This window comes from Helianthus annuus, chromosome 13 (assembly GCF_002127325.2).
Source record: "Helianthus annuus cultivar XRQ/B chromosome 13, HanXRQr2.0-SUNRISE, whole genome shotgun sequence".
In the NCBI taxonomy this organism is placed as follows: Eukaryota; Viridiplantae; Streptophyta; class Magnoliopsida; order Asterales; family Asteraceae; genus Helianthus; species Helianthus annuus.
In genome coordinates, this window is record NC_035445.2 from 131,213,978 (window position 1) to 131,286,066 (window position 72,089).

The 72,089-nt window shown below is 38.0% G+C and overlaps 2 protein-coding genes across 5 annotated transcripts; one reads left to right on the top strand and one right to left on the bottom strand.

The window, feature by feature from the left end:
• Positions 1-22,899: 22,899 nt before the first annotated feature.
• LOC110901321 (general transcription factor IIF subunit 1-like) lies at positions 22,900-24,356 on the bottom strand. The gene is made up of 2 exons (XM_022148155.1): positions 23,745-24,356; positions 22,900-23,568 (listed from the first exon to the last, which is right to left on the bottom strand). Exons 1-2 carry the CDS (start codon positions 24,354-24,356, stop codon positions 22,900-22,902), a joined length of 1,281 nt encoding a protein of 426 aa, XP_022003847.1.
• Positions 24,357-43,396: 19,040 nt separating this feature from the next.
• LOC110898700 lies at positions 43,397-50,722 on the top strand. Of its 4 annotated transcripts, none has more exons than XM_035982501.1 (9): positions 43,397-44,453; positions 46,334-47,251; positions 47,572-48,546; positions 48,728-48,834; positions 48,949-49,006; positions 49,467-49,661; positions 49,773-49,928; positions 50,045-50,148; positions 50,236-50,722. In XM_035982501.1, exons 1-9 carry the CDS (start codon positions 43,533-43,535, stop codon positions 50,666-50,668), a joined length of 3,867 nt encoding a protein of 1,288 aa, XP_035838394.1. In that variant the 5' UTR covers positions 43,397-43,532; the 3' UTR covers positions 50,669-50,722. The 4 variants fall into 4 exon arrangements, with proteins under 4 accessions (XP_035838394.1, XP_022001215.1, XP_035838395.1 ...); XM_022145523.2 differs by having other exon boundaries at positions 43,398-44,453; positions 48,949-49,303; XM_035982502.1 differs by having other exon boundaries at positions 43,399-44,453; positions 47,180-47,251; positions 48,949-49,303.
• Positions 50,723-72,089: the final 21,367 nt, after the last annotated feature.

Genomic DNA, 72,089 nt, shown 5'->3' on the forward strand with positions numbered 1-72,089 from the left:
TGTAGTGCAGAAAGTCAAACGTTTGGCCAACAGTTTGACTTTCGGTTTTGACCATCAATTGGTCAAGTCAAAGTTCAATTGAACTTTGACACGTGATTGTAATCACGATAGTTATAATCCTTCGCGATTATAACCGCTGATTACCACGTTATCTAGTTGTAGTGTCGAGTCAAAGTTTCGGTCAAAATGCGTTTTAGCACGCATTTTGCAACGGAACAACTTTAGGGTATCAAAACACTTTGTTTTGATACCAAATCAGTAGGTTAGACATGTTTTGACATGTTTAACTCGACACTATTAGATTAGTGCTTGTTTAGGGTCGTAAGGTAAGCGGTCTAAACAACCGCTTAGCCTTCCGAACCCGACCCATTTGGTCGATCTTTAGGATCCGACCAAGCTTAGTAAGTGATCATAGATTCATAGGGAATAACCACTGAGGTTATACCTTATGATCACATAGGATTGGTTAGTCGTATGCTAGTTAGCTTGTATGCCCATAGGAAATGACCAAAATGCCCTTTTGAAGCTAAAATCCGTATTTTGATTATGTGAACATATTTTCAACATATAATCTGAATTAGTAACATGTTTAGGGATAATTGGGCATGTAAGACTTGACATAGCACATAGTTAACCATCCGAACCTAGTTTTACGCAAACGACGCATTATAGTGGCTTATGTTACCATAATGTGTCGAAACGGGTCAAAAGCACTTAGGTAGGCCTTCCAATCAGAATGTTAGGTCTATTAAATCATGCCATATGAGTTGCAATACTCATTTGATTTATAGAACTTCATTCTATCCTATCTTCCGATTTAGGATCCGATTGTTTAACATAGTGATCCATACTAGGTGCCACTTGATTCCTTGATTTCCCGAGCTTTGTTAGGACACTTAATCAAGGATACTTGCAATCTCAAGTGAGTACATAGTCCCCTCTTTTACTGTTTTCAAATGTTTTGGGGTGAAACATATATGCTTATCTGTTATTTTCCTGATTTTAAACTACATGATTATACGTGTTTAGTACACATTCTTTTGACAAATTAAACGATTTCCTATGGTTTAAACACTGATTTTTCCAAAACTTAATAAACAAATTGTTGGATTGTACCATTTTTATACATTCACCCAGCCGATTGGTAGTATGATATAGCGCTATAGGACTAGACACCCCATTCCTGTTGTATGGAATGTCAGAACCCAAATTTAAACCAAATAGAAATTGCCTTCGTGGTATTTCTATAGTCTCCAAAGTGTAGTTTGATACACTAAGGCTTTGTTGAATACCAAATCACACTCTCTTTGTATATGTTGATATACTACAAAAGTACAGTTTGATGTGCTCTCAAATGTGATCTACCAAAGTATATTTTGATATACTATGTACAAAAATCCAACATATGTTTTAACACACCTACTTTGTTATTTTTAAACCAAAGCATAGTTTGATATGCTACTGTTTACCAAAGTATATTTTGATATACTACCAACTTTGTTATTTTAAACTAAAGTATATTTTGATATACTATCTAAAGCATAGTTGATATGCTACTTTTAACCAAAGCATAGTTGATATGCTATTTACAAACCAAAGTATAATTTGATATACTACCAATACTTTTATTCTTAAACCAAAGTATACTTGAGATATACTACCGAAACTATTATTTTAATTACTAAAGTATATTTTGATATACTATCCATTTAACTATTTCAAAACTAAAGTATACTATGATATACTATTTGTACAAACTTTTCAAAACCAAAGTATATTTTTGTCTATACTATAAACCCGTTTTCCAAAACGACACATTTTCAGAAACAAAACTTTTACATTAGATTCATGGCTATTTTGAAAAACATAAAACCTTTTCTCATATTATCTAAAGCCATGAATCTAATACACAAAATCCTATGTTACTCACAGGCATTTTTATGCTGACGTACCATATTTTCATATATGTTTCAGGTACTGCTATGTGATGATTGTTGATGCACGCTACATATAGGATGGACTTGTGCCTTAGCGACTTAAAACTGAGAAACAATTATTTGTTTTATTTTAAATTGTACCAAAATATTGAATTCAATAATTCAATAAAACAAAACTATTCAATCCATGGTTGTGAAACAATGATTCTGTTACAACACTCCCCGACGTTTCCGCCACGTTTTGTTGTTTTACGTGGTCGGGGTGTGACAGAAAAGTTGGTATCAGAGCCAATGGTTATAGGGAATTAGGTTATTAGTAATGCTTTGACCTAGACTATAACCTTCCTAAGACCCTATCACAAGTTATCTGGTGTTTAGTCTTAAAACAATACACGTCACCTATCCTTAGGTGATAACCACAACGAGAACACAATAACAAATCCGCTTCGAAATTAATCATCTATCCTTGGATGATTGATTACTAGGTTTTGAACCCCTTGTTATAAGATTTTGAACCCTTCCAGTTTGATTCATCTTTAGCTTTGTGCCTTTTGAGTTTTCAAAATCCCGTCAAAGTTTGGGTCTAAATAATGTGAACACATGCAAACTGGAAGAGTGAATGCCTGTACCCTGAGTTTTCTGTCTAAGGCTAGAGTGTTCGTACAAATCCGCAGTATCGGACCAGTCACTCTTACCTGGGAACTCTTGGGGTGAGTGTTCACTTATAGGCGAGCATGTCTTCAGTGATACATTATGTTGACCCATTTACTTTGATTTGTCACAGTGTCGTTTGTTTGTTTTAAGCAACGAACAAATGGTCACAATCCTTATGCTTTGTCGATATTCTTAACATCTAGTTTTGAATATCCAATGACATCTCACTTGTTTTTCCCTCGTGTTTCTTTGCCCTTTTAGAATATGCCTCCTCGACGTGATCAAGCTCAGGATGCCGCTTTGGCAGCCTTAATCGCTCAGCAATTCGCTGCTGTACTCCCGAACCTTATCACCCAGATAAATCAGGCAAACAATAACAATAACAATGTTCAGTGCACCTTTAAAACATTCAACTCAGCTAAGCCACTCACATTTACTGGGTCTGAAGGGGCCACAAGGCTCCTACAGTGGTTTGAGAGTCTTGAAAGCACATTTCGTCATGTACAATGCCCAAACGAGCGAAAAGTTGAGTTTGCGTCAAGTGTGTTCCAGAAAAGAGCACTCACATGGTGGAACGGCATAATGAGGGATCGAGGTGCCGATGTAGCAATAGCACAAACCTGGGAAGAGCTTCGGGCTCTAATGATGAAGGAATTCTGTCCTCGTCATAAGCTTAGGGCTTTGGAACGGGAATTTGATGATCTCAAACAAGACAGCGGTGAACATCGAGCCTACACTGATCGATACGAGGAATTGAGTCTGTTATGTCCTACCATGGTTACGCCTTTGGATAAGGCAATTGAAAGATACATCGATGGCCTTCCTGATCCAGTTCAGGATATTGTTACTGGTAGCAACCCTACTACCGTCAGACAAGCCATCGAACTATCTGCCACCCTGACTGAATCTCAAATCAGGAAGGGTAAGCTTTTCCGAAAAGGCGATCCGAGACCATCTGACAAGTCAGCACAATATAAACCAAAGGATAGATAGACCGAGTCCTCTAAGAAGTCGGAGAAGCGTAAGGCTTCACAAAACTTCGCAGTAGTCGCTCAGAATGATCAGGTTGCACCAAATCAGCCAGCACAGCCTCGTGCTAGGAAGAACTATATTGGTACTGCACCCTTGTGCAACAAATGCAACCGTCATCATGTGAATCAGACACCGTGTCAGAAGTGTACCCACTGCGGGCGATTGGGGCATTTGGTCAATACATGTCGCCATGTTATCCAAAACCAAAATGCTCCAAATCCTGCCGTTGTTCGAGCACAGTTTCCTCCTGGATCGTGCTATAACTGTGGTGACCTTACTCACTACAGGAACAATTGCCCAAGACTTGTTAATACAAATCCAGCACGTGGACGAGTATTCAACATAAACGAGGCAAATGCAAATGACAACGCAGCAGGGAACAATTAGTCTGTTGTATTTCCTTTGTTTGTTATCTTTTGACATTTGGGACAATTCAGTTATTATAAATAAAATGGTTGTTCCAATTTTATTTCCAAAACTGATCCGATTGTATGTTGGCATACCCCTACAATACCGACACCAAAGAACCATGTTCTTTCCAGAACAAATTACTCTTGTGGTTCCTTCATTCTATGATCATTTGTAATCTCCCCAAAAATCCTAAGTACTAGTTTCTTTTAAGAAACAAAGTACAGGTGCAATTCTTAATCAGATACTTGAAGTACCATTTCAAATCTTTGATTTGATAAAGGTGCTATCATAAGTCCTTAATTGGATTCTTTATATATCCTAATACGAATATTATTACACGACAGAAACAAATTCCAAATCCTTATAAGATCTTCCTATCTTCATAGTTAGATTCTTGAGGATATTTTAAAGTACTAATTGAAGTCCGTAATTGGATTTCTAGTGTACTTCAAAATACATTAATTCACAAACAAGCTAATAACTAAATTAACGAATACACAATTTGGTGTCTATGTGTAACTCCAAAGCTTGTTATCTAAGTCCTGGTGGAATCTTCCGTATTTTCATATGTTAGATTCTCAGAAGGATACTCAAAGTATTGTCTTAAATCCTTAAGGGGCTTCTATGCAAATAGTAAGAACCTTGGATTCCAAAGTGCTGATTCAAAACGATTATTTGGTTCCGAGTTATAAAGATCCCTTAAATGGTCTATTTAAAAAGATCATACGACGATCTAGATAAGGAGATCATGTGTTGATCTAGTTAAAAGGATCGTTCATTGATCTAGTTAAAAAGATCCTTTGGTGGTCTAGTCAAGTCATTTCATGGTTATTCGATTGATTTTACCCTACACATTATGAGATGAACTGTGCGGACTGTGCAAGGAATTACGTAATTATGGATGCATACGTAATTATGGAATTCAGTGCACAGAAACCACAGCAAGTTTTGTCATGTGTTAAGACCTATAGTGATAAGAATAACGAGACGGGAACAATGTAAAAAGGGCATGGTGGATACGCCGCTGGTACTTCCTATATATAAGTGTTCCTTATTACATTGCGAAAGTAGCGTTATTTAAATTACTAGAAGTCCTGGACCTTGACCAATGTCAATCTTATTTTGCATTCTCCGACTCTGATTTCGAGCACACACAAGTTTCCTATAATAGTCTTCATAGGAAACATCCTCCTATCCGTCGTTCGAAACCCCATGTGTTTGTTACTGCAACATTTTGGCAGTTAACAGATTCGCTAAGAATCCAAACGTGACCTAGAGTTCTACTTGGGAAACGAAGGATTCATTTGAAAGCGAAACGATCACAGTTGTCTTCACAAGTTTCCTCTAGAATTAAATTTCGGGACGAAATTTCCTAAAGTAGGGGAGACTGTGACACCTGTGTCACCACGAACACCAAACAAATGCCAAACCTATGAAACATTGTGTTTCATACCTGGGATTTGTATAAATATGTGTATTCTTTGCACATATCATTTCTCGTTCAATTCCGAGCTTTAAATCGCTTTCTGGAAAGTTATATGCGCACTGGTGCGTAAACGTAATCAGTTTAACGCGACAAACACTCCGGAATAGTGAAATAGGCTTAACATACCTTAAATGACCTTTACATAACTTAGAAATAAGTTTTGGAAGGTTTGGTATGGCAAAAACAAGTTTATTCGATCGCAGGGACTATTTGCGTCAAACTGCGAAACTATACCGATTCGTATGGTGTCGAACAGTCCAGAACTTGATCATAAGTTAAACATACCATATATAACCTAATCATAGCTTAGAAACAAGCTTTGAGTGGTTCGGTGTGCGAAAACATGCTTATATGATCTTTTAGGGACTAAAAGTGTCAAAAACGGCGTAAGTTTGCATTTTCGCGCATATCTTACGTTCTGGACACATCTGGACATCCAAAATTTTTGTACACACTAAAATATTTTTATTTTAGTGATCTTCATGCAAAAATTCCATTCGTCGCTTAATTTGGATCGATTTTGCGTTCGTTACGACTTCCGTCGTAATTAACCGAACAACGCGATTTTACGATCAAACGAACCGACATCCGAAATATTTTTGAGCATGTTTTGAGTCCCCTATGCTTTAACTTCATTTTAGAGCCTTGAAATGAGGTTAACGGGGTTTAAACGCATCGAAAAAGGCTTTAAACGCGTGCAGGGACCATTTCTGCCATTTTTTAAACTTTGCTGAATCAGACACGCCGTAGCGTAGCGCGAGCCCTATGGCCTATGCCGTCGCGCTACGCGAGTGCCTCATCTGGGCAGAATATGTGTTTTCAGCAACAGTTTGCAAATTCAAGGGCTGTTTGTGCAATTTCTTTGTGTGATGGGCAAGTTTGTGTGTTCACCAAGGCTCTAATCAGCTTGTAACACATGTATGGCTAGGATTAATGCTTAATGGCTAAGAAAAACAAGTGGAATGATCTTGTTAATCCACTACAACTATAAATAGCCATCAACTTCATTCATTCCATGCTCATACCTCATTCTTCTCCTCTCTAATCTGCTTTGGAGCTCTCTTCTAAGCTTTTTGGGACTTGTCTTCTTTGTAGAAAAGATAGCAAGGACTATTGTGAGCCTTCTTTCATTCTTTTATTTGCTTTTTCCTTATGTAGTGCAGAAAGTCAAACGTTTGGCCAACAGTTTGACTTTCGGTTTTGACCATCAATTGGTCAAGTCAAAGTTCAATTGAACTTTGACACGTGATTGTAATCACGATAGTTATAATCCTTCGCGATTATAACCGCTGATTACCACGTTATCTAGTTGTAGTGTCGAGTCAAAGTTTCGGTCAAAATGCGTTTTAGCACGCATTTTGCAACGGAACAACTTTAGGGTATCAAAACACTTTGTTTTGATACCAAATCAGTAGGTTAGACATGTTTTGACATGTTTAACTCGACACTATTAGATTAGTGCTTGTTTAGGGTCGTAAGGTAAGCGGTCTAAACAACCGCTTAGCCTTCCGAACCCGACCCATTTGGTCGATCTTTAGGATCCGACCAAGCTTAGTAAGTGATCATAGATTCATAGGGAATAACCACTGAGGTTATACCTTATGATCACATAGGATTGGTTATTCGTATGCTAGTTAGCTTGTATGCCCATAGGAAATGACCAAAATGCCCTTTTGAAGCTAAAATCCGTATTTTGATTATGTGAACATATTTTCAACATATAATCTGAATTAGTAACATGTTTAGGGATAATTGGGCATGTAAGACTTGACATAGCACATAGTTAACCATCCGAACCTAGTTTTACGCAAACGACGCATTATAGTGGCTTATGTTACCATAATGTGTCGAAACGGGTCAAAAGCACTTAGGTAGGCCTTCCAATCAGAATGTTAGGTCTATTAAATCATGCCATATGAGTTGCAATACTCATTTGATTTATAGAACTTCATTCTATCCTATCTTCCGATTTAGGATCCGATTGTTTAACATAGTGATCCATACTAGGTGCCACTTGATTCCTTGATTTCCCGAGCTTTGTTAGGACACTTAATCAAGGATACTTGCAATCTCAAGTGAGTACATAGTCCCCTCTTTTACTGTTTTCAAATGTTTTGGGGTGAAACATATATGCTTATCTGTTATTTTCCTGATTTTAAACTACATGATTATACGTGTTTAGTACACATTCTTTTGACAAATTAAACGATTTCCTATGGTTTAAACACTGATTTTTCCAAAACTTAATAAACAAATTGTTGGATTGTACCATTTTTATACATTCACCCAGCCGATTGGTAGTATGATATAGCGCTATAGGACTAGACACCCCATTCCTGTTGTATGGAATGTCAGAACCCAAATTTAAACCAAATAGAAATTGCCTTCGTGGTATTTCTATAGTCTCCAAAGTGTAGTTTGATACACTAAGGCTTTGTTGAATACCAAATCACACTCTCTTTGTATATGTTGATATACTACAAAAGTACAGTTTGATGTGCTCTCAAATGTGATCTACCAAAGTATATTTTGATATACTATGTACAAAAATCCAACATATGTTTTAACACACCTACTTTGTTATTTTTAAACCAAAGCATAGTTTGATATGCTACTGTTTACCAAAGTATATTTTGATATACTACCAACTTTGTTATTTTAAACTAAAGTATATTTTGATATACTATCTAAAGCATAGTTGATATGCTACTTTTAACCAAAGCATAGTTGATATGCTATTTACAAACCAAAGTATAATTTGATATACTACCAATACTTTTATTCTTAAACCAAAGTATACTTGAGATATACTACCGAAACTATTATTTTAATTACTAAAGTATATTTTGATATACTATCCATTTAACTATTTCAAAACTAAAGTATACTATGATATACTATTTGTACAAACTTTTCAAAACCAAAGTATATTTTTGTCTATACTATAAACCCGTTTTCCAAAACGACACATTTTCAGAAACAAAACTTTTACATTAGATTCATGGCTATTTTGAAAAACATAAAACCTTTTCTCATATTATCTAAAGCCATGAATCTAATACACAAAATCCTATGTTACTCACAGGCATTTTTATGCTGACGTACCATATTTTCATATATGTTTCAGGTACTGCTATGTGATGATTGTTGATGCACGCTACATATAGGATGGACTTGTGCCTTAGCGACTTAAAACTGAGAAACAATTATTTGTTTTATTTTAAATTGTACCAAAATATTGAATTCAATAATTCAATAAAACAAAACTATTCAATCCATGGTTGTGAAACAATGATTCTGTTACAACACTCCCCGACGTTTCCGCCACGTTTTGTTGTTTTACGTGGTCGGGGTGTGACAAGAATGGAAAAGAAATTACTGAAATAGCTGCGAAACAACACATTGCTTTACTTGCTTCCGTTTTAGAGGCGTATGAAGGTTTAGTGGCGGGTAGGATCGGTAATCCGGATATGACAAAAGAGGATTACGACCAGATCGACCCTGAGGAGCTTTAATTGATTGATATAAAATGGTGCATGGCAAGTTTGGTTAGAAGGGCACAACGCTTTATGGAGATCACAGGTAGAAACAGTCTCTCAGGTCCTGACCAGAAGCTAGGGTTCGACAAATCAAAAGTTACATACTTCAAGTGTAAAGAACGTGGCCATTTCAAGAGAGAATGCCTGAACCGTGAAGCGCACAACCATCAGAACCCGTTCACAAACGATTATTACAGGCAGGCGATCTATCATCGACCTAACCAACAACCTGCTTTTCAGAGGCCGTAAATCGAAAACAAACCGGAGAAGGCTCTTATCGTGAATCAAGATGATGAAAGAGTAGCTGAAGGTTTCAGCTGGGAAAATATATCCCCGGAAGCGATGGGCAGGCCATGATGGCAGAAATAGTTGAAGTACCGGAGATGGTGACTGAACCAGAAATGATTGTAGAAGATGTTCATGTTGAGAATGTGGTTGACATTGAAGAAATCGCTGCAGAAGTTTACTATTACCAGTCAGAACAGGAGGTATTGGTAAGTCCTATGAAATCAATAATGCCTCCTAAAGTGTTTGAATCTTTTGCAGGTTATTTCGAAGAACCGACGACTGGATCATGTCCAAGATACGAAGAAAAGAAAGAAGTTGTCGAGGAAATGATAGACGTGACACAAGAGATGACTGGAGAAAAGTTGAAAGATATCGCTGACAAAGCTCTCATGGGAAAGCTAAAAGAGGTAGACTCAGAACTCGAGAAGTCAGAGTCTGTCAGTACCGTGTTAGTCAAACAGGAGTCAGATTAGAAATCTGGAGTTTAGGAGGTCAAAGTGTCTGAGTCTGAGTTGAAAAATGTCGGTAAACAAGATGTGACAATTGTTTGTGATGAACAGGTTGTTGAGAAAGTAGTTTCAATCCCTGAAACACCATGCCAGAAGTGTTTACAACTGTGCATGGAGTGTCTTGAGAAAGACACTAAGTATCAGGAATTGAATCATCATGCAGATAGCTTAAATTTGACCTTGGACAAGTTAAAGAGGCTTATGATACTCTTGCCAGGTCAATTAAAATGATCCAAAAAGAGAGTGTTGAAAACGACAAAGCAACAAAAATAGTTAAAGCAACACTGTTTGATAAACAAGTTGAGGTTAATTTTCATCTTGACACGATCGCTTCACTAAAGAAAGAGCTTGAATTAGCTAAAATAAAAAATGATCGAATTGATAAAAAATTGATGAGTTATGTGGCATCATCCTATGTCCTTGAACAGATTGTCCCACAGTAGCCACATGCTGCACTAGTCTTTAACAGCGTTCTACCCCCAATGTGGAATCATTATACACAGAAATATCCAGATGGGGTGGAAGCTGCTTTGAATCTCAAGTTGAGTTTAATTGAGGATGATCTGCCTGAGAGCATTGATGTCACATTCTCTGCATCCGACACAGACAACGAATCACAGATCATCAAAACCGTTGTCGATAAGGTGTTAGATGAAGAGAGTGATAACTCTGAGAAGTCTCAATCTGAGAAATCTGTTACTGAGTCTGAAGATGAGGGTAATTTCTTGGACCGCTTCATACCGAAATCAGACAGAAGTGCGAATGATGATCCGATTATGGTGGTCTACACAATGATTGGAACTGACAAACTTTACTCTGATTTCGAGTATCCTCTTCAGAACGTGAAGATTGAGAATGTTGAAAAAGATTTCAAGTTGGTTGAAATGAACATTGATGAGGTTAACAACAAAGAATTCTTTTCAAAACCTAAAAAATCTTTTGTTACATCATGTCCTACCAGCTCGGGAAAGAAAGAATGGGAAGGTAAGGGTAATAACAAAAAGAACAACTTTAAAAACAAAGGGATCAGTTTTGAGAAGAAGACGGCTAAGCAGGTGGTTAAGCCAAAAGAGAAAATGAATGATATCTTTGTCGCTGGACCGAGTGTAGATGATGAAAAGGACTACATTTTTAGTCAAAAAGCCGTGGAAGATTTCAATGCAACGAAAAAGTTGAAAGAGGAAACATTCAAATCAACTTTTGTCAAATATGACAAAAGAGTCTGTTATCGCTGTAATGAAATTGGGCACATGGCAAAACAATGCAAGAAAGTGTTTGAAAAACCCGTTTTCGTAAAACCAGTTGTTCAAAAACCTCGACCAAAGTCACCAATTGATACAAAAGGTAAAAAACCAATGGTTTCCCTGATTCGCATCCTAAAGAGAGGAGAATCTTTGAAGCCCGAGGATAAGCCAAAATCGATCTTCGAGGTTGGCGAGTCTTCCAAGTCTCACAAGACTTCGAAAATTTATCCGAAAACAAAAATTTTTGAAAACCAATCATGGGTTGCGAAGTCGAAACCATCGATCGAGGTGAAAAAGATGGAAAATGCTTTGAAAAATGAAACAAAGGTTTTGAAAGATGGTGTTGTTGAATTTGAATTTGAACTTGACAAATTTCTTGCAGAGTTTCCCCCAATTAACACCAAAGTAAAACCAGCTGTGAAAGATGATGTTCCAAATGTCACATTTAACTTTCCTAAAATTGATGAGAAGTGTGATGTAGTTTTTGGAACTGTTTCTGAGGTTAAGAAATCATGGACGTCATTGTTTGAATAAGTTGATTTGATGTTTGCAGGGGCTGCCCAGGTCTGTTCTTTCGAAGTGGATCATGGACAGTGGTGCATCGAGACATATGACAGGGATGCTAGCCCTTCTTTACGACGTCAAATCAATAAATGGAAGTTATGTGGGCTTCGCCGGAAATCAAGGCGGCAGAATTGTTGGACAGGGAACATTGACAAATGGTGTCATCTCATTTGAGAAAGTGAACTATATCGTAGAGTTGGAAAACAATTTACTTAGTATTTCTCAAATATGTGATAAATCTTTCAGTGTACATTTCACAAAGAACGAGTGTTTGGTTTTAAAACCGGGGTTTAAAATCCCTGATGAGATGGTGTTGTTGCACGCTCCACGGGAGAACGACCTGTGTATTCTTGATATGAGCGTCGCAACACCAACAACTCATCAAAAACAATGTTTTGTGTCAAAATCGAAAGCAATGGAAAAAGAGTCTATTATGTGGCATCGTAAGATGGGCCACATTCATGTTCGTAAAATGAATTTTCTAGTACACAATGATTTGGTAGAAGGTGTAAACTTAAAGAGTTTTCATTTGTCTGATGATTGTGTAGCTTGTAAAAAAGGGAAGCAGAATCGGAAGTCACACCCCCCAAAGATACTTAATTCGATCAGGTTACCTCTTGAGAGATTACACATGGATCTCTTCGGGCCGGTCAATGTAAAGAGAATCAGTGGAGATTTGTACTGCTTGGTAGTGACTGATGTAGAATATTAATATTAAACTCGGCAGGGTAAATTTCAGAATTGACGTGAAATCTAGGCTATTGTCATTCAACCGCTACAAGATCAACAATTCCATAAGCTCAGACCTCTGTTGCTGACTTACAAGATTCCCGTGGGTCATGTGCTTGGAAGGAAAGGATCAGACTTTTGAGTCGTTGATGGTGTTGTTCAAGAAGATGGAAACAGTGTATAAGCTGCTGATCCGGAGAATTCATAGTGACAACAGAACGGAATTCAAAAACAACGAAATGTACGAGTTTTGCAATGAGAAGGGAATTCTTCATGAATTCAGTGCGCCGTACACACCACAACAAAATGGCGTTGCTGAACGAAAGAATCGGACCCTAATAGAGACAGCTCGAACAATGTTAGCCGATTCCAAACTACCGATCTTCTTCTGGAGCGAAGCAGTATCTGCAGCTTGTTACACTTTGAATCGCGTTCTCACCGTCAAGAAGTACAAAAAGACATGCTTTGAGTTGCTACATCGATACAAGCCGAATTTAGAGTTTTTGGAGCCATTTGGGTCTCCGTGTACATTTATTCATGAAAATGGAAAAATTGGTGCTAAATCAAACGATGGTTTCTTTGTAGGTTATGCAAGCCCGTTGAAGAGGGTGTTCGTACCATGCCTGGGGAAAGTGATACAAGTTCAACATGTGGATTGTCAGAAGCACACTCCATCACCACAACTTCACGGACAAAGATTCCTGTTCGATTATGACAAGCTCTGGGAGTCATTTCAACTACCAGTCCAGCCGAGTGACGAGGAACTAGCACTGCTGTACCATTATCAGCAATCTATGTCACAGGAACAAGTGCCTAGACTGCTAGTGGTTTCTCAACCCACCGAGGGTACTCACAATGATGAAGCCGGACCGAGTGGAACAGCTCACATACCACCAGAGGAACCAGCTCCGACATTTGACAATTCTGACGACCCAGAGGCAGAACCTTCTCCAATCTTTGACGAGGAACCAGATGTTACTTAGACGGAAGCTGAGGATCAAACTGTTGATCTTGATAGATCGAACTTGCAATCGGAAGTGATTGTGCCTGACACCATTATGCCTCGGACTGTGTCTTACCATCCGTCAGAACAAATAATTGGTGACCTGCAAAGTAGTGTTAAAACTAGAGACCAAATCAACCGAGCTCTTACATGTTTTTATTCTTCTGTTGCACATTTGCAGGAAGAATTCTCATTAAAGTGTTTTATTTCGCAGATCGAGCCCAGAACTTATAAAGTAGCATTAACTGAAGATAGCTGGGTGAATGCGATGCTGGAAGAGCTGCAACAATTTGAAAAGCTGGGTGTTTGGAGACTAGTTGATCTGCCACAGAATCAAAAGTTGATCAAAACAAAATGGGTATTCAAGTGCAAAAGGGATGACAGAGGAGTCGTGGTGAGAAACAAAGCACGATTAGTGGTACAAGGATTTAGTCAGCAAGAAGGCATCGACTACGATGAAGTCTACGCGCGCGTTGCTAGACTTGAGGCGATTCGGATCTTTCTGGCGTTTGCGTCATGGAAAGACTTTAAAGTGTACCAGCTGGACGTCAAATCTTCCTTCCTATACGGAAAGATTAAAGAAGAGGTGTATGTGGGACAACCACCGGGGTTCACAGATCCACAACACAAAAACAAGGTCTATCTGCTGGACAAGGCGCTCTACGGACTACACCAGGCCCCGAGAGCCCAGTACGAGACGCTTTCCCAATATATGTTGACCAACGGGTTCACAAGAGGGACGGTAGATTGCACTTTGTTCACAAAGGAAGTAGCAGGCCATCTCCTAATTGTGTAGATTTACGTTGACGATATCATTTTCGGTTCCACCAACGACGAGCTGTGTAAAGAGTTTGAGAAAGTAATGAAGAAAAAGTTTGAGATGAGTTCGATGGGGGAGATGAAGTTCTTCCTCGGGCTGCAGGTGGAGCAGATGCCCGATGGAATCTTCATTCACCAAACGAAATACGTGAAGGATGTGCTTGAAAAGTTTGATATGGCTGAATGCAGTCCTGCACCAACCCCCCTTGCACAGAATCATGGGATCTGTCCTGATGAAAGTGGAGTGAAAGTGGACGAGACACTGTATCGGTCAATCATTGGATCTTTGATGTATCTCACTGCTTCCAGACCGGACATCATGTACCCGACATGTCTCTGTGCCAGATATCAGTCGAGCCCAAAGCAGTCACACTTGACGATTGTCAAACATATCTTACGGTATTTGAAAGGCTGCCCAAGCATCGGCTTGTGGTATCCTCGCTCGGGTGACTTCTCCCTATCAGGTTTCGCTGATTTTGACTTTGGAAGCTGCAAGCAGAATGCTAAGTCCACCACTGCTGGGTGTCAGTTCTTCAGAACTCGACTCGTTACTTGGCAGTGCAAGAAACAAACCGCAGTGGCGCTTTCTACGTGTGAGGCTGAATAGCTGTTGCTCACAGATCCTATGGATCCAACAGCAAATGCGCGACTTCGGTTTGCAATTCTTGGATACACCGATATATGTGGACAACGAAGCAGCTGTAATCATCACTAAAAACCCGGTTCACCATTGTAAAACGAAACATATCGAAATCCGTCACCACTTCATCCGTGATTGTCACAAGAAGAAGTTAACCCGGATTGAGCACATACACACCGATGATCAGAAAGCTGATTTTTATACAAAACCCTTTGACAAAAAGAGATTTTATTATCTTCTAAAATTGAATGGGATGAAAAATCTGCAATCTGGGAGGGTAGTAGAATGTGAAGCCGAGGAGGGCGGCGATCAGATGTGAACCATGTCGTGTTGTCAACTTTATGTATAGTTTGTTTTCTGCTTTTCGATAAAAACAAAAACACAAAAATATGTTTTTCTTTTTAGGGGGAGAAATTTGCAGAAAATACAAAAACATGATAAAATCATAAAAATCCAAAAACAATAGAAAACCTAAAAAAGAGCTTGTGTATAATAGGGGAAATGATAGTACATCAGCTAGACAGACACAGTACGCTAAAGAAATGTAACGTTTAAAATGCTTTAAGCAGTCTCGCTAAAGATGTGCCGATAGGTTTTTACAAAATTAGTAGATCAGTTTGGGATATAAACCTAAAATTTACTTGCTTTTACGTGGGGAACACCTCCAGGATATATGGGTAACCCCCGAAATCTCGTTTGAAAGGTCACTCTTTCTGAGATACTAGCTCTTTATGCTTAGTGATATCTGGGGTATTATCCCGGGACTTCTGCTGTATGGAAATACTGACCTAGTCCCCGGATAATGCTTTACGCATATGCTTTACTTGTAAAGCCTCCCCTCAGCATAAAAAATGATTAAACATTGAAAAATGATAATCATGTGCTGTTGTAAAGAAGATCCCCAAAGGGGACCCACCAAAAGTCGAAGCCGTCATCTCTTTGCGTATACGGAAGTATCGACCTGAGCTCTCACGGCCCTCGCAATTCACCCCATTACAGATATCATCTAGGTATATTCACCTGTAAGACTGAATATTGGGATCTTGATACGGGAGTATATACTGAGGTGGGACACATGTAGAAGTTTAACTCTTAAAATATTAAATTCGTATCCTGAACAGATTGAAAGTTGTGTAAAAATTTAAGAGGATCAGTATATCGGCAATCTACGCCAATTGTTTAAGGCTTGGTATGAAATAGAAGCTTAACGGTGCTTGTGTCTTGTCAAATGCTGATATGATCCCCTAACACGCTCGCAAAAAGATTGTGTGTATATATTTCTGTTTATCTTGTTAAAAAATCCAAAAAGATTTTAGTTTTCATCTTATTTTCGACAACCGATGTTGGGGATCAGATGATCAAAGCCTTGTGCAGATCATGTCTATTTGATGAGAGTTGGGTAAGCAGGAGATGCTAAACTGTGATTGGTACATGTTCGATTAATTGAAAAAGTGTTTGAAATTTCGAAATGTTCGAAAGTTCATTAATTTGAACTGTTTTCAGATCGAAAAGTCAGCGTACTTCATAATTCGGTCAACCAAGGTCATTAATTTGGACTTGGTGAGTCAAACAGTTGATCAAGGTCATTAACTTGGACTTGGACAACTGGGTGTGTCGGTGAACAATCAAAAAAGGTTAAAATTTTAAAATTTTGAAAATGATCTTTCTGATTCCGCTCTAAAATACAAGTTTCACAACAATTGGTTAATTCCGCTCGAAGCTGCTTCAAAGCTGATTCAGCTCGTAGCTTCATTGTTGATTCCGCCCGAGAGAAACATAGATCATTTCGAGCGGAATCAGGCAACCTATAAAAAGCCACCTGATTCCGCTCCAACCTCATTTATCTGATTTCGCCACAAAGTGTTTCCTCTCCGGTGATTAAGAGCGAAACCCTGAGATCTTCGTTTTCTAAACGAATTGCTGCCCGATTTTTCATAGATTTGTTGTTATTAGTTGGTCTGCTCAACTATTAACATGGGCAAGGTTGTTTTACTGTTCGATTTGATCCTGTTTAGATCTATTTCATGTCTGTTGATGATGTTGTTGAACAAAACATAGTTTTAGGGCTTTAATGTTAATAAAACTAGACATAGATCATATGGGTGTTGTCGGTTTGTTATGAAAATCATGTGTGATTGTTTAATTGTGACATATCTAGGGTTTGATGATGTTTATCGATAAACAGGTGCTATAATCTTAGATCTAGACAGTTTCAGAGGATCATAATGAAATCAAAACATACCCTTTTGTTCGGAATTCTCAGATTAACAAACCCACATGATCAATTTAATCATCTAACAGGTTTTGTATGAATATCTGTAATTTCGCCCCAAACCGAGTGTTAGGTGATTTCGCTCCTATGTATCATTTGTGATTTCGCTTCTGAGAACATGAGTTGATTCCGCTTCAACATTAGGATTGTGATTCCGCTTCTATGTGTTTGTGCTGATTTTGCTTCTAACAGCACTTAGTTGATTTCGCTTCTAAGTGATCTTTACTGATTTCGCTTGTAGAGTTTAAGTCATTTCTTTTGATTTCGCTTGAAGTTGCTTATTGTTGAATTTTTTTCTAAGTATCGTTTCATTTTGTGGTTTAATGTTGTACAGGGTTCGAGTGTCATATTTGATCCACTTCACAACAACTGTTGTGATTTTGATGTGCAAAAGAATTCAGAGTTGGCAAAATTCAGCAGCATTCTGGAATTCATGAGTCGAGTACCTATTCAGAAAGCGTTGACCGATCAACGCCCCGTGTACAAGTCACACATTAAACGATTCTAGAAGAATGCGTCTTACGATGAAGCAAACAAAGTTATTAATTCAATTGTGAAGCATCAGAATGAGAAGAAAAAAATTGTGATTACAGAGGCGCTTGTTAGAGAAGTTTTGAACTTTTCGGATGACGAAAACTCGCCAACAAGATTTCCAGAACGAATGGTGAAAGGATGTATGCTCAGGATGGGATATGATGGTGCACTAAATGTTGGAAATTACTTGAAGTCAAAATTTCAGAAACCTTACAAGTTTATTGTTCATTGTGTTCTAATGTCACTTAGTCATTGCAAAGGAGGGTACGATACCATGCGTGATTACCAGATAAACATGGTCACTGCATTGGTGTTGAACAAGAAATACAACTTCTCGCATATTGTTTTTCACTACATGGTCGAGAATATCACAAAAAAGAGTAAGACTTGGATGTATCCAAGATTTGTGCAAATGCTGATTGATCATGCATATCCAGAGATTGAGCATGATTTGAAGAATGATTTGTTAATTCAGTCACACATGAGCAACGATTCACTAAAACAGCTTGCAAGATATCATCCAAACCATCCTGAACCGAAGAAAGTAGCAACATTCTTCGGATATATCAAAGATGTGAATTACGTTGATCCTGATCCAGTCGATCATCAAAACTCGAGAAATGAAGAAGAAATGAAGGAAGCAGCTTATGCTGATGAGCTAAAGGCTCTTGAAGAGTTCAAAACCACACGTAATGACTGGTTTGTCAAAGAACCAAGAAAAAGAGGGAAAAAGGTTACCCCTAAATCACAGGAGGGTGAGGGGTCATCATCACAGCCAAAGAAAAAGCAAAAGAAAGTGACAAAGACGTTGTTGATTGATGAGCCTGAGGTTGAGGAACCGGTTGTAAATGTGGAAGAAGATCCGTATGCTGATATTGATCAAGTGATGTTAAATGTTGATGATTTAGTGTCTGAGCAAGCAGCTAATGTAGAAGCTGAAAAAGAGAAAGTTATTGATGATGTCGAAGGTGATGATGTTGATAAAAGCACTACAAGTTCTTCGAGTTCTTCGGAAGATGAAGTAGATGAAACTGAATGTTTAAGAAGAATTAAGGAAGCGACAGAGAAAGAGAAACTGTTGAGGAAGAGAAAGAGGCAGGTAAAGGAAGTTGCTCCATATGTTCCATCACCACAACATGTTTCTGGATCTCAAATGCCTCCGTCAAGTAGTAAGAAGAAAGCAGAAGCAAGAAAGAGGATTGTATCTCCGAAAATAAAGAAAGTTACTCCGAAGATTACAAAGCCGAAGATTGTTCTAAAGAAGAAATCATCCAAAGAATCAAGCAAACCACCAACACCACCGCCTGAACCTACACCACATGAATCGCCAATACAATCACCGCCACATCAATCACCTCCAAAACAACCAACACCACCTAGACAACCTTCACCATTACATCTCTCACCACCACAACAACAAACCTTACTTACATCTCAAGAAATATTTCAAACACCACCACTCACTCAAATCCAACTAACTCCTGGTTCTTCTGGCTACAAGACGTTTCCAACTGTTCCAAAAAATCTTGAAGATATTGGAGATTTTGGTTTTGCAAATGATGAACAAGTAAAGAAGTTAGAAAAGAAGATGGATGATGTGTTGAATGAAAACAAAGTAATTGCAGCTGAAAAGGGTTGATCGTGAAAAGATACTCGAAATGCGTGTGAAGAGATTAGAGTCTGACAACAAGGAATTACTAAAAAAGATTGATACAGATCAGACTGAGATTGATTTCCTGAAAGTGCGAGTGGCTGAACAAATATTTTGAGATGAAAAACAAAGAGCTTGAAGCTGTGAAAGCATTGAAAGAACATGAGTTTTACATGTTAAACAAAGTTGTTGAAAACATGCTTGGAACGTCGATTGAGGAAAAGTTCGAAGAAATACAAGTTGAAGAACTTAGGGCTAAACGCCAAGCTGAGATTGACGAACAAATGAAAGATAAGGGAAAAGGTGCTGCAGGCAGTGTGGAAGTAGTTGAAAGATCAATCGTTCCATCTTTAATCTTTGAAAAAACCTGTTCCTATATCTGCAGTATCTGCTGTTTTTGATGAAGATGTATCTCTTGAAGTTCTGATGGGTGATGACGATGAAGAAGATGATAAGGAAGATGACGATGAAGAGGGTGATGAAGAAAATGATGATGATGATGATGAAAAAGTTTTCTCTGCTAGCAGTCATGGTTCCGATGATGACAATCAAGGTGGTATGGGAATCAAAGTGACTGAACCGTCTAGTGAAAAGACTGTGGATGATTATCTGAATGATAATGTGAATGAAGAAACAGAGGGAACTGAAGGAAAATGGGAGCATGGTGATGATCAAAATGTAGATCATGTTAAAAAAAATTTGGAGGAAGGTGAGCACAGACATACGTATACATTGGATGAGATTAAAGAAATGACTCGTATGGTGGATCCAGACTTCAAGTTTGATTTTGAAGAAGAATTGAATGCGTTTGACATCAACCATCAACCCGAGTATGAGTACAAGTATGTAGAGGATGATGATATGGATGACAGGGTTGAGGTTGAAGATTGTACTGATGACGAGAGTGTAAATGAAGATACTTCTCAGTTTCCTACACTGATGGAGTTCTTTACTGAAGAGAATCAGGATGAGTTAAGAAGGAAATTCGCTAAGGTTTTGAAAGACAAGAATTTTGATGGTACTCCTAAAGACATGCAGAAGGAAGAACGACAGAAGTGGTTTAAAGAAAGTCATGAAAGAAAATTCAAAAGGCCGTTGAAGTATTATCAGAGAGATCGAAGTATTTCACTTGGTGATATCATTAGCTGGGGTTTCCTACCTCATGTTAATGCTTATGCGATCAGAAGAGAATATGGAGTACAGTACTTTGAACGTCTGTATGATGTGATGTCTTTACCGTGGTGGGATGTCGAAGAGTTATCAAAAGTGAGAACTTTAGAATATCCTGTACGAAAGAATGATGTTCCGATGTGGGGATACATAAAGTTTGAATCCTTGAAGAGTTTCTGACACTGGAAGCCGCATTACCCAAAGAGAGTTACAAGGGTAGATCCAGTGACCGGGGTTGAAGAGACTATCCTGAATGTGAAAAAGCCAAAGACGATGAAGAATATACCAGTGCCGAAGATGGAGCAGGATTTCTACAAAGGCTTCTTGGGCTGGGTATACAGTTGCATTTCGACTGAGGCTGTTATTACTTATCGAGCTGGAAAGGAGATAAGAGAGATACATGTGCATGACCCGATGTGGTTAGTGAATTGCTCGGCTAAAGATAGAGAATGTTTATTCATAAACAAGATCCATTTCAAGTCTGAAGACCGTGAGCAAGCGATGCAGTTTCAACAAGTTGTATCCATTTGTTTTCAGAAAGGCATCAATTCTGAAAATAAATGGAATTCTAAGTGGTGGTCACTTGAAGAGAAAGAAAGAAAGAAAGCTGAAAGAAAACGCAAGAAGCTGGATGAAAACAGAGGAAAATGGATGAATATTCAGGTTGAAGAAGAAAAGAAAAGAAAGAAAGATAATGATAGGCTGAGGAACTTGCTGAGGAAAAAGCCTAAGCCAAGAGAGAAAAAGTACAGAGCGATCTAAAACCCGAAGACAAGACTAAAGACTCCGGCTGTATCCAAGGGGGAGTTTGTTGATGCACGAATGTCTAAAGCCTACGTCTTAGTCTTAGTCAAGCTTGTATAGGGTCTAGGGGTCATATATGTCAAGAATGTATAGTGTAGGGGTTGGAAATGTAATTTTATGCTTTAATGTCTTGATTCCGCTCGAAATGACATTGTGTCATTTGGAGCGAAATCACAAAGTGGTGATTCCGCTCGAAATGACACGATGTCATTTGGAGCGGAATCAACCCCCTATATATAGTTGTCTTGTTTTCTCATTTTGTAACTGAATGTCGAATGTGTAGCCGAACTGCTGCCGAAATTTTCTGAGAAGTATTAATGAGAAAACGTGTTTAAAGTGTCCTGCATTCTATTTCTACTCAAATTCTCTTTTATTCAAGCTGTTTGTGTATTTCCACTGCATAAACAATGGTGTTTAGCTCTGATTGACTCATTCGATCGTCAATAACGATCCTACAATTTCCTGTTTCAGGATTCACTCTCCTCACTTTCTTTGGATAATGAGGTTTCCAGTGTTTGAATCCTCTGAAAGCTTCAAATTCATTAATCCCCCGATGGGTACATCATGCTTTCGGACAGGATAATCCAGAGTTCTTACTTTTGATAACTCTTCAACATCCCACCAAGGAAGTGACATGATATCCTGAATATATTCAAAGTACTGCACTCCAAATTCTCTCCGAATAGCATACACATTCACTTGAGGCAGAAATCCCCAACTGATCATATCTCCCAGTGACACATCCCTGTCTCTTTTATAATACTTCAATGGCCGCTTAAACTTTCGTTCATTACTCTTTCTAAACCACTTCTTGCGTTCTTCGCGCTGTGCATCTTTAGTAGTACCATCAAAGTTCTTATCTTTCAAACACTCTGAAACTTTCCTTCTCAACTAATCTACATTCTCTTGACTAAAAAATTCAACAGTAGTTGGAAAGTTTGAAGTGTCTTCATTCACACTCTCTTCATCAGTACAATCCTCAACCTCAACCCTATCATAATTATCAGCTTCATCAACATACTTGTACTGATACTCGGGTTGTTGGTTGACATCAAATGCATTCAACTCTTCTTTAAAGTCAATCATGACGTTAGGATCATCAATACGCGTCATCTCTATGATATCATTCATAGTGTAAGTATGCTTAATTTCTCCTTCCTCAACTTCAGGTTCTAGAAGCAAAATTAACTTCTCTCTTTTATCAACGTTTTGATCACCAACGTTCTCCCCCTCACCTGTAGCATCCTCAGGCTCTTCGTTTACATCGTCATGAAGATAATCTTCAACATTCTCTTCATTAGATGCTTCAATGACTTTAACACCAGTACCACCTTGACCGTCGTCATCATCATCATCACTATGACTACTTGCAGAGAATACATCATCTACTTTTTCTTCATCATCATCCTCTTCGTCATCAACCTCATCAACATATTCATCCCCGACCTCTTCCTCATCACCAATAACATCATCAATTAATACATCTTCCTCAAAAGTACCGGAAACAGCAGATATTGGACGAGGATTCTTAATAGGTGATTCAGAAACAGAAGATGGAACAATTGATCTTTCAGAAATTTCAGTAACACCTTCAACACCCTTGCCTTTATTCTTCATCTAAGCATCAATTTCTGTTGACGTCGAGCTCTAACCTCTTCAACTTCAATCTCTTCAAATCTCTGCTCAACAGACTTTCTAAGCATGTTTTCTAACACTTTATTCATCATGTATATCTCGTGTTCTTTCATCGCTTTAGCAGCTTCCAACTCTTTGTTCTTTAACTCAAAGTACTTGTTCTGCTCATCTCTGCGTGCTTTCTCTTCTTCCAACTCTGCAACTTTGACTTTCAGAATATCAATTTCTGTCTGATCAGCTTCAACTTTCTTTAACAATGAAGAATTTTCAGCTTCCACAGACTTTACACGCTTCTCCAGTTTCTTCTCACGATCCACCAACTTTTTGTTTTCAATCAACACCTCTTCCACTTTCTTTTCTAACCTCTTCACTCGTTCATCATTAGCAAACCCGAAATCTCCAATTTCTTCGAGAGTAATACCTTCCGGAATATTTGGAAAAGTTTTGTAACCAGAAGAACCAGGTGTAGTCTGGACAGGTGGTTGTGTAGATGGTGGTGTTTGAAAGATTTGTTGCGAAGTAACAAGAGGTTGTTCTTGAATTGGTGTTTGATGTGGTGGTGATAGATGTGGTGGTGATTGGATTGGAGATGGTTGATGTGGTGGTGATTGATGAAGTGGTGAATGAATTGGTGATGGTTGATGTTTCTGGTGGAGGTGATGGTGGTTTACTTGGTTTTTAAACTGGTTTCTTCTTCAACAGAACTTTCAAACTTTTTGCTGCCCTTGGAGTAACAACTCTCTTTCTAGCAGATTGCTTCTTCCTACCACCAGATGATGGAGGTGTCTGAGACTCTATAACATGCTCAGGAGATGGATTGTACAATATCTTTATCTTCTTTCCTATTTCTCTTAAGCTGTTTCTCTTTTTCAATCTCAGCTTTAATTCTCTTTGCCCGTTCTATTTCATCAATTTCTTCATCAGACGAGCTTGATGAGCTTTTATCTACATCATCACCTTCTTCATCACCAGCTGTCTTTTCTGTTGTGAAATCTTTTGTAAGATCTTTCAATAACTTTGCAGAATCAGGAGACAAATGAACATCTCCTTGAACATTAACTTCTGCTTCAGCTTCATCTGCTTTATCAGAATCATCAACAAGCATAGTTTCAACCGTTTTCTTTTGACGCTTTCGCTTAGGTTGAGAAGATGAACCTTCCTCTACTTGAATTTTAGGTGTTGCTTTCCTGCTCCTCTTCTTTTTCTCTTCTTTCAGGAACCACTTGTTTCTAGATTCTTTGAAATCTTTAATTACTTTCAACTCATCAGCATAACTCTTTTCTTTCATTTCTTTTTCATTCCTCCAGTTCTGATGATTGATTGGATCTGGATCTTGGTAACTTTTGTCTTTGAACCCAAAGAATTCAACTTTTGATGATGGCTCTGGATGGTTTGGATGATATCTGGCCAATTGCTTCAAAGACTCATTATCCATGTGAAACTGCGTAGGATCGAAGATTGACCCGAACGAGTCGTTCAGAGGCGTTCTACTATGTTTCAGGTGCGGAATAACAAGAAACGTAGATAGAAATAGCTAGTTCTTCACTTAATCTACTGATTTTATTGACTTGACAACAATTACAGCTCAAACGTCACACCGGCAGCACCTCGGTATGGAATCCGTGATCGTTACAACTGATTTCGCTTATAGGATATATATAGGGTTCAGGTTTCGCTTCAAGTGACATGTTCACATAAGCGAAACCTTATGTGAACACATAAGCGAAACCATCTATGAGCGTTCAAGCGAAACCATCTATGAGCGTTCAAGCGAAACCTCTAGACACTGTCCTTATAAGCGAAACTAGTATTCTAAACATATACACTCGCCAATTTCTCGTAATACATGCCCTAATCTATACGATACAATGTAGGACTCGATCTAAGACGAAATCAACAGATGTAGTGCACCAACAGACTCCCCCTCAGATGTTGATGGAGTCGTTCATCACCATGCTGTGACTTCACATCTTCTGTCTTGATCAGTCTCTGGGCTTTTCTTCTTCACCAACAGACTCTTCTTTCAGCATATCTGCTTGAAAAACTTTAGACTCCCCTTCTCGATTTGCTGGCATTCCTTTGTTCTTCAGCAACATCATCAGGATCGTTGTCTGGCCTTCACAGGTTCTCAGGATCGATCAGCCTGGCTCAAACAGAGGTTTTCAGGAATCGAAACCAGGTACTCTATCTTCTGATCCAAGATCAAACCTGACTATACCTGCACATTCTTAACCCAGAAATAAAATTTCTAAACTTAACACTTTGTATGCACCAACTGTAACTCCCTCTCATGAGCATCAACAAACACTCTCTTTCAGATCATTCACTTATGATGAACCACTTGATAATTTGAAAAACATATTTTGACAATTAGACACTCTCCCCCTCACAACAATGTCATCATGTTTAGCACTTGGAACTTTGAAAATCAGCTTTCCAACATCAGTTGTCGAAAATCTTTTTGAATTTTCTGAAACTTTATGCTAAAACACACACAAAATCTTTTTGGATTTTTCTAAAGGAAAGTAACTGACACCATTTGTAAAAACATTAGAATGTAGAAATGAAATATTTACAAAACTATTTTTGTGAGTTCGTGTAAGAGGATCATATCAATTTTAAGACCTGTCACTAACACCGTTAAGCTTGATTTCATTTTCAGCTCTAAACAATTCACCTAGATTGTCAGTATATCGGTCCACTGAAATTTTCACACAAAGTTCAATTGATCCGAGATATGATATTAATGTCTTAGATACTAACTTATTCGTGTGTCCCACTACTTGAATATACTCCCGTGTCCAGATCCCAATATTCAGTCTTACAGGTGAGTATACCACAATTGATATCTGTATAGGGGTTAGATGCGAGGGCCATGAGAGCTCAGGTCGATACTTCCGTATACGCAGAGAGATGACGGCTTCGACTTTTGGTGTGTCCCCTTTAGAGGATCTTTTAGTTTCAACAGCAGCGACTATCAATTTTATTGTTTCATCAGCATGCTGAGGGCGAAGCTATGTTTCAAGCTTTTGCGGAAAGCATTATCCGGGGACTAGGTCAGTACTTCCATACAACAGAAGTCCCGAGATAATACCCCAGATATCATTGAGCATAAAGACCTAGTATCTCAGAATAAGGGACCTTTCAAACAAGATTTCAGGGGTTACCTATATATCCAAGTTTATGTTAACCCACAGAACAAGTAAATTTGAAATTTAGTTTATATCTCGTCACAGTTTACTAAATGTGTAAAAACCTACTGGCATATCCTCAGTGAGATTGTTTATCACATTTTATCTTTACATTTCTTTAGCATGTTGTGACAGCCTACTGACGTACTATCATTTCCTCTTTTCACAACGAAACTCATTTTTGATTTTATCATGTTTTTGTGTTTTTCAAATTTTCTAATGTTTTTGGATCTTCTGAAATTTCCCTACTCCCCCTAAATTCAAACACATTTCAAAGGAAATTTGAAAACTACTAGACTCTTGACTCACTTGAAAACATAAAAAAACAACACAAACTGTACAGAAACTTGATAACTGACATCGAATCACATCAAATCGCCATTCACTCGGCATAAACAATCTGAACTCCCCCTATCACAAACCATTTTCTCATTTACATCTCAAAACACTTAAGTTTGTTTTAATCGAAATGATTTTTTCTGGAAAATGAGTTTGTTTTTACCACTCGTAAGTTTATCACTTGTTAAGCATGGGGATATAGTTCATCATCTTGTTTAACAACCAAATAGATATAGTAAATCAAGTACAACTTAATGTCCCTGATTTACCATTTGCAGTTAATCACCCTTTATACCACTTGTAAAAATAACCACTTGTAGGATCACAACCAATACCACTTGTATGTATAGCAAACTAATACCACATGTAGGAATATTACGTCTACATGTATCATGTTACCAATCAAGATGCCGATTCCTGCTTCACAATTACCAACCTGGAAGCTCCGGCGTAGTCCTTTCACCTGTAAAATTCAAATACTTATTCAAAAACTTTCATACAAACTTTTCAACCACTAGAATGATGCTGATTCCTGATCCACGATATAAACTTGGGATCTCCGGCATAGTCCTAAGACTATCATGGGAAGCATACTTCCATCCAAGTCTTCTCAGACTTGATGGCTTTCAGCTCTTGCTCAGTGGGGTTGTATATTGCCTTTTTGGTAGCATAAAAATCTTTAACCCCTTTTGCTTTCCCGTTTAACATTTTTCCAAAAATCTTTTTAACACTTCCATTGAAAGTTTTCTCAACATCAAATTCATTTTTTTCAGTGTAAAACTGTTTCGAGATGTCAACTTTTCCAATTTTCTTTTTAACTTCTTCAAATTTCAGTGATGGAAATTCATCATCATTCACCGAAATTTTCTCCTCAACCTGTGGCTCTTCTGGCTTTGTGGAACCATATTCATCGACGACATTCACATCATTCCTTTTAACGACCCACACTTGGTTGTCTTTTCCTTTCTTTTCATACATATTCTTCTTTGAACATTCACCAATCTCACAGGTTGAATTTTCAAAAACTTTAAGTTTTTCAGTTAGTGGTTCAATATCAACAACTTTTTCTTTTAATTTCTGAGAAACTCCCTGTTTTGTTTTTGCATTCTTTGAACAATTCCATGCAATGTGACCAGCTTCATTGCACTTGTAACAGGTACGAGTCTCTCTTTGATACACCACTTCAGCTCCATTCTTTCTCTTCTCAGCAAGAAACTCTTGGTTTGACTGTCTCCAAAATGGTTTCTTCTGTTCCTCATCTGAGCTTCCACCTGACACAAATTCTGTTTTTGTTTTAGAATTTTTATCATTTTTATTATTTTCTGGTGGAACAAAACCTAATCCTTTCTTCTTGTAGCTACGATTTTGGTTTGATTTCTTTTGAAAACCAGAACCAGAATTGTAACTTTTTTTCTTGTTTAATCGTTGTTGAACTCTTGAAGTATATTTTTTAGATTTTTCAAAACTTTCAATTCAGGAATATTAATCTCTATTAGTTTGAAAGTTTTGTTAATCAATTCTGTTTTAATACTCATTATTGGGAACTCTTTGTTATAATATAATTTGTCAGAACCATTCAAAGTATAAACAACTTCGAATGTTTCATCATTCAAATTTGCCTTTGATAACAAAAACTCTTTACTATAAGACCGTTTAATCGACGAATTTTCACTGTTGACTGACGAATTTAACACTCCAGGCCCAGACTTTGACTCGGACTCCTCATCAGTATCCAACACCTGATCGACCACCTTTTTGATCAACTCAGACTCATGATCAGTATCGGACAAGGTAAACGTGACATCAATGTTATCTGGTAAAACGTCAGTTGTGTCGGTTTTAAGCTTTATATTGACTACTTTTTCAAGTTGCTCCTCGTTTGGTTTTCTAGGAGAGTACCCTTCCCAAATTGGAGGCGGACACTTGTTATAGCTAACAGTCGGTTTCTTACCACAATCTTTCTTTTCCCTCGGCTTCTCATCTTGAAAAGCTTCCATACCTGGAATAGTTGGGTAAATACGATCAATGAGATAATCAGAACTAGAATAGCTTTGCAGTAAACATCTAATCTTCTCATTTTCGATCTTCTCGGTCTCCAACTCTTGCTTCCACTTGGCAATCTCTTCGATGTAGAAGTTGATGGCTTTCTGCTTTGACATCATGACTGCATTCATCATCGTCAGTGCTTGTTCTCTCTCTGAGTTTGTTTTTTTGGAGGCCAGTTACTGTTTTGTTCAAGACATCATAAGATTCTTTCACATAGTTGTGGTTGAACAATAACTGCTCCTTCTTCTTCTCATACTCAGCAATTATGTCATCTTTTGCTGCACAATCCTTGCAAGCTTCCAAACACTTCTCGCAAGGCTTTACAAATTCAACAATCTTCTCAATCTCGATTGTTTTCACAACTTCAATCACCTTTTCTTCTTCTTTCACCTTCTCATCTTCACTTACTTTCTCAACTTCAGTAATCTTCTCAGCAACACTTTCAACATTTTGAACATCATCTTCAGATTTCTTTTGTTGTTCTTTAGCAGCTCTTTTCTCTTTCAGTTTCTCCAAGCGATCTGCAAAATAGAAATGAAAACTTTTAGGAGAAAGATGAGATTTAGCAATATTAATATGTTTCTCCTCCTCATCATCACTACTACTATCAACTGGAGACTGATCAAACTGTACAGATTTTTCAGAATCATCATCCGATAAACTAGAATCAGATGGTGTTTGATCAAATACAACTTCTTTTTCAGAATTAGCAACATTTTCAATACTCTCATCTGAACTCTCTGAAATTTCTTCAACATTTTCTGAAATTTCATCAACACTATCTGAATTTTCATCAGACGTAACAGACTTTTCATCCTCACTCGTCACATTCACTCCAATAGACTTCATCCTTGTAGCAAACATGTCAGGCTCTCTGACAATCTTGGCGATGAAGGCTTTGAACTCTCCCTTTTCATCAACGAACATATCCCAGTTGAAGCCTTCAGGTAGTCTCTCATCATCTTGATCAACTATACAAATTTGCTGTCAGAAGATATGTATTTGTCCCAGCTGAAGTCCACTAAACATGCTCTCTTAGAATCTTCAATCTTTCTACCATGAGCCGTCGGTGAGTCTTGAGATTGACCAACCTGCTGATAAATGGCTTTCCGGTAGTAGTCGTCTTTTCCAAACGGATTCTGAGCACCACTAGCTTCTCTACCCTTGCACTCCCGTTTGAAATGGCCTTTCTCCCTCCATCGAAAACAAGTAACTTTAGATTTATCAAAACCTAAAGTAGATACATGAGCATCAAGAAAGTCATTTCTCCCGGTGATTGTTTTGAACTTCTCAGCACGTCGAAGAACACTTGCAAGACACCATTTGATATCCATGAGTTCCATTTCTTCGGCGTCTATCTGATCGTAATCCTCTTTGGTGAGCATAGGATTTCCGATCCCACCAGCAACAAGACCCTCATAGGATAACAATACAGAACCAAGAAGTGCCATGTGGTCTTTAGCAGTATCCTCAGAAAAACTTTGTCCTTCTGGAAGATTTAGAGCTATGTTACACTGAATCACGTATCCATTTCCTGTCTTTGTACCCTGAGACTGAAAGCTTGTATTTGTCTCTTTAGGATTTACACTTGGAAATGATGAGAATCCGCTGCTGCTTTTGCTTGAACCCTGATCAGCTTTTTCCGATGAATCCCCAGCACTGAATGCAGTTTGGATTTTCGGACTTCTCTCAGATTCTGGAACTGGAATGCTACCCTTATAGTACATCTTCACATCCTGTTGACCACTCGGACTATTCATCCTTGCAATCTTTTGTTGTTCCAGATCCTGACTCTCGATCTTTTGAATGAACTGAGAAATAGTCAACCCATCATAAACACCCGTGTTCTTCAGAATCATCAAGTATGTTCCCCATTCTTTCTGTGGTAACGCATCAGCTAGCTTGTCTACCCACTCTTCATGATCTTTTTCAACACCCAACATCAACAATGATCGCACTAAGTGACAATATCTCTCAATCAGCTTCTTTGTATCCTCTCCTGGTAGCTGCTGAACAGATCAAACTCTTTCTTAAGCAGCGCCTTCTTGCTCTTTATCATGTTCTCGCTTCCCTCAAATTTAACTTTAAGAGCATCCCATATCGACTTTGCAGTTTTGTCGTGCTGTAGCAGAATGAATATATCTTCTTTGATTGCTTGCTGCAATAAACTGATCATCATCTTCTCAGCTTTGTACATCACCCTTTCCTGATCCGTGAATTCGGATAACTGTTTGATAACCTGCAATTCTGTTCGAGGCAATACATACTTCTTCAATATACACTCCCATGATCTAAGATGATTCGCCTGAACCCAGTTCTCGAATCTATCTTTCCACCCGTAATATTCTTCGATACTCATCAATTTCGGGGGCTTTTGGGTGGTTCCCGTCTCGTTCTCTAAGTTCATGGCCTGAGCAATCGCAGCTGGAGTAGACGGAGTAGCGAACGCGTTGTAAAACTCTGAATCCATGATAACTTTGCACGTTCTTCAAAAACAGTGTCAAATAAGCAAAACCAGGTGAGTGTGCACAATAAGCGAAACTACAGAAGTTTACACAAGCGGAACTAGGGTTGTCAGAATAAGCGAAACCAGGATGATCAAACAAGCGAAACCTTGATTGTCCTTTGGAGCAAAACTTCAAAATGCACTTGAAGCGAAACTAAATGGTTCACAAAAGCGGAACCTTATAAGCGAAACTTTAGATTGTCACTTAAAGCGGAACCTTGAAGCGGAACTCTTGATGACTTTAAAGCGGAACCTCACTTATGGTGACACACAAGCAGAACTAGCACGCAATTTGAAGCGGAATCTCTGAAGAATGACCGAATTAGCGGAACTATGAAGTAGTTTGAAGCGGCACTACTCAAGCAAAACTCCAAATTGTCAGTTGAAGCGGAACCTTTCAAGCGAAACAATCAAGTGTCCCTTGAAGCGAAACCTAGTCCGAAGATCATTTGGTCCATTTTTAGTTCGTATTTTGGTCCAAAACTTTCCAGGATTTGTTAATGTCCAGTAACACACAATCTGTGAAATTTTGATCCAATTCTGATCGTCACAACTTTCTGAAATGATAAAAGAAGGTGTAGAAGCAAGAAAACAAGATGAAATCCAGCTAATTTCTGTAGAAAACCTCCTCCAAACTCTGATACCACTTGTAGGATCGAAGATTGACCCGAACGAGTCGTTCAGAGGCGTTCTTCTATGTTTCAGGTGCGGAATAACAAGAAACGTAGATAGAAATAGCTAGTTCTTCACTTAATCTACTGATTTTATTGACTTGACAACAATTACAGCTCAAACGTCACACCGGCAGCACCTCGGTATGGAATCCGTGATCGTTACAACTGATTTCGCTTATAGGATATATATAGGGTTCAGGTTTCGCTTCAAGTGACATGTTCACATAAGCGAAACCTTATGTGAACACATAAGCGAAACCATCTATGACCGTTCAAGCGAAACCTCTAGACACTGTCCTTATAAGCGAAACTAGCATTCTAAACATATACACTCGCCAATTTCTCGTAATACATGCCCTAATCTATACAATACAATGTAGGACTCGATCTAAGACGAAATCAACAGATGTAGTGCACCAACAAACTGCACCAACAAATCATTCTTTTCATCTCTCTTCAAATCAGGATACGCATGGTCTAACATCATCTGCACAAATCTGGGATAAACCCAAGTCTTGCTCTTTGAAGTGATATTTTATACCATGTAATGAAATACAATCTTTGAAAAGTTATACTTCTTATTCAACACAAGAGCTGTCACCATATTCATTTGATAGTCCCTCATCACATCGTAACCTCCCTTCCTGTGACTGAGAGCATGCAGCACTGAATGGATAAGAAACTTGTAAAGCCTTGGAAAACATGCTTTCAAGTAGTTGGCTTTGTTTAGTGGACCATTGTAACCCAGCCGTAACATGCATCCTTTTACCATCCTCTCTGGGAACTTCGTAGGAGAATCCTCATCATCAGGAAAGTTTATCACCTCTCGTACAAGCTGCTCTGTGATAATTATTGGTTTATCTTGGCCGTTTAAGCTCACAATCGAATTTATTGTCTTTTTTTCCTTGTCATATGTTGTGTTCTCCCAAAAACGCTCAATATGTGATCTGAATACCAAATGTTGATTCGTCAATGCTTTCTGAATCGATAACCATCCCATGAACTATAGAATCCCAGTGAATCCAGCCATCTTTGGTATATCTTTATCGTAAACACAACAACTGTTGTGTAGTGGATCAAATAGCACATTCGATGCCTGAAAGATACAACATAAAACCAAGTTAAACACTTTGAAAATTTTTCAAACCAAAACAACATTCAAACGAAATCATCTGATACGAAATAAATAGTTCAAATGAAATAACACTTCAAACGAAATCATACTTCATGCGAAATCATACACACAAACGAAATTACATTTCATGCAGAATGACTGGTTGAAGCGAAATCACAATTTAAAACGAAATCACAGTTCAAATGGAATAACCTTTTGATGCGAAATTACTTCTTGAAACGAAATCACCAATTGAAACAAAATGCTTATTTCATACGAAATAGGTCATTGTTTCGTTTGATATCCACTTTAATTTCGTTTGAAACTGACAAGATCAACAACAATGATTTTCATGAACTGATGATCAAATTGATGATCTGGGTTTGTTATATAGTTAATTCCAAGCACAAAGACATGTTTATTGTTCAATTTTAACCACAAAATCCTCCTAGATCTAAGTCCTAACATTCAGATCTACCGACTTCATACGAAATCAGGTTATTCAAATCAAATTGATACCCTAAACAAGATCTACAACATAATCCGAGCATACAGATATGATTATCGTCCGTTTTAGTTAACAATCAAACTCTAGATCTAAGATTTTTGTCCTGTTTATCACCGACACATATATCTGGGTCAAATTAACACAGTTTCTGATCTTTCCCATGATCTAAGATGTGCAAACCAAACTTAGATCTTGAATATGAACCACAAACAGGCAAGATTTCAACAAGAAATCAACGATTTTGTGTTTTCGCTCGAAATCGCTTTGATGGGATTTTTGAAACGAAATCAGAAGACTGGCTTGTTCAAGAGAAATACCTTGACTATTTATAGACGTGGTAATTTCGTGTGAAATAAGCACTGAGCTGTTTCAAGCAAAATCACATTTGAAACGAAAACATGGTTTCAAGCGAAATTATCATCTCAAGCGAAATTACCTTTTCAAGCGGTAACACATTTCAAGCGAAATTATGATTTCAAATGGAATTACTATTTCGTGTGAAATAGTTATTTCGTTTGAAAATGATAATTTTTCAAATTTTTTCAATTTTTTTTAACTTTTTGAGATTTTACCGACACACCCAGTTAACCAAGTCCAAGTTAATGACCTTGGTCAACTGTTTAGCCTGCCAAGTCCAAGTTAATGACATTGGCTGACCAGTTTATGAAGATGTTGATTTTCTGAAACAATTTTCAGTTCAAATTAATGAACTTTTGAACTTTCAAACAATTACCAATCACTTTTTTCTCAAACTTCTGCTTACCCAACCCTCATGATCCAAACATGTTCAGCAGACAAGACTTTAATCATTAGATTCCCAACATCCGTTTTCTAAAATAAGATGAAATGCAAATCTTTTTGGTTTTTATAAAATGCTAAACAAACGGACAATCTTTTTGGGTTTTTGATAAGCAACAAACTGTAAAGACAATATTTTTGTGAGCGTGTTAGGGGATGATATCAGCTTCCGACAAGATACGAGTACCGTTAAGCTTTTATTTCATACACAACATTAAAAAATTTGCTTTGATTGTTGATATAGTGATCCTCTTAAACTTTCACACAAAGTTCAATCTGTTCAGGATACGAATTTTTAGTGTTTTAAGATCTTGACTTTTACGCGTGTACCACCTCAGAATATACTCCCGTATCCAGATCACTATATTCAGTCTTACAGGTGAGTGTACACTAATGATATCTGTAATTGGGTGAATGCGAGACCGTGAGAGCTCAGGCTAAAACTTTCGTTCGTACAGAGAGATGACGGCTCAACTTTCGGTGGGTTCCCTTTGGGAATCTTTTTTACAACAACACATGATTAGCATTATGCAATGTTTCATCATTTTTTATGCTGAGGGGAGGCTTTACGAGTAAAGCTGTGCAGAGTATTATATGAGGACTAGGCTATTGCTTCCACAAAATTAGAAGTCCTGGTATAATACCCCAGATATCATCACGTACAAAGACCTAGTATGTCAGAAATAGGATCTTTCAAACGAGATTCCAGGGGTTACCTATATATCCTGGAGATGTTCCCCACGCAAAAGCAAGTTTTTATTTTATGTTTATATCCCAAACAAATCTACTAAATGTGTAAAAACCTATCGACACATCCTTTGCAAGACTTCTTAACACATTTTAACTTTACATATCTTTAGCGTACTGCATCTGTCTAGCTGATGTACTATCATTTCCCCTTTTTACACAAACTTTTTTTTTTTTCAGTTTTTCAATGTTTTTGGATTTTTCAGATTTTCTAATGTTTTTGGATTTTAAAATTTTATCATGTTTTTGTATTTTCCAGCAAACTTTCTCCCCCAAAAAATAAAGACATATTTTTGTGTTTTTGTTTTTATCAAATGCAGAAAATAAACTGTACAAAAAACTTTGACAACATGACGCGAATCACATCAGATCGTCGTCCTCCTCGGCTTCACATTCAACAACCCTCCCCGAAAGCAAATTTTTTATCCCATTTAATTCAAAAGATAGTTAAATCTCTTTTTGTCAAACGGTTTGGTGTAAAAATCAACCCTCTGTTCATCGGTGTGTATATGTTCGATTCGAATCAATTTCTTCTCGTGAAAATCACAGATGAAATGATGTCGAATTTATATATGCTTTGTTTTAGAATGGTGAACCGGGTTTTTTTGTTATGTTTATCGCTACTTCATTGTCCACAAATATAGGCGTGTCCAAGAACTGCAAACCAAAGTCTCGCATCTGCTGTTGGATCCAAAGGATCTGAGAGCAACAACTTGAGGCCGAAACGTATTCAGCCTCGCACGTAGAGAGCGCTACTGAGGTTTGTTTCTTGCACTGCCAAGTGACTAGTCGAGTTCCGAAGAACTGACAGCCTGCAGTGGTTGACTTAGCATTTTGCTTGCAGCTACCAAAGTCCGAAAGAGCATAACCTGTGAGTGAGAAGTCACCAGACTTAGGATACAACAAGCCGGTGCTTGGGCAGCCTTTCAAATACCGTAAAATGCGTTTCATGATCGTCAGATGTGACTGTCTAGGGCTAGACTGATAACGGGCGCATAAACACATCGGATACATAATGTCTGGGCGGGAAGCAGTAAGATACATCAAGGATCCAATTATCGACCGATACAACATCTCTTCCACTTTTTCCCCACTCAAATCTGGACAGATTCCGTGATTTTGAGCTAGGGGGTTGATGTTGGAGTAGATTCAGACATGTTAAACTTCTCCAGAACATCGTCCACGTATTTGGTTTGATGAATGAAGATTCGTTCAGGCATTTGATCCAGCTGCAGCCCTAGTAAGAACTTCATCTCCACCATCGAGCTCATTTCAAACTTTCTTTTCATCACCTTCTCAAAATCCTTACACAAATCATCATTTGTCGATCCAAAGATGATATCGTCGACATAAATCTGCACGAGCAATAGATGCCCTGCAACCTCTTTCGTAAACAACGTACTATAAACTGTCCCTCTGGTGAACCCGTTGGCCAGCAGATATTAGGAAAGCGTCTCGTACCAGGCTCTTGGGGCCTGGTGCAGCCCGTAAAGCGCTTTATCCAGAAGATAGACTTTGTTTTTGTGTACTGGATCTATGAACCCTGGCGGTTGTCCAACATACACTTCTTCTTTGATTTTGCCATATAGGAATGCAGACTTGACATCTAGTTGGTATACTTTGAATCCTTTCCAAGACGCGAACGCCAGGAAGATTCTTATCGCCTCGAGTCTAGCAACCGGTGCATACACTTCCGTGAAGTCAATGCCTTCCTGCTGACTGAATCCCTGTACTACCAATCGTGCTTTATTCCTTACAATCACTCCTCTATCATCCCTTTTACATTTAAAGACCCACTTTGTCTTTATCAGCTTCTGATTTTCAGGAAGATCTACCAATCTCCATACTCCCAACTTCTCAAACTGCTGCAGCTCTTCCTGCATAGCGTTCACCCAGCTTTCTTCAATTAAAGCTTCCTTATACGTTCGAGGTTCAACCTGCGAGATGAAACACTTTAGTGAAAAATCAACTTGTAAAGGAGCAACTGATGTATTAAAACAGGTAAGAGCTCTGTTGATCTGATTTCGCGTTTTTACACTACTCTGAAGATCACCGATTATCTGCTCTGAAGGATGATAAGACAAGGTTCTTGGCATAACATTGTCAGGCACATTCACTTCCGATTCCAAGTTCGTGATGTCTTGATCACCAGTGTGATCCACAGCTTCTGTCGTTGCAACATCTGGTTCCTCGTCAAAAGTCGGACCGGGTTCTGATTCTTTTGGGTCTTCGTGTGCCGTTCCACTCGGACCGGCCTCGTGATCATTAGTACCTACGTCGGGCTGAGAAACTACCAACGGTCTTGGCACTTGATCTTGTGACATAGATTGTTGCTGTTGGTATTATAGAACGAGTTCCTCAATACTTGGCTCAGTCGGTAGTTGGAAAGACTCCCAGAGTTTGTCATAATCGAAAAGCAATCTTTGTCCGGGAAGTTGTGGTGGAGGTGTAAACCTCTGACAATCGACATGCTGAACTTGAATTACCTTCCCAAGGCACGGAACGAACACCCTCTTCAGCGGGCTCGCATAACCTACAAAGAAACCCTCATTAGATTTTGCACCAAATTTACCATCTAGATCTATAAAAGTACAAGGAGATCCAAACGGTTCTAAAAACTTCAAATTCAGCTTATAACGATGAAGAAGTTCAAAACATGTTTTCTTTTTTTCACCGTGAGGACTCGATTCAGTGTATAGCACGCCGCTGCAACTGCTTCACTCCAGAAAAATATTGGCAACTTGGAACTGGCGAGCATTGTTCGAGCTGTTTCAATCAAGGTGCGATTCTTTATTTCAGCTACACCATTTTGCTGTGGAGTGTATGGTGCACTAAATTCATGAAGAATTCATTTTTCATTACAAAACTCGAGCATGCGATTATTCTTGAACTCCGTTCCATTATCACTTCGTATTCTTCTGATTGGCAATTTATACAACGTTTCCATCTTCTTGAATAAGATCATCAGTGAATCAAATGTTTGATCTTTCTTCTCCAGACACATCACCCAAGAAAATCTAGTGAAGTCGTTAGTGACCACCAGACAGTACAAGTCTCCACTGATACTTTTCACATTAACCGGCCCAAAGAGATCCATGTGGAGTCTCTCGAGCGGTATCCTGATTGAATTCAACAACTTCTGTGGGTATGTCTTCTTTGTCTGCTTTCCCTTCTTGCACTCTATACAATCATCATTCAAATGAAAATTTTTCAAATTTACACCTTCAACCAAATCATTGTGTACAAGAAAGTTCATTTTCCTAACATGAATGTGGCCCATCTTTCGATGCCACATTTTTGTTTCTTTTTCTGTTGCCTTTGTTTTTGTCACAAAACATTGTTTCTTATGATCAGTTGTTGTTGCGACGCTCATATCGAGTACATACAAGTCATTTTCTCGTGGAGCTCGCATCAACACCATGTCGTCAGGAATTTTAAGACCAGGTTTTATGATTAAACATTCATTTTTAGTAAAGTGTACTGTAAAAGACTTGTCACAGATCTGTGAGATACTCAGCAGATTGTTTTCAAGTTCGATGATATTTCACTTTGTCAAACGTGACGACTCCATTCGTCAGAGTTCCTTCACCAACTATTCTGCCACCCTGATTCCCTGCAAATCCAACATATCCTCCGTTGATAGATTTGACGTCATAGAGCAAAGCCAACATTCCCGTCATATGCCTTGAAGCTCCACTGTCCATGATCCACTTTGAGATTATCGACCTCGGAAGCCCCTGCATACATCACAGAAAATTCATTCAAACAATGAAGCCATTGATTTCTTTACCTTTGGAACACTGCCAAACACAAGATCACATGACACATCAACTTTCGGAATGTTAAAGATGACATTTGGAACATCAGTTTTGACTTTTGGTTTTAAATCTTCCTTCTTAATTGGTGAAAATTCCTCAAGTAGCTTGTCAAGTTCAAATTCAAGCTTGTCAACATCATTTTCAAAATTTCTTTATTCAGTTTTCAAAACATTTTCCATCTTCTTAACCTTAACTCTCATGTTTGCCACTTAACATAATGTGCACTACTTCCATCTTTTAATAATTTTTACCATACATTTAACTAGGTTAATTAGCCTAGTTATTTATTTCATGACGTGTCATATAGGAACATACGACAAATATAAACATTCGGATTTTGGGGCGTTACAGCAACAGAAGATCAGCATCCCCGCCTGTTACAATTGCGGAGTTTGGCATCGGGAATTATTTCTTTGATGTCAGTCTCACCAATGGGTATAATTTACCGATGCCTAAGATCCAATGATATTAGCAGGCCTTTAGGTAGTTACGATCCTGCGTGTAGATATGCCAATTACACTGTCAAATTTTGTCCTCTTGTTGGTGCATTTTCAACAATCAAAGTTGGCAGGCAACTCAACTACTATGACCAGCTTGTTTCCGTCAGTGGAAATTTCACATTAGGGTTCTTCGGTGAAGAGGATAAACTATACATTGGAATTTGGTACACTCGTGATGCTAAAGCAGAGAAAGTATGGGTAGCCAATCCCAGCAAGCCAATTATACCCACAGGAACCATTGCACTCTCCATTGACCCAGACCCAGACACAGGAAACCTGATAATCACTGCTGGAGGGACGACTCTGATGAATATTACTGATGTTCAAGCTGGTCCAACCCCAAACGTGACTGCAACGCTTGAAGACATCGGTAATTTACGTCTAATCAATGAAATTGACAAAAGGGTTTTGTGGCAGAATTTTGATCACCCCACCAATGTGCATTTACCGGGTATGAAGCTTGGGTACTACAGTATATGAGAACAAGACACAATTGGACCTTGACTTCATGGCTCAGCGATTATACTTTCGATTCGGGAACTTTTACTTTGAGCTGGGAACCCATTGATGAATCAAATCAGAGATTAATGATTCGTCGAAGAGGCCAACCCTACTGGACTAGTGGGTTTCTCGACAATCAAACATTCAAGTATATGTTCATTGTAGGTAAACAATTAAGTGTCACTTCTGTGTACAACAATCAAGAACAATATTTTAGCTACAAAGATGAGGATACAACCGATCCATTTCCCATGTGGATTTTGTCAGCGACAGGGCACATTAGAAAACATGATTTTTTTTTCAGATGCATTGACCCCTGAGTGGTGTTATGGGTACAACTCAATTTATGGTTGCATGGACTCAAGTCCCCCCCTGTGCAGGAGAGATAATGTTGCTTTTAGTTACCTCACAATAGAGTTTATTTCTCATAAGACTAGAAATAGTACTGATAATAACTCAAGCTTAAGCATTGGGTGAAGAGGAAAGAGAGGCTTGGATTAGGTTTCTGTTGTCGGGGTAAGTTTGGTTAGGAAAAAATTGATTTTAAAGTTTGTTGCTATGTTTAAGACTTGTAGTCGTGTAGTTATGTTTAAGACTTGTAGTCGTATGTTGGACCGCCTATTGTCGTATGTTGAACCACCTATGGTCATATATTGAACTTCTCTAACGATTGTTTGAAAATGTGCGTTAGTTTAATATTTTTCTAACTCATAGCTTGTTTAAATTAGATGGAATAAGTGTCGTTACAACATCTTTCCACTTCATATCAATTTATAATGTGTTTTAGATTTTTTATTAATAAAATAAAACCCGAATGTATCTTTTTTTAAATTAGTAAGTTTAAAATTCATTTTTAATCAAATTTGGTTTTTTTTTTTTTTTTTTTTTTTTTTTGGGGGGGGGTACTAGTTTAATTTTAAAGATTTTATTTTAAAAATATATGAATTTATGTGGGTTTTTATATTTGTTAATTTTAAAGGCTAGTTATGTCATTTTGCATAACTTAGGGGGTGTTTGGTGTTGCGTTTCAAAATATATGCGTGTTCAAAATAAATTTTGCTTTAAAACTGCATTTTGAAGGAAGATAATCACTTTTTCATCCAAACACTTTTTTAGATTATTTATGTTTTACAAACGCAATAATCAAATAATCACTTCAAAGCGTAATCCCAAACACCCTCTTAAATTCCAATCCATTAATAGTTATATTAACCGAACACATTATGGGATTTCAAAGGAATCCATCAAATTCCATTTCCAATTCCAATTCAATTCTATTCCATGAAACATGAAACGAACGCTACCTTAGTCTTTTCTCATGTGAATTATTTTCCCCCTGATTTTCAAACCGTTATAACTTTCTCATACTTTAATATTTAAAAAAATAATTATATGGTATAAACAAGCATTTAATTCTCTTTAATTCGAACAGTCTATCGCTATAGTTTTCGTAAAAAATTTACAAGATTTTGAATACTCATTAATTACGTGATTTTGAATACCAGTAGATCACTACGTAATTTTTTAATACCTATTACGTGATTACACATTCAATATGATTTGTTATAAACTAATGCTAATACAATTATTCTTATTATGTGATTTACACATTCAATAATAAGAACTTGATTGTGTATGCTTTATTACGTGATTAAATCTCCAATATACGACATTATGTGATTATTATAAGTTGATTCGGCTAATGTGTTGTATATAATTGATCCTTAATATATGGTTATACATGAAATATTAGGTATTCCATATGAAATATTATGTATTACATGTTTTGTTTTTACGTAATTACATAATCATCAGTGGGGTTTCACATGAGTACTATAATGAAATCACGTAACCATGAAATGAGTATTCAAAATCACGTACTCACGTATTAAGACATAGTCATCGATTATTACGTAATCACTTAGTGGGGTTTCACATAAAATACCATAATGAAATCATGTAATCACGTAATGAGTATTCAAAATCACCTAGTCACTTACTAGGTATGCAAAATCACGTAATCACGTAATGAGTATTCAAAATCCTGCATTTTTTAAGAAAGCTATAACAATAGGCTGCTCGAATTAAAGAGAATGAAATACTCGTTAATACGGTGTAATTTTATAAAAAAATATTAATGTATGAAAAAGTTATAATCGTTTAGAAATCAAATAGTAAGTGGGTTTATAAGTCAACAATGTTGGATTTTCCCCTTTTCTCTACTTGTTTTTAGTTGTGTAAATTCTGTATTTAAGAAACATTTAATCTCAATCATTAATCATAAAAAAGCTTTTTAGATAAAAGTAAAAAAAAAAACATTTTTATATAAAATAAATAAAAACATTTTTGCAAAAGATAAGAAATATTTTTTAAGTAAAATAATACATTTATACAAAACTAAAAAAATGAAAGATCTGTATAAATGCATAAAATAAGTTACCTAAATGCAAGTTTTAAATTTGAATGCATAATTTAAGAAAAAAGAGTCCAAATTATCGAAAACAAAAATTTCCAGCAATGTTAATATAGACGAGCGGTCCACGGTATGTAAAAATAAAATAAGAAAACGCAAAGTTGAACGCAACAAAATAAATTGTAATCGTCATTAACCATAAACCAAACGTTTGGTTTGGGTTTATGCTATCGATTTTGAGTTTAAACCGTAAACCAAATTGTATGGTACGGTTTCAAAATTTTGAAGCCAACCGATCATAAATTAAAAGAAAAACCGTATGCGAAACCAAAACGATGACCACTTTGGGTATCGTGAACGTTCATCTATGTGTGTTTCATTTATGCTTGTTAATATTCATTTAAATTTCTTTGTAGTTTCCATGAATAGCTCGTTTAGAATATTAACAAACAAACACGTTCATTTTCTAAACGAACGATCATGAACACGTGAATTAACCATTTTGTTTACTAACAAAAGATGTGAAAAATTTTAAAAACTCTATAAATATCCCTTTCAAAAAAAAATAAAACAATATTTGGAAAAAAAAGGTGTTTTTGTTAATAAGAAAAACAAACGTCATTTAAAAAATTAAAAAACAAAAATATGTTAAAATGTATAAAATAAATCGTTTAAAAAAAATACTAAAAGAAAAAAAACAAAGAAGTTTGAATTATATATATATATTTTTTTTGAACCGTCAACAAACTCAATCCCGAGCACTCTCGGGGCACCCGCTGGACAAACGGAGTACTCCGAGAGTAACCCGAGTCCACCACCAATTCCGGGGAAAACCCGGTAATCCACCCGCACGTAGGAACGACGGTGAAATTACCTGTAAAACTCGTTTGGCTCAAGGATCCAATACAGGTTTCCCTGGGTCTCTTATCATTGCCAACAATTCCTCACTCTACACCAAGTGGAAGTCAAACCTACATCTCTAAAGAGAAATGCAAGCCTTTCACCACTTGATTTAAAGATCATTGGCAAGCCTTTCACCACTTGTTACGAGAGTACGTTTAACAGTCTCGTAAATGAAGCCTTCATCGATGATGCTGGATCAAAAAAAAATTAACCTACACGGAGTTGACATTGGGATCCTTCAATTATTTACACAATGACAGCTGGTAGACTGACCCACACGGGATCCTCAATTATTCACACGACAGCTGGTAGACTAACCGGAGTTGACTTTGGGATCCTTCAAAATAACGGCTGGTAGGCTGACCGACATGGAGTTGACTTTGGAATCCTTCAATTAATCTTGTGTATCTCTCATTCTTAACCATCTTTCACTTCCCTGTTTTAAAGACTATATGCACATCTTGTGTTGGCTCTTTACACATCTCTTGTCAAGCTGTGAACTTGCAATTGCTTCATTTCATTTTTTTAATTATTACTTGATCCACGAACGAATATGGATGCTTTCTTGCAGCAGTTTCAACATCTTAAAATCCAACTAGAAGATATAACATCAGCCACCGACAACTTCAACGATGATAACTGTATTGGACGTGGTGGTTTCGGGAAAGTTTACAAAGGAGAACTGTCTCACTCTAAGGGACGAAGCACAGTTGCTATCAAGCGTCTGGATCCGAGGCATGGACAAGGAATACCCGAGTTCTTGAAAGAGATCACAATGCTTTCCCGTTACAGCCATAAAAATCTCATCTGTCTTCTGGGATTTTGTTACCATGGGGATGAGATGATCCTGGTGTACGAGCATGCATCTCGAGGAAGCCTTGATCGCCATTTAAATTCCCCGCATCTCACGTGGTTACAGCGTTTCAAGATATGCCTCTATGCAGCAGAGGGATTAAGTTACCTTCATGATCCAAGGGAGACACACCAAAGACTTATCCACTGTGATGTAAAAAGCGCCAACATCCTTCTTGATGAGCAATGGAATAGTAAACTTTCTGATTTCGGGCTATCAATAATGGGCCCCGCTAATGAGCAGCAATCGGTAATTGTCACCACAGCATCAGGTACCCCTGGGTACTGTGATCCGCAGTATGCAATGACACACACCCTAACAAAAGAGTCAGACGTATACTCTTTCGGTGTGGTCTTATTCGAAGTTTTATGTGGGAGGTTATGCTGTACATATAGCAATGGTCGTGTTGAGCAGAATTTAGTGCGAACGTGGATTGAATGCTATGAAGAGAAGAAGTTAAATGATATCACCTTTAAAGATACGACCATTGAACCATTGGAGCAGAGCGCTTTAGAAACTTTTTCTGACATTGCATATCGATGTTTGAAGGAATCTCGTGAAGATCGGCCAAGGATGGCTGAGGTTGTGACAGAACTTGCGACTGCGCTTGGAAATCAGAAGGTACATTATGTTTGTAGGATGTTAGCTTATTTGGGAATTTCACTAAATTCTTTAAAAGGCATAGCAAAAATCTTATTTTTCTCCTTCAAGTGTTTTTTCCCTTTACCGTTCATGAGAAAAAATTCAGTTGATTCACTATAAACACCAAAGAAATAAGATTGCGGAATGGATTAAAATGGAAATACACCAACGAATTGAAATGAAAATGTTTGCAGACGTCATATCAAGTATTAGAATTATAAACTTAATTATTACTGTATATTTATATTTATTAGGATGTTTTAGTTTATTACGTAATTAATTATCGAACCGAGATGCCGAATTGGTGGCACCGTTTCATGTTTCATATAACGGTTATTCCCGCCAAATTCCTACAACCGTCATCCTCATAGGTATATATATGTATTAACCGACAACTGATTTCTGTACCAAGAAGATATTCAAGAACATATCATTCCAATTCGTTTTTTTGTCTATTCTCTGTACAACACACACACAAACAGGAATATGACAACGATGACGATAACGACTTCCGCTAACAAAGTGGTATCAGAGCCACGGTTATACGATTCCGGGCACAACAGGATGAAGAACAAAAACAGAGGATATGGAGAAGGAGACGAATTCAACCCCGATCGCACAACTCCACGATCACGAATGTTCGCAAGAATGAAGCGAGAGATTCTAATGAAATTAGAAATCGAAATCGAGTTACTGGAACGAGAGGCGGAAGAAAGACGAGAAGAAACAACGGAAATAGAAATGGGAGATTTCAATTCTCATGGTGATGTAAACAAGGAAGATCACGGAAATGAAGGTATGAAAGAAAAGGAGATGTGTGATGATCATAAGAACAGAGAAATGGAACGAGAACGGGAATGGTTGGAAATCGGAGAATTACAATCAGAATTACACAATCCCGGGAAGAGACGGATGATAAAGATGAACATCGGACAAGGAAACGGGCGAGAAATAAACAATGATCCCGATTATATAAGTCCCCGATTACATGTGAGGAGAGACAACAATTTGCAATCATCGTCAACGACGATGATAGCATGTGAGCACTGTTCCGACGAGAGGAACGAACGACGAAGGAAGGATCTTACGAAGAAGCGATGTTACTATTTTCATGATATGGGACACTTAATTGCCTTCTGCAAATTAAAAGAACATGACAAGGCAACCCAGTTACTCAGGGAGGTCATCAACACTGGAATTCAACGAATGAGGGCAGAGTACGATTTTTCGAAGAATGGATCGTCGCCGGCACAGAACATGGATTATGGGCAGATATATGGCATTACTATTACAAGTTCAAAACGGTTCAAAAAGGAGCATTACGAGACTACGCTCTGTTCCATGGTTGTGACCGGAAGGGAATGGAAAAGCTTCACAAGCGGCGCAAATTTGATTTCAAACAAGTCAAGAAGGCTGTGGTGGAAGCATGCAACAACAAACCAATACATTACTCTAAACCTAATTAAGTTTAGGGGAGTGTATTAGAATTATAAACTTAATTATTATTGTGTATTTGTATTTATTAGGATGTTTTAGTTTATTACGTAATTAATTATCGAACCGAGATGACGAATTGGTGGCACCGTTTCATATAACGGTTATTCCCGCCAAATTCCTACAACCGTCATCCTCATAGTTATATATATGTATTAACCGAAACCTGATTTCTGTACCAACAAGATATTCAAGAACATATCATTCCAATTCGTTTTTTGTCTATTCTCTGTACAACACACACACAAACAGGAATATGACAACGATGACGATAACGGCTTCCGCTAACATCAAGTTGTGCACTTGCAATCGCTTTCCCACCCTTGATTTCTATAATAACTATTATTTGATTCACAAATATGTAGGTATTCTGGCAGCAATTTCAAGATCTTAAAATCCCGTTGGAAGAGATAAAATTAGCCACCAACCACTTCAATGTTGAGAAGAACTATATTGGAGGTGGTGCTTTTTGGAAGGTTTATAAAGGAGAATTGTCTCACTCTAAGGGCCGAGGCATGACTGCTATTAAGCGTCTTGATCCGAAGCATGGACAAGGAATCCGTAAGTTCTTCAAAGAGATCAGGACGCTTTCCCGGTACGAGCATAAAAATCTTATCTCTCTTATGGGATTTTGTTACCAAGAGGATGAGATGATCCTGGTGTACGAGTATGCGTCTCGTGGAAGCCTTGACCGCTATTTAAATTCCCCTCTTCTCACATGGTCAAAACGTATCAAGATATGCCTTGATGCCGCGGAGGGACTAAGGTACATTCACGATCCAAGGGAGACACATGAGAGACTTATCCACTGTGATGTAAAAAGCGCCAACATCCTTCTTGATGAGCAATGGAATGGTAAACTTTCTGATTTTGGGCTATCAATAATGGGCCCCGCTAATGAGCATCAATCGGTTATTGTCACCATAGCAGCAGGTACCCCTGGGTACTGTGATCCGCAGTATGCGATGACGCACACCCTAACAAAAGAGTCAGACGTATACTCTTTCGGTGTGGTCTTATTCGAAGTTTTATGTGGGAGGTTATGTTGTACATATAACAATGGTCGTGTTGAGCAGAATTTAGTGCACACATGGATTGAATGCTATGAAGAGAAGAAGTTAAATGATATCACCTTTAAATATACGACCATTGAACCATTGGAGCAGAGCGCTTTAGAAACTTTTTCTAACATTGTGTATCGATGTTTGAAGGAATCTCGTGAAGATCGGCCAAGGATGGCTGAGGTCGTGACAGAACTTGCGAGTGCACTCCGATATCAGAAGGTACATTATGTTTGTAGGATGTTAAATTATATTTGTAGGATGTTAGCTTATTTGGGAATTTCACTAGCTTCTTTAAAAGGCATAGCAAAAATCTTATTTTTCTCCTTCAAGTGTTTTTTTCCCTTTACCGATCATGAGAAAGAATTCAGTTGATTCACTCTAAACACCAAAGATATAAGATTGTGGAATGAATTAAAATGAAAATACACCAACAAATTGAAATGAAAAAGTTTGCAGACGTCGTGTCAATCTGTGCACTTGCAATCGCTTTCCCACCCTTGATTTCTATAATAACTATTATTTGATTCACAAATATGTAGGTATTCTGGCAGCAATTTCAAGATCTTAAAATCCCGTTGGAAGAGATAACATTAGCCACCAACCACTTCAATGTTGAGAAGAGCTATATTGGAGGTGGTGCTTTTTGGAAGGTTTATAAAGGAGAAGTGTCTCACTCTAAGGGCCGAGGCATGACTGCTATTAAGCGTCTTGATCCGAAGCATGGACAAGGAATCCGTAAGTTCTTCAAAGAGATCAGGACGCTTTCCCGGTACGAGCATAAAAATCTTATCTCTCTTATGGGATTTTGTTACCAAGAGGATGAGATGATCCTGGTGTACGAGTATGCGTCTCATGGAAGCCTTGACCGCTATTTAAATTCCCCTCTTCTCACATGGTCACAACGTATCAAGATATGCCTTGATGCCGCGGAGGGACTAAGGTACATTCACGATCCAAGGGAGACACATGAGAGACTTATCCACTGTGATGTAAAAAGCGCCAACATTCTTCTTGATGAGCAATGGAATGGTAAACTTTCTGATTTCGGGCTATCAATAATGGGCACCGCTAATGAGCAGAACCGGTTTATTGCCACAGTTACAGCGAGTACCCATGGGTACTGTGATCCACAGTATGCGATGACACACACCCTAACAAAAGAGTCCGATGTATACTCTTTCGGCGTGGTGTTGTTCGAAGTTTTATGCGGGAGATTATGCTATACACTTGATAGCAAGGGTCATGTTAAGGAGATCTTAGTGCCCACGTGGATTAAGAGCTATGAACAAAACAGGTTAAATGATATTATTTTTAAAAGTTCGAACAACGAACCAATGCATCAGAGTGTTTTAAAAATATTTTCAGACATTGCGTATCAATGTTTAAATGAATCTCGTGAAGATCGGCCAGAGATAGCTGACGTTACGTCAAATCTTGAGAGTGCATTCCAAATTATTTCATGTTCCAAAGAAGAATTGTTGTACAAAGGGGTTCTCGTTAGTGGCGGCAAAACGGTATGTAATTAGCTGCTATGTCTATAATATATTTATATATCACATGCCATCCTTAATTATATACACCTGATTTCAAATGTATATGTTCAAATAATTAGTAATTTGATCAACCAAGAATAAAAAAAGATGTTAGAATTTTAACATTCACTTACTAAATTCAACTTGTTTAATGGATGTACAGTGGTTTTCATTAAATAAGAAGGGAGAACACTGTGTGATGATATCTATTGCAGAATGTTTGGGTTCAAATGTCCAGCGTTTTAGCTTCTCGTCTGGATATAATGCAAGGTGACTTTTCTTGTTTCTAGCTTTTGAGAATATTTGATGAAGTATTCAACAAAACTCACTTCCTTTCACCTAGAATCACATACAATGTATCATTATATCTTACTATTCACGCAGATTTGCTCTGGGCTCCTACCTATATTTTTATGCGGATAGGGATGTCAAAATTACGCATGTAAGAACTCAATTCTTGTCACCAGGAATCACATACACGGTGAACCTTGTGTTCAAGTTTATGTACACAGAAGATAAAGGAAGATGTGAGCCTATATACCTCAAATACAAATTGAAAGGGGAGATTGAAAGTTCATTTTCACACCTTGCATGTCAGAGAGAAGATGGATGGTGGATGTGTGAATTGTATCAGTTTACTTGTTACCACAAAATTGTTCATCTTCAGATTTTGTTTGAGGGCTTCAATAATTTTAATAGCATACAAGTAGAAGGCATCGAATTTCAGTCCTTGGTGAATGTGAGATTACAAATAAAAGTTTGACTATTCTTGGACATCATAAATTAATAAATATCTTTTAATTTTCTTTTAGTGTCGCCACGATAACATTAGTTATTTTCATTGTAAGAAAACCCATATTAGTGATTAATTCAACGTCTAATATGGTTATGTTGTTCTACAGGTGGAACATACAGATGAGAAGCAACCCATATCAGATTCAGATTCAGATGCAAACTGGGAAGAAAAACTGCCAGCTGATTATGAAGACATAATGAAATGGTCAAAAAATAGCCTGCAATGGACAACCAAGGAGGAAGCGTACGCAATTATTCGCAAAGGCTTCTTAATCAGGGATGACAATATGGAGAGAGGCATTGTAAGTCCTTTTGTTTTTTCTCATATGTTGTTTTTGTGGAGCCTATGAACATGGTTCCACCAGCAGGGAGCATTATATATTAATTGCTAATATATTTATATTCTTCTACAGCTGGAACATGATGCAAATTTGGAAGAAAAGTTGCCAACTGATTATAAAGGCATAATGAAATTGTCAAAAATAAGGCTGCTATGGAAAAGGATGAAGAAAGCATACTCAAGTATTCACAGAGAGTTCTTAATAACTGATAGCCAGAAGAGGGATATTGTAAGTCTATTTATTTCTTTTTCCTCAAATGTAATTGTTGTGGATTCTACGAGCATGCTTCAGAGGGAAGGAAACATTACTCAATTGCTAAATATATTCATATTATTGTTTGACAGTGGTTTTCTCTAGACAAAAATGGAAAGAAATGTCATACGATATCATCAAGAAAGGCTGGCATATGGAGGTCGCACCAGGATATAATGTCTTTTCCCGAATCAAGGTTCTTTTATATCTTCCCTTCACTTTTCTTGTATTACCATCTTTCATAAATTTTTTATGTGTAAGATGATTTTCTAACATTTCTTAGATTTGGAGAAGCCGTTCTCTTGGATTCTGACTATATTCGCATTAAAACTGAAGTCAAGTCCCAACTAGTATCATCTGAAACAATATATGCATGTTACCTTGTCTACAAATTACCAGAAGATCAATCTGGATTTGAGGCTCCTTTGGTAGTGGAAGACAACCAATGCGATTCCGGAGATAAAATTTGGTATATCTATTTAACGAGTCCTCAAACTCCTGTTATTAGACCAAAGGCTGGTCAAAACACCCACAACCCACTCAATTGGTGGAAAATAAAAGGTCTTCCACAACAAAGGAACGATGGATGGATTGAAGTGCAAATTTGGGAATTGCGTGCTGCTGCTACAATCAACATGGATCTTAAGTTGAGAAGTTCTGGCTGGAAGAAGTTTAGTGGGCTTGTTATTGAAGGCATTGAGTTTAGACCCATATAGATATCTTTTTTGTAATGGACAAGATTAATTGTAAACACAATATTTTTTTTCTTATTTCTATTTGAGTGGGAGTACATTTTGAATCCTATTTACTTGAAAGAAGTCTTTCTATGATGCTAACAAAAGAAGAATATATGATCACACAAAAAAAAAAAATTACAATAATGAAGTTTTATTAATGGAAAAACCAAGAGGGTTGTAGAGTTGTATTATGATTTCTTTTAACTAAATTCATTCACTTTACTAGAACCTTTTGGAGACATAACATAAGTTCATTTCTTTATTTACAGATTTTATAAAAATTAATTAATTAATTTCATTTGCATGATGGTTCTACATATGCGCTCGCTCACTAATTCTTTCAAAATCTTATTGATTTTGTTATGATTCCATTTTAACTATTTTATTTAAGAAATTCTCATTTAATACGTGGTTTTTTTTTTTTTTTCATAAGATAGAACTCAACTTTGGACATCTGATAGGATTTAGGATCTAGGATCTGATTCTGATTAATAACAATGGATAGAAACTGGAAGAAGTAACATAAACTGAAACTAAAATTGATACGAGAAAGATGATCCAATTGGATCTTACAAACTCAATAGACTAACACTTAAGCCCTCTCTCTAAGCCAAGCTACAGCCCTAACTACTAATGTATCTTCTTACCCCCTGCCCCAAGGAATTATTGACACATATTTATACTATAGTATTTACACTTCCCTCCTCCTAGATTAGACAAATGACACTTAAAATCTAAACTAGAATATGATCTCTATCAATACTTCCTCCTAACACAAGTCTTGTCCTCAAGTCTTCGTAGAAGAGCCCACATCAGTGTTAATGACCCCATCCGACTTAAAAACATCCATTTGCTCCAATGGAAAATGCAGCCCATCGGAACCATCCAATTCATCATCTCCTAGCAACATCACACGAAGTTTACCCTTCGGGCATTCATGAGCTAGACTATATTGCTGACCACATTTATAACACAACCATTTCTTCCGACGTTCCTCCCATTCGGTGCAAGATAAATAACGGGTGCCACGATCACGGTAAACAGCTTGGCCCAAAGTAAGAGGTGGTGGTACTTTGGAAACAGTACCCACACTATTCATAGATCCTTGAGCCCACAGATTTGAACTCCGCATGGCCCAATTAAAGAAGCCCAATCCCATAACCGATCAATGAGTACCCCCGAGTACCCCTGGTGCTGAACATACCGAAAACGAGTTAATGACGCGGTATCAAGATTTGGCTGGAGCATCGATTCCACATCCTTGGCTAAGTAAATCGCATCCCATCCCGATTTAGGGCGATGTAATAGCACCCACTTCTTCGTATCATCCTGCAATCCAGCCACAAAATACCCTAAGGCTTGAGATTCTGGTAAGCGAGGGACCAAGGTCAATAGGTATTCGAAATCATCAATATAATCATAGATAGAATCCCTATCACACCCTGATTTTCCAGTGGGCCCGGACTTGGGGTTTATGTGTGAGAAATTGATATAGATATTCACAATAACACAACAGAAGTCTTGGAAGTATAAAATAATTATTATAAAGTACAAATTCCAAAAGTTCAAAAAAATAATATATAGACAAAGTGTACTAAAAAATCCACATGCGGATCGAATATCAAATAATATAAAGACTAAGTGTCCTAGCGGGAGTAACGATGCTCTTTTATGACACAAGCGCTAAACGATTACCAAAAAAAACATCCGGGTGGCTTTCCTCATATTGAGGCGTGGGAGGTGGTTAGAAAGCATCAGAAATGGTCCTCGGTTCCGTTGTTGGGTGAAGAGAAGAGTGGTGGTTCATGGCAAAAAAAGAAAGTCATCGGATTCGGGTAACTACCAAGCGGGTACACCGAATACCGAATTCACTAGTGATATACCCGGCATAAATGTAGACCCATCTCCAAGAAGGCAAAAAAAGAAAGATAAAGGACCCGCAACATCGAGCGAAAGGTCAATTGGTATGTCTGACAAGCTCCAAGAATATAAATTTATTAAACAATAATTGGTGGACATTAAAAAGAAACGAGAGGAAAAATTTATGGAGTTGGCGGATGAACATCGAGAGACGTTGAGATCGATTAGGTTTGATTGTAAGTGCAGTTACTGCCGGGTGGGTAACTGTGCTTTATCAGTTCTGGTCTACGGTCAACAAAGTCAAAGCCAAGTCAAGTATCAGTTCTGAATTTATGATGTTAAACTCAGAATATGTTAATTATTATTGGTGTCCAAATTTTTGTTTTGCATCCCGGACAATATGCTTTGTCCGGGTTTAGTCCCTAGTCTATATATATATATACATATATATATATATATATATATATATATATATATATATATATATATATATATATATATATATATATATATATATATATATATATATATATATATATATACTAGCCGTTTACCCGCACGTTGCTGCGGGTCTTATTGACAAAGAACCCTTCGTGCACAAAAGCGCTATCGGATCGACAATTCAATAACAATAGGTCGGTATCGGATCCACAATTCAATAACAATAGATGCTATAGCAATCAAAAGAAAGATCATTAAAACTGTTGTCGTAATATGAAAGAATAATTGTTCATGTGTTCGGTTCTTAGTGGCGACGCGCTAACGTTGTAATTTAAAAAAATCATAATATAAAATCGATATTACTTACAACACAGATATGCACATGGCTTGCTAAAATAACAATTGTTTGGCTTAGTAAAATAACAATTGTTTGAAAGGTTAAAGTACATGACGTATTTTAGCAAGTAGCCCAATTCACTTTAAGTCTTTAACAAATGTGCACTATTAAAAGTTCTTTTCTAGTAGGTTTTATTTACAGTGCATCACAGAAACGAATAATTCCCTACAACCTCTGCCCAATATACTTGACACTGGATTGACCAGTGATCTAGCAGGTCTATTGGTCACTGGACCCTAATCAAACGATCCATGATCTTGGGGTTCTAGTGGGTGTAGTTTGACCTGCGGAACTTCATACCACGGGTCAAATGTCATTTTGCCACTGTGTCTTGAGGGAATCGCAAGATTATAACCACTTGTATGCATTACAACCTGATATTATATAAACCAGATGAGTAAAGCGGGCATATATGTGTAAAAACGACGTTTAGAAAGGAGAAAAGGTACCTCGGGTGCCATCCAGTACGGACTTCCTTTGAAAGAAAGCATTGAAGTACAAGATGTTATTTAATGACAATATTAGTAATACTGAACGACAGATTTATGGTTGTGTAACTAATTTGTTGGTCGAGTGTGCGATTATACCTTTCCTCGTGGCTGTTTCGTAACTAAATCGCATCGTACAACTCGGTAAGCGGACTGAGTATTTTGACTTCTGCTGACCACCCTTTGACCAAGACCCAAGCGTCACCACATTCACCCAATGATTCCCAGCACTAAACTCAAACGTATATAAATTTGAAAATTACAAATCATCATTTTCAATCCATGAATAAAAGAACAGATTGCATATATCTCAACAGTACAGTATAAATGAACTACACCTAGACATGCTGAGATCGATCAAATGAAGTCGAAAGTAGTTAGCAGGATCAATTTAACCAATTGGAGCAGCTTATATGGCTAAGGTGAAGTGTGAACCTTACAGAAACCACGGATGTGAAATGCTTCTAATCTTTATCTATACTATATTCTATATCTGTCATTCAAAGAAGCCCAATTGTTTTCAATGTCTTGTTGGTTTGGTTCCTGCGTAAGCGAGATAAAATTTTATTTGTGATTTTTTTTAATCTTTATCTATACTTTGTGATTTTTTTTATATTGAAAGCAGATGCTGTAACCATCTTCAAAAAACATACATGTAAAGTGAAAGGACCAATACTTGAAAAAGGCAGCTGTAGATATACAAAACCGAAGATTATTTATATAATCTTGAATCCTTGCTTCTGCAACAATTTCAGATTTAATAAGGGTAGGGACCGAAATGGAGCATCAGGTGCTACATTCAACTTCGACGATCCTGCATATAAACATAGAAAAAGAATTAAAACAAAATGATATATATGTTGTTATTTTTTAAAAATGAAAAAGTTGATTATTTTTTAAAAAAGAAATGGAGCATCAGGTGTTACATTCAATACCTCTTCAGTGTCGAACGGTACCCACGTTTTGGCATTTTTGATACCGGTACTTTCGGTATGGGTACTGGTTCGGTACCATGCCGGTAAAATACCAAATTTTATCTTCAAATAGTACCCAGTTTTGACGAATTTCGATACCAGTACCATGCTCATCCCTAATAAGTAGTACACCAACTTTATGCTCTCCCATACCCATAGCTACAAACTCTGCAATCAGTGTTATATCAAGCCCTTTAGATCGCACACATAATATTCAATCATCAAATAACAATACACTGTGTGGCTGAAATTAAACTATTACATAATAAGTCAAAGGTTTGACCTGGTCGCATGTAAATGTGTCTATTTGAACTGTGGTTAATCCCAAACGGGTCAAACAGGTCAAAACGCCTCAGGCTACATAAGGCGCTCAAATTTGCGCCTCAATGTGCCTCGCGCCTAGGCGTACCTCATGCGCACTTTTTTAAACCAAGGTTGCACTTCGGAAGTTTAGGCTGCTTATACCCGTTCAAAACCCGAAATAGTAGTCCACCCGTTTAGAACCGCTTCTACTATTACACAAGCTTGATAATACATAGCTCTTTGTTTGACCTGTAGCAGCAAAAGTTACCTATAAAACTTTCACTTTACAAAATATAAATAATTAGGTGATATCATTTTCCCATTAGCTAATAAGACATGTAACAGCTCGTTGTTTGACCCCTAATCAGTTTCAAAATGCATATCCAAGCACCACCATACTTGGATTTTAGGCGTAAATAGCCCACCATCAGAGGGTATTTAAGGAATTTATTCAAAACTCATTTTTGCATTTTAGGCATAAATAGCCCACCATCAGAGGTATTTACGGAATTTATTCAAAACTCATTTTTTGCAAAGTATAGTGTATTTCTTTTTGCAAGAACAACTGTTATTTACATTTATAAACGAATTTAAGATATTTGCAACCACCTGTGTTGCTGTTCCCTCATCATCTTTGTTGGATAAATATAGCACTCAAATATGAAACCTTTACCCAAGTTGTGTACTTCAGTTGGCTGAGATCCGCGTGTAGGCCGACGGCCTCCCACGGCGATGGTGTCGGTGCTCAGTGGTCTTCATCAATGGCGACCACTTGGTTGGGGGTTCACTTTTACCATCCAACCTGCCATTGGCCAAAACAAAATGAACAAGGCGTGGAAAAAGACGCCAAAACAAAATTTTCTGGAAATAAAGCCCATGGGGGCGGTTTGACAGTGTTTTGGGGCGTTTTTTTTTTGGGAAAAAAATGCCCAAAAACCCCCTACGGATGGTCTTAGAGCCAACAAGCCTAAAAATTTCAAAAGGACAAGGGTATTTCTTAATTGTTTGTAATATACAAGGAAGGTGTATTGTATCATACCTTTAGTGACGGCATGAGAGCACAACTTTAGCAGTGGATTCAATCCTAGTATTTTCAATCAAACATATTTGAAATAATTAAAATGATTTTCAAGATACAAAAATGTATATCCGTTGTAGAACTTACTTTAATAAGATAATCCGTTAGGCTATAATATATAAGAACTTGCGCCCGTTTAAGGTCAGGGGAACCATAATCAACACAGGTTTGATTATCATGTTGCTGCAGTAATTCTTTTAATCGTTTGTTACCTACATTAAAAGGAAAACCTTCTTTAGCATATGAGACCAACTAATAAAGATTTATAGTAACATGGTTTGCCCTGAATGAACCTTGTTATTAATAATGGCAAGCAGGTGAACATTCATTTCAATGACACTTAGTTTGAGTGACAATGCATAACTTAAAGGGCAACTTTTTCAAGGGTATGCAGTCTTTTTACATAAATTGAAACAGACCGTAATGCCCTTTAAATTATGAAAAAGACGGAAATAGCCCTGACTTAACGGAGGAAAATGGATAGACGATAGAGTTAATAAGCCAGATTAAGATGGTAAGATTTTAAACCTTTTGGATCTAGATGCGAAAAAAAACAAACCTTTGGACAAAATTTGCAAAACTGGCCAAACCTTAGGGATGAAAATGGCATTTTACTCAAAATAAAACTAAAAAAACAATAATGAAGTTGAGAAAATGAATCTTACCACCAAAGTTAAATTCGTTACCACTTCGATATCTGAATTTATGTTGGTGCACTTGTGTCTGTACTTTGTCTGTATTCGGTCACGATGTAAACGATGTCCTGATTAGTGTTGTAAGTTGACCAAGTCAACCATCCTCCGGTTTGACTTGGACAACAGTTGGTAAATGTTGAAAGATGTTCTGTCTCGAAGGATAAGAGATCGAAGGATGATGTGGATCCTTCGATCTCATCGAAAGATATGCTTCGAATGATTAGACCTCAAAAGGTGATCTTTCGAGGTCCCTGCTGATCCTTCGAATGCTTTGTCATCGATAGATGATCCTTCGGACCATCTATCGGATCCTTCGGACCAGACATCATGGGCTGGGTATAAATACCCATGCAGTGTGTTGAGTTTAAAAAGAGACTTGTTAGACAGAATACACACACATCCGAGAGGTAGGCTGAGAGCATTCTGTCCGGAAACTCACACACACACTTTGAGAGTTTGCAAGTTAGATTTGTAAACATTGTGCTTGTAACCGAAACCTTCATACGTATTAATACATTGGTGTTAATCGGTGAACCTTGTGTGTTGTGTTTATACTTGCTTCATCCCGGTTTGCTTGCTAGCTTGGATTCCGCACTCGCTAGTGAGTTTGTATAACAAGGTTTAGGTTCGTCATCCTCCACGACAAAGGGACCTACAAGTGGTATCAGAGCTTGGCTCTTTACCTTGTTTAAAACCGGGTTTGTTCAAGTGTTTGGTGTGTTTGGACACTTGGTTTAGCACCCGTTTTGGTGGTTTTTCTTGCATATTTAAACTGAAAAACGGATTCTAAACCTTCGGGAGTGTTCAAGGTTGGGTTGGGTAACTTGAAAACTTGTTTTTAAGTAACTTGGTAATTTCCGGCCATTTCTCCGGTAAGGATTCCGGCGACTGGTTTGGGGATAAGGTTATCCATTTTGGGCAATTTTTCAAAGTTGGTGGGAAAGGTACAGCCTGCACATCCCTTTCTGCCGAAAGTTGACTTACCTACCCATCACCTTTTCACCAACCTATCATATCAGCGTCAGTTGTGTCAGAATCTCTCGAAAGATATCTTTCGACATCGAAAGACCATCTTTCGATCAAGGAAGGCTCGAAAGATTATCATCCTTCGACCCATCCTTCGAAGTCTGAAACATATCTTTCGATAAAGGAATCTATTCGAAAGACAGGTGTCCGAAAGATAAAGATTTAACTCGAAAGATAAGGATCTTTCAAAGGAGAATCCTTCGAGTTCTTGAATCTTTCGAAATCATTGTTCGAGATTCAACAGTAGTCTTTCGAGTACTGTTGATCCTTCGAACAAGAGTTGATCTTTCGATTGTGGTCAGTTTATTGTTAACAAGTTTCTGTGATTTCAGATCTTTCGACCAAGATCCTTCGACTGTGTGATCTTTCGGATTACTCACTTAGCATTTATTTTGCTCATTAATCATGAATCCGAATTGGTGGAATCCGGCCCCCGACAGTGGTAAATATACAAGTTCAGGTGTCACTCCCTCATGGTGGGGTACACCGGCGCCAGACAGTGGAAAATACACGTCTACCAGTCTATCGCCTTCATGGGCCGAGTCTCCGGTATCAACATCTTCTCAGGGAAATCAATGGGCATTGGTATCGAATCAAACTCCGAGTATCCAAAGTATCTTACTGAGCGAAAGCGAAACAGGAAGTTTGAATCGACCTCCAAAGCTGATGCATTTAAACGAGTATCCGGGTTGGGCTGGGCTGATAGATTCCGTACATATGTTTTGGGTCAAAATACAGAGCTATGGATACGTTTCACCACAGACTTTGATCAAGCTATCGAGGTCGCTGCTTCAACAACTGCTAGTTTTGCCGATCTTCCAGAGGATCAGAAGAAAATATATGATCTGGAGAAGAAAGCCTACGCCATTCTCACTCAGGCGTTAAGCAAAGACATCTATCATCAGTTTGTCAGCTTCAAGACTACGAAGAAGCTGTGGGACGGTTTGAAAACCAGGGGAGTAGGGAATGAAGCAACACGTCAATTGCGTCATGATCTGCTCAAGAAAGAATTCGACTGTTTCACATGTTTAGATAAGGAGTCTTTGGGAGACATGACAAGTCGGTTTTATCATTTGCTTACTGAGCTGAATAATTTTGGTGTGACGACAACTCAAGCAGAAGTGGTGAAAAAGTTTGCTGATGCTTTGCCTCCCCAATGGAGTAGTTTCTTGGAAATCCTGAAGTATAACGGAGTGTTGAAAACTACAAATATCAACGACTTCGTGCAACTTCTGGAAAACAAGGATCAGGAGGAAACATTAAAGGCGAAAAGAGTTCCATTGCCACAAAATCCTGAAATGTATTGTGGAACTTCCAATACTTCGTCTGCAAGAACAGGTCCACATGCTCCTTTGCAAACGGCTTTTGTCACAAGTACAGATATGTATGGAAATCCGGTGCAAGTTCCTGTTAAGCCACCTCCTACCACAGACATGTATGGAAATCCAATACAACCACCACCTCCTCCTCCTCCTGCTCAAACACAACATGCATGTTATGGAGGAACATCATCTGCAGGTCAACAATCAAAGCCTAGTACTGTACAGCTCGACACTTCAAGCTTTTCTAAAGTCAGTGTAGAAATAGCTAAGGAACACATGGAGCTACTTAACATTGTAGTGAGCACGTACTGTGGGTTGATAGAAGGTCAGATTGGCAATATTAATCTGACACAAGAAGACTACCGGCAGATTGACAAAGAAGAGATGGACTTGATGGATATCAAGTGGGCCTTTGCGAGTGCTGTGAGAAGAGCAAAGGATTGGATGGAAAGTACTGGAAGAACCAGCTTGGAAAGTAAGAGAGCCACCAAGTATGGGTTCGATAAACAAGCTGTAAAGTGCTTCAACTGTGGTGAACGGGGTCATTTTAAAAGGGAGTGCACAAAGCCAGCTCAACATGGGAACCAAAACCCCTTCAGAAATCAAGGCAACCAGCAAAACAGAAACAATGAGCGTACATTGGTGCCTGTCAACAACCAAACTAACCGGGCTCTTGCAGTTCAGGTGGATGAAGGTTGTGACTGGTCAATCCAGTTGGGTGGTGATGCTCCTGATGGAACAGCATGTTTTGCTCAGATCGTGAAGGAGTTAGTTCACACCAGTGGTAGAGAATCTTCTGCCAGTGGTGGTGAATCGTCTGAAGATGAAGATTCGTCTGGATACAGCAGGAGTGTTGATGAAGAATCATCCAATTCTGGTGATGATCATGTGGGTGAGACATCAAATGCAACAATCGATGCAGATATTGATGAACTTTTGGAGGAAGCTACAGCAGAAGCTCAAAGAAGATCTATTCTGGTGGATCAAGCTGCTTATACTTCGTCTTCTCTCCATTCAGCCTTTATGGCTAATGTCGACGGTTCATCAAGTCAGGTATGTGTCGATGAACCCACTGCTATTAACTGTGATGAATGTGATAGATTGCATGCTAGGTGTGCTGACTTAGAAGGAAACATGTCTGAGTTGCAAGCCAAACATGATGCTTTACAAGCTAGTTTGTTTGACTTGCAAGACAAACATAGTTCCTTGAGTGCTGAGTGGTGTGACTTGCAAAGCAAGCATGAGGCTTTGCAAGAGAAATATGATGTGACATTCATCCACAATCAGAAGTTGACTGTGGATCTCTCAAAATGCACAGAAGCCAACATGTTTTATGAAAACCATGAAAAAGAATTCAAGTCAGTAATTGAGACTTTAAAGAAAGATAAGACTGAACTGACAAAAATGGTTTCAAGAAAACAAACTAATATTAATTTGTATATATCTCGCCTGGAGATTATGCAAAAAGAGATGGCTTGTGTGAAAACAGAAAGCGATGCGATCCAGCTTAAGCTAGACAGTTATTTGAGTTCTAGCTATGTGTTGGACCACATCATTGATGTTCAGAAGGAAAAGAGGGATGTCACATGCATTGGCCTGATGAAGAGGACAGGGTGTTCTTTGAACCATCTGTGCCTCTAGATGTGAAAGAGTTTGCTGCAGGACTCGGATACCAAAAGGAAGTATCCTCAGATTCAGATGTGTCAGCAGATACATTTGTAAGTGCTGAACAGAATCAAGATCCTCCAGTTGTGATTGAGGATGCTGATTCTTCTGATGATGAATCTGATGATACTGTCCCAGCAAAGTTTGATGCGGTAGTCAAAAATGAGGACATACCTCTCGAGAATCACATTCTATGTGATCCCTCTGTACAACCCGCTAAGACTGTTGCAACTGAGTCCTCATCTGCAGAAGAGCCGGAGAGTGTGAATTTGCTGTACACTCTAGTTGGTGATGATAAAATTTACTCAGACAAAGATTTTCCCATTAAGAATGTTAATCAATCCTTAATCTGTAAAGTCTTTGAAAATTCAACAAGTAAGTTTTTGGGAAAGTCAGGACCACGTGTTACAGTTACACAGTGTCCTCCTATTCCAAAGGCTGAAATTCGAAAACAATTTGGAAACAAGAAATTACCAACAGTGCCAAAACAGCAAAATCACACCAAGCCCAAAGGAAAATCACCGGCTCAAACTCAAAAGAAGCCGAATCAGAAAAACAAGAATGTAAACTTTGTGAAATCAACGGGAACGGACAAAATTGAAACGTTTGAAAATAAATCTAACTTAGATTTTGTCAAGAAAGCTACTGTTTTGAAAAGAAATGAACAAAACAGTTCACAGCCTAGTACCTCGGGTTCACAAAGTTCAACATCATCGGCTAAGCGATCACATGATACTTCGGGTTTGTAGAACGAAGATCATGTTTTGAGTGTGGAACCATTGGACATATTATTCGTAATTGTCCATATCTTCATAAGCAGAAAGAAAAGGTTGATGATCCCCGTGGCAAGAATGACCGTAAGCGATCTGTTTCTGTAAAACAAGATCCCAGCCTTGCAAAAGAAAGGGAAAAGAAACAGAAACACCAACAGGTCAAGAAGATTGAAAAAGCAATTAAAACCGATGTGGTTCAAAAACAATCTGTTGCTGTAAAACCAGACAATTCTACAACTTCAAACAATTCAGAAGTTAAAATTCTAAAGAAAGACACTGGTAAAACAAAACAGACCTGGAAACCTAAATCGGTTACTGAATCAGGGGGACCATCACAATTCACCAACCATCAAAGACAAGAAGTTATTGTCATTGATGAAAATGGAAGACCCAAGACCACAATGGCTTGGGTCCCCATCTCCAACTAATTCATTTGAGTTCATGTGCAGGGTGTTCCAGGAGGAACTGTCAGTAGTCATTGGATTGTTGATAGTGGGGCATCCAGGCACATGACAGGCGACATGAAGCTTCTCTACGACGTCAAATCTATTAGAGGAGGTTATGTTGCTTTTGCTGGAGATAAAGGTGGATATATAACGGGTGAAGGAATGATATCCAACGGGATTGTCAGCTTTGACAAGATCAACTTTGTGCAGCAACTTGATCACAATCTTCTTAGTGTTTCTCAAATCTGTGACAAGCAGTTCTCAGTACACTTTGATGCTAATGGATGTTATGTGCTGAAGCCCGACTTCAAAATTCCAAAAGAATGGATTCTCTTGTCGGCTCCAAGGATAAATGATTTGTACGTCCTTGATATGAGCCAAGCTATTACAACGTCTGCACAAGCAACTTGTTTCGTTTCCAAAGCCACAGAAAAAGACACTATCTCTTGGCACAGACGAATGGGTCACATTCACTTACGCAAAATGAATCATTTGGTTTCAAATGAATTGGTGAATGGTGTTCCCCTCAAAAATTTCCATCTTCAAGACGTCTGTGTTTCGTGCCAGAAAGGAAAGCAAACAAAGAAGAAGCACCCTACAAAGAAGATCAACACGGTGGCAGTTCCTCTTGAACGTTTGCACATGGATTTGTTCGGTCCTGTCAAGCACAAGAGTATTCGGGGTGATCAATACTGCCTCGTGATTACAGATGACTATTCAAGATTTTCCTGGGTGGCGTTCAGGGCACACAAGAGTGAAACCTTTGGCATCATCAAAAACTTGATCATTCAGATTGAGAATTTGTATAAGTTGAAGGTTAGGCGGATACGTAGCGACAATGGTACTGAATTTAAAAATCATTCCATGGCGGAGTTCTGCACTTCAAAGGGTATTCTACATGAGTTTAGTGCAGCTTATACTCCTCAACAGAATGGTGTCGCTGAACGTAAGAACCGCACATTGATCGAGACTGCTAGGACAATGTTGGTAGAGTCGCAGCTACCCATTCCATTCTGGACTGAAGCTGTGGCCTCTGCATGTTATACATTGAACCGAGTCCTTACAGTCAAAAGACACAACAAGACCTGCTTTGAGCTTCTTCAAAAACGGAAACCAGATTTGTCTTATCTAGAACCGTTTGGAGCTCCATGCACTATCATCGATCCTAATGGAAAGTTTGGGGCAAAAGCAATTGATGGATACTTTCTTGGGTATGCCACCCCTAACTTACGAGTCTGGAATCTAGAGACTAAAAGGGTCGAGGAATGGTCTGAGGTCAGAGTACAACGGCACACCTTGCCAGTCAAAAATCCGGGTCAACCTTGGATGTTTGAGTACGATGACTTCTTCAATTCGATCAATGTTGAAGCCGTTGAAGAAAATGCTGCGGCTAGGATGTTTTTCGAGAGTGACAATGCAACAGTTTCACCGGTGGTTCGTCCGATTCTTGTTAATCAAGAACCATCTTCTTCGGTGAACAATAATAATCTCAACAATGAGGATTTTCACGATGCAAACGAATTGAACGAATCTTCAGAGGATGATGAATTTCTAGATGCAGATCAGGAAGCTCCCACAACAGCAGTTCATGGTACTTCTGAGGGTACTCCTCCAGTGGATGCCCATAGAACAGCTGAGGCTACTGCATCATCCTCTTCGTCAATTCCGGGCCTTGAATTGGTTGTTGACCTTAATCTCAACAACCTGGGTATAAATGTTCCAGTTCCAGATAATCCAGAAACAAGGATTCATAATACCCATCCTCAACAAAACATCATTGGAAATGTGCAAAGTGGCGTTCAAACAAGAAACATGTTGCGAAACAACAACAATGCAGGCTTGTATGCAGCTATTCGAGAATCCGGGCAACAAAACGATTGGTCTTTCGCGTGTTATGTCTCACAGGAAGAACCAAGAACGTGGAAAGAAGCCTTGAAAGATAATGCTTGGGTTGAAGCAATGCAGGAAGAACTGCAACAATTCCAGAAGCTGGGTGTTTGGAAACTCGTAGAGAAACCTGCTGGATACTAGAAGATTGGTACCCGTTGGGTTTTCAAATGCAAAAAGGATGACCGCGGAGTTGTTATCCGAAACAAAGCACGTTTAGTCGTTCAAGGTTTTCGTCAGATTGAAGGGATCGACTACAACGAAGTTTATGCACCTGTTGCACGTCTCGAAGCAATTCGAATCTTTCTAGCCTATGCGTCCTTCAAAGGATTCAAGGTTTATCAGATGGACGTGAAAAGTGCATTCTTACATGGTGTGGTTGAAGAACAGGTATACGTCGAACAGCCTCCAGGTTTTGAAGATCCTATCCATCCCGATCGGGTTTGGTTGCTCAACAAAGCTCTTTATGGTCTTCATCAAGCACCGCGAGCTTGGTATGCAACCTTATCTCACTATCTGCTGGAGAACGGTTTTCGTAGAGGTCTTATCGACTGTACTCTTTTCATCAAAGAACAAGATGGAGATCTTCTTCTGGTACAGGTATACGTTGATGATATTATTTTTGGTTCTACTAATGATGTTTTGTGTAGGGAATTCGAGCGCATCATGCAGGATAAATTCGAGATGAGTGCTATGGGGGAAATGACTTTCTTCTTGGGCCTACAAGTTCAACAAACAGAGTCTGGGATATTCATCCATCAGACTAAATATGTTGGTGACATCTTGAGCCGGTTCCAGATGTCTGATGCAACGCCCATTGGTACCCCATTGCCAACAAATCACGGAATTACTCCTGACTTGAAGGGAGAAGCTGTTAGCCCCTCAAACTATCGCGCAATGATCGGATCTCTTATGTACCTCACAGCATCAAGGCCAGACATAATGTACCCAACGTGCCTGCTTGCCAGATATCAAGTTAACCCGAAGGCCTCACATCTTGCAGCTGTAAAAAGGATTTTTCGTTATTTGAAGGCGTACCCTGACACCGGTCTGTGGTACCCTAGGGATAATAACTTTGAATTGGTAGCTTTCAGTGATTCTGATTTTGGCGGATGCAAAATCGACGGTAAATCCACAACGGCTGGATGTCAGTTTTTAGGAAATCGCCTAGTCACATGGCAGTGCAAGAAGCAGACATGTGTCGCTACATCAACATGCGAAGCTGAATACATTGCTGCCTCAAGTTGTTGCTCCCAAGTTCTTTGGATCCAACAACAATTGCGGGACTACGGTTTTGAATTCCTAACTACTCCTATATACGTTGATAATTCTGCTGCTTTAGATATCACTAGAAATCCTGTGCAGCACTCAAAGACCAAACACATCGAAATCAAATATCACTTCATACGTGATTGCTTTGAGAAAAGGCTAATCGATGTTGTTAAGGTCCACACCGATGACCAACGTGCCGACTTATTTACCAAAGCATTTGACAAATCAAGATTTGACTTTTTATTATTGGTAAACGGCATTAAGGTCAAGCAAGAGTAAAATCAACATCGGAAAATCATTTTTGTAAATACCTTTGTGTTTTAAATTTGTCTTAGTTTATTGATTTTAGGGGGAGTAAATTCAAAAACCTGAAAATCCAAAAACATCAAAAAATTTCAAAAACACAAAAACAATAGAAAAACAAAAATGAGTTTCCTGGCGAGAAAAAGAGAAAATGATAGTACATCAGTGGTCTATCCAAACCTCTTTAAAACTTAAATGAAAAACGATAAGCAGCTCTATATAAGATGTATCGGTAGGCTCACAATCATTTTAAAGTGTGCAGGGTGATATATATCTTAAACCGACTGAAGACCAGGTGGGAACCATTCATTGGCATATGGTCTTAGTACCGAAATTTCGTTTGATAGATTGCCGAGGTTCTGAGATATTCGGTCCTTATGCTGCTTATCATCTGGGTATCATGGTTGTATCTTTTACCGAAAATAACGGGGACGCAAGTCTAGATCTTCCATGATACTATACATACGTGTACATATTACATACTACATTCGACCTCAATAAGTGATAAACAATCACATGTCCATATCAAATAAGTGATAATATATCACATTTATCCGGGTGTCAAGTTCGTCTCTCTGCTGTACGGAAGTACTGACCTGTTCACGGACTTGCACCTGTGCCCTCATGCATATTGAAAATCAAGTTCCTCATCAATAAGTGATTATATCACATAGGGCTTGTTTTCAAATCAAAATAAGTGAGTATCTCACAATTTATACGGTCAAACAGATGATAATCGGTATACTCACCGGTAAGATGAACTCTCGTGCATACCTTGATACGGGAATGTGTCGTGATGTGGATGAACACCGGTCGGTAAGTATAAATCATACATTAACGTATCCTCTTGTCATGATTACATCTGATAAGTTGAGCTTAAGTGGACAACAATACCGATAATTGTTATAGGATGCTTATCTTAATGTTAACTAACTGAACAACAAGAGTGTTTTGGCATGACCGTACACTGATATGATTCTCTTACCCTCGAAACTCGCAAAAAGAATGTCTGTATATATTTATTTACTGCTTAACTTTTATTGTTTTCTTTTAAACAGTTTCGTCGTTTGGTGCATATCAGCACGACATTAGCGGTGATGTCGTTTGATAACACTCAAAGGATTTTAAATTGTTGTCTTTTAATTTCAAAAATACCAAAAAGATTTTAGGAGTGTTTTAATATAAACTTTATAAAAGCCAAAAAGATTTTTCTTCTACCTTATTTTCGATCGTACGATGTTGGAGCTCGAGTCTTCGTTACCTGAAACCTAAACGAAAACCGAACTGACTAAATCTTCATAAACGGTCAAAATTTGCAAGTTTTGAAAGTTAAACTAAAATTGACAAATTTTATTAAACATTCAAACTGTCGGACGGTGTTTGATTATGACATGGTCATTCGTGTGTCATTTGGTTATACTAACTATATTCCAAGCAGTTGTTCTCATTACGCGTTTAGATTTCTTGCTTGTGCAGATTCTAAAGGCTAGGAGAACATGGTCGATGACAAACTTTGGAATGAAGACACGACGAGAAGGCACTCAAAAGATGAAGATGATCGAGTTGTCGCTGGCCATCATCAATACCACAGGGATCTCACTTCATAAAGATCAAGTCTTTCACGAGCATCACTCAAGGGGGAGTTTATGTTAAGGGGGAGTTTGTCAACACACTTCCTACATGATACGGGTAGTTTGTTGATACACTCTCTGCTTTCAATACATGAAGACTTTGAAGATCCTCCGACTTTGAAGACTTGAAAGGACATCAGAGTTTTGAGAACTCGAAGACCAAAGACCATCGAAGTTCGAGACGAGTCTACAACTATAGAAGATAAAGACAAAGCTACAGCCAAGGGGGAGTTTGTTGGTGCACTTGTGTCTGTACTTTGTCTGTATTCGGTCACGATGTAAACGATGTCCTGATTAGTGTTGTAAGTTGACCAAGTCAACCATCCTCCGGTTTGACTTGGACAACAGTTGGTAAATGTTGAAAGATGTTCTGTCTCGAAGGATAAGAGATCGAAGGATGATGTGGATCCTTCGATCTCATCGAAAGATATGCTTCGAATGATTAGACCTCGAAAGGTGATCTTTCGAGGTCCCTGCTGATCCTTCGAATGCTTTGTCATCGATAGATGATCCTTCGGACCATCTATCGGATCCTTCGGACCAGACATCATGGGCTGGGTATAAATACCCATGCAGTGTGTTGAGTTTAAAAAGAGACTTGTTAGACAGAATACACACACATCCGAGAGGTAGGCTGAGAGCATTCTGTCCGGAAACTCACATACACACTTTGAGAGTTTGCAAGTTAGATTTGTAAACATTGTGCTTGTAACCGAAACCTTCATACGTATTAATACATTGGTGTTAATCGGTGAACCTTGTGTGTTGTGTTTATACTTGCTTCATCCCGGTTTGCTTGCTAGCTTGGATTCCGCACTCGCTAGTGAGTTTGTATAACAAGGTTTAGGTTCGTCATCCTCCACGACAAAGGGACCTACAATTTAGCAGCTTCATTGACAATCTACAAGAACTAATGAGCTAAATGCCAATCGTTTGGATACTGAATATATGATAAATTAGCACGGTGGAGCCCTGATCAAAAGCAAGAAAAAAGTAATCTGCAAATTGAATTTCCGAATTCCGCTATAGCGCGATTCCCCTGTTACGAAAGTAACAACAATAAGCCATCACTACAACTATATTTAAAACATGGTATAATATCTTTAAACACTTACCATTGCTGCAAGACCAATAGCAAATCCAACAGAACCCTATAGTAAACCAACATAAAAAAAGTCAACTTTGTAGCTTAAAACAAGTCAAAATTGTCAAGAAACCTAAAACTTCATGTTAAGCTCTTCCTGCATCAAATTAAATGGTATAAAATCAATAAAAAAAACTAACTGAAACTCTAAACTGAAGATTATGTTATCATGTTAACTTCCTCCTTCATAAAATTTTAGTGAAATGAATTCGATCCAAAAATTAACAGAAACCCTAAATTAAAGAGTATGTTATCATGGATTCATATTAAGCTTTAATGGGGTGAGGCCTATCAAAAAGAAATAGAAACCCTAAGCTGAAGAGTATGTTATCAACTTATCATGTTCAGCTCTTCCTATATCAAATTTAATGGAAAAAATCAATCACAAAGCAACTAAAACCCTAAAGTCATAAACTAAAAGAGCATATTATCATGTTAAACTCTTCCTGCATAAAAAAATTATGGTATGGAATCAATGAAAAACTAACAAAAACCCTAAATTTATGTTAAGCTCTTCCTGCATAATAAAATCAACCAAAAAGTAACAGAAACCCTAACTGAAAATTATGTTATCATGTTAGCAATCAAACTGTAACAGAAACCCTAAACCGAATCGATACCAAATTAACATAATATGTAAATTAGGTAATACCTCGTTATCAAGAGTGCAATCCATACCAACAGAAGTTCGAATATCCCACCCCTCATTGCTGTCATCTTCCGGTTTAGATAGTTGCGACTTCCGGTTCTCATCATCATCTTCTTCGTTGTCATCAAGCTCTTGAATATCAGACTCCAGGTCTCGATTGGAAGCGTGGGGTTCGGAAACAAGGCCTTGAAGAAAGGGGGAATATGGTTTAGGGTTGTGGAGACGGTGAATGAGTTCATCGGTGTCTTTTTGGAGATGGTTGTGAGGTTTGTGTTTTAGGGTTTCTCTGGGAAGAAGAAACAATAGGAAGAGATCTTCTGGCGTATAATAAAAGTGTCTTGGGATGGGGATGAGTAAAGGGATTCAAAAATTGAATCCAGATCTGGCCGCCCAAAGTTTGTTTTGCCGCCCAGTGATTTTTTGTGCTTTAGATTTTCAACACATTTATGCTTAAAATGGTTGTATAATGTGCTTGAAATGGTTGTACAATGGCAAATGACCATTCTTGTCCTTCCTATATGCTTATTAAAGTAGTATATATATATATATATATATATATATATATATATATATATATATATATATATATATATATATATATATAGGGTTAGGTTCATTTGTGAACACTTCCCTATTTGTGAACAAAGCGAACTAATCATGGCCATTGATCTTGTTTACTAAATATAAGGGTAGAATTGTCATTATACATATAAACATAATTTTTTATATAAATTTAATTCAATTTTCATTTTGATTAATACTAATCAGTTACCAGATAACCACCCCTACAATCTTGCTATTCAAACACCACTTCGTAAATTTGAAATTCATTTCAACAAAAAAACCACGTCCATCTTCATTGCGATCGTTCATCATCTTCTTCCATATCAACAAACTGCAAAGCATCATCGTCTCTTTGTTTTTATTATTGCTATATATTTTAAAATTATGATAGACACGAATGATCAAAATAGTGTTTCAGCGAAGCAAATTTTGCGATTCCTCAAAGCCCCGAACGGGCAGGAGAAGATCATGTGTTTATAACGTCAATTGATCAGCGAGGTATATTTTTTCAACATCATAGTATATACGATATTGGATGTGTATTCAGTTACGTTGTTTCATGAATAAGTAGTTGTATGATTCTTTTGCAGCTTTTTTACTGTTTAATTCTACAAGATTTTCGTAGTTGACGATGTGTAGTTAACATGTTCATACACATCGGATTTAATATATTAAGCTCTTGTTTTCACAGTAGTTTAGTTTATATACATTGATAACAGCTATTATTTTAAATTTGTGGTTTTATGTTTTAAACTGGTTATACACATATGTGCAACTCATGTATGTTTTCATATAGATATTGGACTTCTTTTTTGCATATTTTTTTATACACAGGTATACAAGGCAATTAGGGTTTATATATCCATATCTGTTTTTCGTGTATATATTGGATATTTCACAAGCATACCTAGATTAAAAATATATGCCTATATTGGCTGTTATAATATTTATACTTGTGTTTATATAATACATGTTGTTATTCAACTTTTTTTCATCCAAACGTGCAGAGTAGATTGCTAGTAACGTATACGAGAGTCCCAACGGGACTAGGTATTGGACACCAATTCTGCCACCCGGTCTCAAACCAGTTATCAAGGCGTATGTAGGCTGGAGGTCATGTAATATATTTTTATTGAGTTAGGGTAGTTGAATCTCAATTATTGTCATTGGAGGTCATGTAGGCTGCACGGCGCACAGAGCAGTGGCGTCGGCTGCAAGATGTACGAGCAGCGGCTTCGGCTGCATGACACACGAACAACGGCTTCGGTTGCACGACGTACGCAGCAGCAGCGTCGGCTTCACGACGCACACAACAACGACGTCGGCTGCATGGCGGACCAGCAACGGCGCCGGCTACACAAACCCATAAAGTTTTTATATATCTATAGATCAAATCTAAGATAAGCTTCTCGGCCCGTCATCTTTTGTTTCCACTTTTGATATCTGTTTATACCATAACTCGTATTTCAATTAAACAACCTTTTGTGCGTATTCACTTGTGGATTGCTTATTAAAATGGTTTTTGTTTTGAGGGTGTTTGGGTATTTATCAGATTGGAAGCTAGGACAAATGATTTTAACAAAAACACTCGGTTTTTCGCAACAACCATTGTTCGGGTTAGTGAATCCTAAAATGGGCCTCAATTTTGAAATTCTCTCAAAATGGTTGAGCCAACCTCATGTTCAGGTTAGGACGGGGCAAACTAAAAAAAATAAGAAATATAGTTCTAACTGGAGTCGGTGGTAAACCCGCACTTCGTTACGGGTATTCTTCTTTGAAGAATTATTGCGGTTAAAGGATATCTAATATATTAAGTAGTTGAATATATCCTTTAAGTAGTTAAAGGATATCTAATATCAGAAGCAATATATTAAGTAGTTGAATAGGTAGTATACATAAAGTAGTTGATATATAAGTGTAGCTATTATCACATTTGAAAAGTAAACATGAAAAAAATATGAGTCTAAACATAAAGATGCCAAAAAACTGGGCAGTCTTTATTTAGCTATTGTTGTTGTTTTACAAATGTACAAAACTTTTTTTTTCTACTGGACAAAGAAGACTTAAACACGAAGACACCATTAACCAAGTAGCTTAAAGAGCATTACAATAGAGGAAAAAAAACAAATTGCAGGTACAACAATAAGCAAAAAGCAACAGAAGCTGAGCAAACTGTATCCCTTCGAAATTGCTCCACTTCTCCATGTTTAGGCCATTTATCTTTGATCCCGATAACCTTAAAGCAAATCTTTCTTTGCCAGGGATAAATGTTGACCCATATCGCCTATCAACAGAATTAGCACAACCTCTAATATCTCAATTCTGACCCATATCGCCAATCAACAGCAAAGCAGACAAAGTTAATACAAATTAAAGTCACAAATAAATATAATTGGGCTAAAAATACTAGAAAAAAATAGAATAGACAAAATTTTGTTTGCGCATTAGACCGTACTGGCACTTTACAAGACCCATGCTAAAA

Excerpts from the sequence above, each read along its gene's own strand:
- LOC110901321 (XM_022148155.1), bottom strand. The coding sequence starts at position 24,356 with ATGGATAATGAGTCTTTGAAGCAATTGGCCAGATATCATCCAAACCAT. Across the intron at positions 23,569-23,744 it reads GGAAAGAAGATAAAGATATT|AAACATCAACCATCACCAAT; the intron begins GTACAATCCATC and ends CACCTCCACCAG.
- LOC110898700 (XM_022145523.2), top strand. The coding sequence starts at position 43,533 with ATGGATGCTTTCTTGCAGCAGTTTCAACATCTTAAAATCCAACTAGAA. Across the intron at positions 44,454-46,333 it reads CTGCGCTTGGAAATCAGAAG|GTATTCTGGCAGCAATTTCA; the intron begins GTACATTATGTT and ends ACAAATATGTAG. Across the intron at positions 48,835-48,948 it reads TCGTCTGGATATAATGCAAG|ATTTGCTCTGGGCTCCTACC; the intron begins GTGACTTTTCTT and ends CTATTCACGCAG.